We start from the raw sequence: 72,089 nt of genomic DNA on the forward strand, positions 1-72,089 counted from the left end.
GGCTTGGTCCGCTATAGAAGTAAAATCTTGCAGTACAGTGGAACCTCGGTTTGCGAGTAACTTGGTTTACGAGTGTTTTGCAAGACAAGCTAAAATTTTTAATAAATTTTGATTTGATAAACGAGCGAGGTCTTGCAATACGAGTAGCATGGATACGCTTTGTCTGCTGAGCGTCCTATGATCACAACTGAGCTGATGGCTCTTCTCTCGTGTGTGTGTGTGTCTGTCTGTCTCTCTCTTCGCTTGTGGGCAATCGTTTCCTATTCTCCGTCTGAGTGCCTCACTCATATAGTCAACATCCATACGAGCGTATAACGTTTACTACAGCATTGCGACTGTGTGCGTGTGTGCGCTGTGAAGTGCGAGTCCCCGTCATGCACCCGAAAACACGAAGCTCAGTCTCAGTACTTTAACAACATCAGCTTTATTCAGCTTCAAACCGCAACAGCATGGTTATTTATTGTAGCGGGTTCTGCCACTCTCCTGTACACACACACAGCAGTCAGGCAGGATCGTTGCCAAGCAGTACTGTGCCCTGCGCATTTATAATGTTCCTTGTATCACCCATTGACGACAGACGCTTATAGCAAGTCCGCGATCTTTTCGGATTTGCTTTTACGGCAAACTGGTACAGCGCTGGGAGACTGCAATTGCTTTGGGATGCTCTTTCGCGTGTCGTCCCGTTGGCTGAAATTCCACAAGAGTTTAGAACCTCGCTTAAACCAGCCATGATTCTTTTCAAAGGTAAAGTGCAGGTTAATTTGTTTTATGTATTTTTACTTTAGATTTTGTATTAATCAGTTTTATAGCAATAGTTTTGGGTTGTGGAATGAATCCTCTGAGTTTCCATTATTTCTTATGGGGAAATTCACTTTGATATACGAATGCTTTGGACTGCGAGCACGTTTCCGGAAAGAATTATGCTCGCAAACCGAGGCTCCACTGTACTTCTTTATATTCCCTGCTCTGTGCCGCAATAAATGCAAGTTATCGGCAATGTACTAATAACCCAATTGTGCTTCACTCACTCAGAATATTTAACCAATGTAGAAAGGATTTTAAGATGAAGAAGCTTTTATCTGTGGCACCTCTGCAAGAGAACCACCTCTTTCAACCTTCGCAAACATATGCAGTTTTTAATATCTGGAAAAAATTTGGGATTAACTTGCTTAGAGATCTTTATATAGACAACGTCTTTGCATCCTATGAACAATTACATTCCAAATTTAACATTCCAGCTACACATTTCTTTCATTATATTCTAATGAGGAACTTTGTTAAACAGAACCTTCCCGATTTTCCTCATCTTGCACCCTCATCCATGCTGGAAAAAATATTGCTCAGTTTCAAGGACTCAGACACCATCTCTCCAATATATAAAATTATTTTACAGTCCCTCCCTTTCAAAGAGCCAAGAGGACAATGGGGAAAAAGATCTCTCAATTAATATATCAGAAAAGGAGTGGAAAATAGCAATGCAGAGAATTCACTCGAGCTCCATATGCACAAAGCATACAATTATGCAACTTAAAATTATATATTGCACACATCTGTCTCAACTAAAACTCTCCAAAATGTTTCCAGGGCAAGACCTAAACCTGCGAATGCTGCAAACAAGTCCCAGCCTCACTGGGTCACATGTTTTGGGCCTGCACAACATTAACATCATTCTGGACCAAAATTTTTAATTACCTTTCAGACAGCCTTGGTCTCACAATCCCTCCTAACCCATTAACAGCTGTGTTTGTCTGTCTTCACTTTAACCCCCTCTGGAAGAACCCCAAACAAATTGTGATTGCGTGCCAAAAGTGTAGTAAATGCAGACTTATTTTGCTAAACTGGAAGAATCCTAACTCACTTCTTTTAAGTCAGTGGGAAACCGATGTTATATACTATTTGAAATTGGAAAAAATCAAATACTCAGAGGATCTGTACAGATTTTTTTCAAAACATGGCAGGATCTAATCAGTAATATTTTAGAATAAGCTCTTAAAGCACAGAGGAAGCAATTACTGTATTTCTGTATTTCTTTTTCTTCTCCATTCATCTCTATAGGCTTATCAAACTCTTCAATTTAGGTATATTTAAAATTGATTGATTTTGTATGGAATGATTGCAATTAAATTAATAAAATTTAAAAAAAAAAAAGATTTATATGACACATTCTCTCTTGGCTCTACATCAGTTGGGCTGTTTCACTTTCCCAAACTTTGCCACAATAGCAAAAAAAAGTTAGTAGGCTACATAGTGAAAAAGTATTGACTAATGCATTAACTTTGACTTACACAATCTCACATGAACTCAGTGTCATTCGCCTTCCTCTTCTTCTTTCTTGCTCTTTGGTTATGTCAACTACCCCCTCATCGTTTCCATTAGGTCTCCAAAGTGTCATGTTTTTGGAATATTGTGTAATCCTGACACGTGGGAGCGAGCAGCCTCCCAGTCAACTACTGCTTTGCTATTCAGCTGGAAGATGTAATGCAATGCATTTTGCAGACAGTGCCTCAGATCAGTAACCTGACCGGTGCAATGATGGCCATTCTTCCCACTACAGAGTAACACCGATTGAATTACGATTCTCACCGTCAGCTGCCAGGAGGCCAAAACACGTGCTGTGTCATTGTGCTTATTATATGTGAATCGATAGCTAGTAAATGAATAAAGATGAGAAGGAAAAAAATAAGTAAATAAATAAACAACAACTCCGGGTAAATGTGTGTCTTTATTTCAGCATTCCTTTCGCAAAAGTGATTCGTAGGCTGGGATTGCAAGCCAGCTTTTCCGTCCTGCACCTCCGGCAGCCTACACAATGATAGGCGATTCCCTATTCACTGTACTCTTTGGCCGCTTACGTTTACAGTAGAAGAGACAGGCTCAGGCCGGCGCATGCCTACTGACTTCTTTTGCGTAAATTACGCAAGGACCCTTACGCAAACTCTTCATTAATACTGACCAGTGTGGGAGTTGGCATAGGCAAATACAGTCAAATACAGTAGAGCACTTTAAAACACTGCTGAAAACACATTACTTTAACATGGCCTTTTTATAACTTCACTTTAACTTAATACTGATACTCTGTATGTTCAGTTCTTCATAGTAACTATTCACAGTGGCTCCAAAATCCATACTGACCCCTACTCTCTCTTCTGTTTCTTTTTCCGGTTTCTTTGTGGTGGCGGCCTGTGCCACCACCACCTACTCAAAGCATCATGATGCACCAACATTGATGGACTGAAAGCCAGAAGTCTACGTGACCATCATCATCAGGTCCTTCCATGAAAACCCTAAATACAAAGAGGACTGTTTGACTAATATTAGGTAGATTGCCCAGAGGGGACTGGGTGGTCTCTTGGTCTGGAACCTCTACAGATTTTATTTTTTTCTCCAGCCTTTGGAGTTTTTTTTTGTTTTTTCTGTCCACCCTGGCCATCGGACCTTACTCTTATTCTATGTTAATTAACGTTGACTTATGTTTATTTTTTATTGTGTCTTCTATTTTTCTATTCATTTTGTAAAGCACTTTGAGATACATTTTTTTTGTATGAATATGTGCTATATAAATAAATGTTGATTGATTGATTGATTGATAGGCAAAGGCTCCCTGTCTAAGCCTGTTAGTCTTCGGACCGCAGGAGGCAGCCATAGTCATATACTGTATAGGTAGACGCCGCACTCGCTGTGTTGCCCAGTTGACACGATACGTCAGCGCATCTACCAGATTGCGAGTGGCAAAAGTGCCATTTAAACTAATACAGGTAGACGTAGAAACTGGGTTTTCTGATGAAATAACGTTTAAAACAGTATCCTTTACATACAACAGGTTTTGGCGAATCGTTTAAATGCAATTATTTATATCCATTTATACACTAATAATGGCAATTATAAACTTAAATAATAATAATTATTATTATTATTAAATAATTCCTCCCACATAAATAACATTTCTCGGACTGCCTTCTTTCATCTCTGAAACAGAACTTCATCCTGTTCTTATGCAACACAGTACTGAAGTATTGGTTAATGCCCGCATCACCTCATGTATAGATTATTGTAATGCTATTCTATCTGGCATCCTACAAAAACGTATCCATCGCTTACAGCTTCTTCAAAATTCTGCTTCCAGGATAATAACATGTTCTAAATCCACTGAACATATTACACCTACTCTCGCTCAACTTCACTGGCTCCCTGTTCACTACTGAATACAATACAAAATACTTCTCTTAACATTTAAAGCTCTCCACTGCTATGTTAGATAATTTGAGGCTGATATTCAATGATAGACACTGAGGCCAGAAGTTATGTTAACTGCACAGTAGTCTTTTTACTAAGGACGTTTTCTGTAACCACTTGTCCACGATATCTCTTAACCCAATTGTGGCGCCCCCTGCTGCCTGGGAATACTACCAATCATTATTACCTTTATTTCAATACATAACATTTCCGTCCCACTTATTTATAAAACCACAAAGAATAAACAGTCAAAATGAGCAAAACTACTATAACAAAGCTGTAGTTCACTGCCACATATTCAGAATGGAGCAGTTCTGCTTGAAGGTAACTATTTGCATAAATACAGTGTACTGTTTCTACTACTTTTATAACATTTAAAGGATAAACGATCTGGAGGCTTACTCGCTAAGGATAGCATCTGCCACTGCTCTCTGTAGGTGAGGTTGGAGGTGCATATATCTGAGGTTCTCCAGTTTGAGGAACCATGACTGGAATGACTGAGCCTTGTCCCACAGGTTTATGCCCTTCATCGACTGTATTATTCTCTAATGATACTGGTGACATTGTTACCAAGTTTGAGGAAGGTGTCTCTTCTGGCCATGTGACCTGTGGAATACTTTCATTTGCTCGGATGAGTAGTAACTGGTCTGCATGTCGGTTCCAATCTTCAGCATCCCCAACTTTTACAGTGTAGGAGACTGGTCCCAGCTGGGAGGTTACCACTCCAGGTGTCCACTTTTCTCCCCTTCGGTAATCCCGGACCAGCACTGGATCACCCACATTAAATTTTCTGGATTTCCAGTTACTGTGCAACAGCTGAACATCTTGAGAGTGACTCAAGGTAGAAGCCACATTTGGTTTAAGCACATCTAGACGTGAACGTAATTTGCGACCCATAAAAAGCATAGCTGGAGATTCCTTTGTTGTAGCATGTGGAGTATTGTGATATGAGAGTAAAAACGTGTCTAGTCTTTGCTGTACTGAAGCAGACCCTTTTGATGCCTTCAAAGCTTGTTTGAAAGTTTGCACAAAGCATTCTGCAAGCCCATTGGTAGCTGGATTATAGGGAGCAGATCATATATGCTTAATATGGTTGTTTTTCATAAAATATGCAAATTCTTCAGAAATTAACTGTGGGCCATTGTCACTAACAAGGACTTCAGGTATACCATAGCGACTAAAAAGGGTCCTCATGACATGAACAGTCTTACTAGTTGTGACACTATCCATTAGTTGAACCTCAGACCACTTTGAGTGAGCATCGACTACTACTAAGTACATATGGCCTTCATAAGGCCCAGCAAAATCAACATGAATTCTCTGCCATGGCCCAATTGGCCATATCCATGTGTGGAGGGGCACAGGGCTTGGAAGATTTTGAACACGCTGACATGACTGGCAGTTGTGTACTTGTTGCTCAATCTGGCTGTCGATCCCTGGTCACCAAACATAACTGCGTGCCAAGGACTTCATCCTCGCTATACCTGGGCAGCTGACATGTAGCTCTGACAAAACACGAGGGCGCAATTTAGGGGGCACAATTACTCTGCTCCTCCACATCAGGCATCCTTGTTGTATAGTAAGCTCCGTTTGTCTGTTGATGAAAGGCTGTAACTCATCATTATCTCCCAATTATTTAGGAAAATGTCCAACACCATATCAAAAAGTTTAGACGATGTAGGGTCCAACATGGTCTCTCTACGAATTTCTGCACTACTCACCAGTAGTAATTCCATTTGTTTTATGTAAAAAAGGTCAACTGTGTTCTTGCTCTCCTTATGTTTGACTAGTAAGGGCAAACGAGAAAGCCCATCAGCATTGGCATTGAGAGCAGCCTTCTTATATTCTATGGTGTAATTGTGGGCTGCTAATATTAATGCCCACCTTGGGAAAGACATAGGAAATGACAGCTCCCACACCATATGAAGCATCACAAGCCAGGCGGATGCTTAGTTGTGGATCGTAGTGTGTTAGGACATTTTGAGACACAAACTGTTCCTTAGCTTTCTGGAATGCAGATTTACACACGGATGACCAATGCCAGTGTTTGTCTTTCCAAAGCAGCTCATTTAATGGGGTCAAAATGGTTGCAAGATTGGGTATGAATCACCCATAGTAATTGATGAGACCAAGAAAAGATCTCAGTTTAGTTACATTATCGGGGACTGGAGCCTCTAAAATAGCCCTAACCTTTTCAAGTGACTTGTGCAGTCCTGCTGCATCAATTTTATGACCTAGGTACTCCAAGGTCTCCTTGAAAAATTCACATTTTTCTTTTTGGACACACAGTCCAAATTCTTTCAATTGGCCCAATACTCTATCCAAATTCTGCAGCTGCTCTGCATCATTACAGCCTGTCACCAAAATCAATAACCAAGTAACAATGCACATTGGAAAGGCCTTGTAACACCTGATCCATCGCCCGTTGGAATATGGAAGGTACTGACGCAACCCCAAATGGTAGATGATTATAGCAGAACAACCCTTTTTGGGTATTGATGGTGAGCAGTTTACGTGATTGTTCCTCAACTTTATCTGTAGGTACGCCTGTGCCAAGTCCAATTTGCTGAAACGCTGTCCTCCAGCTAATGAGGCGAACAAGTCTTCAATGTGTGGAATTGGATAGTGTTCCACATAAATTGGCCGGGTTTAAGGTCACTTTAAAATCACCACAAAGCCTTACAGAACCATCTCTCTTTACAACCGGCACCACAGGAGTGGCCCACTCACTATACTGCATAGGTGACGGCACACCTAATTCTATAAGGCTTATGTATGGCTAATTCTGTGTCAGTTTCATTACCTGACGCTTCACAGGACACATCCTGCAATAAAACGCGATTTACAGGTCTCTTTTTATAATAATCCGATCGCCGTTGTGACTTTCCTTTATACTGCACCGTCTCCTCTCTCCTTATAGATTCCTTCTGTTTACATACTCGCGCTGCGTGACCCTTCTTACCATAGTTATGGCAATCCTGATCTTTGTACCAATAATCAAAATATCAAAATAACCAAAGACTAATTTTGATTCTGAACAGGTGAGGGGACGCTGGCGCACGCAAGTTGCTGCCGCTCCTCCCTGTTAACAACACTTTTCGCAAAATTCGCCTTTATTCTACACTTTCTCACGCTTGTTTTATTTCTTTTACGTATAGTTCGTGGATACAGCCGACCTGAATTGCATGGATTTGGCTTAATATTTACAGATTTTATGGACTCTACTTTGACTGGGAACAGCTGAGTCTGTGGATCGCGGGACGAGACCTACGAACATTTCTTTGTACCTGGCGATCTATGACCTCGGGGTAATCTTTCTCCGTGATTATATTCGCTATGCTGATCTGCTCCCGATTCATTTTACAGTACTGTACGACTGGGATCTGATCTGATGCTCATATTAACCTGGCTTATGGCTCCGGGGCGATCACGCATGAAATTATCAAGCGTTATTGTTTGTGGCTGTGTATTGGAACCTGCAAATCCTGCTACCTCCTCCTGCTATGCTTTCTGCTGCTTTGCTATCGCCGTTCATCTCATCTAATCCAAATGGTTCCGCTATGCTGTGCTGCTTCTCCACTGCTTTTCAGATAAGTATTGCCAAGTATCATGCTAAAATACTCTCATGACAAACTCCTTCTTATTAAACAGTTTGTCCAGAGCAAATGGTCTGATTGGAACATCCTAAAAGACGCCGGTATTTTACAGCGCCCGAAATATATACATCGCGGGTCAGGTCGCCGCCACCGCCGGGGTGCGAATGAAAAGACAACCGGCAGCATTTGCTCAGGAATAAGCATTCCTTCTCATGGCCCTGGAAATACAAGTGTCAGTGTGCCAAATTTACATTCTATGGAAATAAACCCTGATCACAGCTCTGTGCAAAAGATGCCTCATTGACTAACATTGCTCTGTTTAACTCAAGATCTCTTAATGGCAAAGCATTGGTGCTGTCAGAACTCATCACTGACACCAAACTTGATATACTGTGTTTAACGGAGACTTGGCAAAAACCAAACGAATTGACGTCTCTCACGGAGGCGACTCCACCTGGTTTCACTTTCCATACAGAACCTCGCAGCTCTAGACAAGGAGGTGGGCTAGCGGTAATTATCAGAGCAGACTTAAATATCAAACGAATCCCAATTGACTGTCCACTGTCTTTTGAGTGCCTGGCTCTTAAACTAATAACGGAAACAGGTCCTGTCTCACTCATTGTTCTTTATCGTCCCCCAAAATACAATGCATCCTTCTTATCTGATCTGATTGAACTTTTAACCCACCTAAGCTCTTACTCTCAGAGAATTATCCTTCTTGGTGATTTCAACATCCATATTGACATTACTACATCTAAACTGAGAAATGAATTCCTATCCTTACTGGACTGTTTTGACTTGACACAACATGTTGATTTTCCCACCCACTCTGGTGGTCATATATTGGATCTGATCTGCACTTCTGGACTATCTGTTGCCAATATTTACAGCACTGATTTGGGACTCTCTGACCATAAAGCAGTATTTTTACTGTCTCACTGCCTTTACCTCCTCTTACCTGTAAACGACAAATTTCTTACAGAAACCTTAAAAATATCTGTCCCTCTATCCTTTCTGGATCCATTTCTGATCTTTTACTGTCTGCACCTATTCCGTCAACACTAGATAGTCTTGTTGACCACTATAACTCAGCCCTTCATTCAGCATTAGATAAAACAGCTCCTTTAAAACATAAGGAGGTTTCCTTTAAACGTTCAGCTCCTTGGTATAACTCAGAATTGCGATCTATGAAAGCAGCTGGCCGACGCCTTGAGAGAATGTCACGTAAGACTGGCCTCACTGTGCACATCCAGGCTTTCTCTGACCACCAAAGAGCTTACAGAGAAGCACTAACTGCTGCTAAGAACACCCACTATGGCAGAATAATAGAAAGTGGCCACGATAACCCAAGGGTTTTGTTTTCTGTAGTTAATAAACTACTCGAACCTGCATCTGGCCCAACTACCTCTTCTACTGAAGTCTGTGAGGATTTCCTCCACTTTTTCCGTAACAAAATTAAAGATCTAAATAATTCAACTAACATAAATACATCATCTGTTTATATCTCTCCCTGTTTTCCCACTCCATCCAGCTCCTTCTCTAAGTTCTCACCAGTCACATCTGCTTTGTTAATAACCTGCTTTGTAAGATGAGGCCAACTACTTGTGTACTGGACCCCATCCCCAGCACACTACTTAAATCCTGCCTTCATGCCATAATCCAGACTGTTACAACAATAATAAACTCATCCCTTGACACTGGCTCTGTGCGCTCACTTTTAAAATCGCTTCTGTAACCCCAATGTTAAAAAGTCTGGTCTTGATGCTGACAATCTTAACAATTTCCGCCTATTTCCCACTTACCTTTCCTGTCAAAAGCTCTTGAGCGTGTTGTAGCTTCCCAGCTCACCAATTACTTAACGTCTAATAATTTGATGGAACCCTTTCAGTCTGGTTTCAGGGTGCAGCACAGCTGTGAAACTGCTCTGCTACGGGTAACCAATGATTTGCTTATGGCAGCAGACTCTGGACAAACCAGCATATTAATTCTGTTAGACCTCAGTGCAGCATTTGACACTGTCAGACATGACATTCTACTGTCCAGAATGGAGAACATGCTGGGTATCTCTGGCACTGCCCTCCAGTGGTTCAAGTCCTATCTGACTGATAGGCAAGAGTTTGTTAGTCTTGGCAACAGCAGATCCAGCTCGCGCCAGTCACACAAGGAGTTCCTCAGGGCTCTGTCCTGGCCCTCTTCTCTTCTGTATTTATATGCTTCCCTTGGCCATATTATTCGTAGCTATGGACTGGGCTATCATTTTATGCAGATAATACTCAACTCTACTTCAATGTTAAAAGTGGAACTTCATCAGAGCTTTCTCAGCTCACAACCTGCCTTAGTGAAATTAAAACCTGGATGGAGCAGAACTCTTTAAAATTAAACTGCAACAAAACTGAACTCCTGCAAATTGGGACTAAAATGCAACTTAATAAAATGAGCTCCTTCCCAGTCCATCTTGGTGGTGATCTCATCAGACCTGCCTCTACTGCAAAGAATCTTGGTGTCATTTTGATTCCTCCCTTTCTTACTCCACCCACATAAATCACATTAAGAAACTTTCTTACTTTCACCTCCATAACATATCCGTGTTCGCTCCTTCCTTTCCTTTTCTAATGCTGAGAAACTTGTCCATGCTTTTATCACATCCCGCATAGATTATTGTAACTCGCTGCTGGCAGGTGCCCCTTCTAATCTTATATCACAGCTCCAGCTTATTCAAAACTCAGCTGCAAGAGTCCTTACTCGAACCAGCAGCAGCGAGCACATCACACCCATCCTGCTCCGTCTTCACTGGCTCCCTGTGTCTTACAGAATCGAATATAAAATCCTACTAATAACCTACAAAGCCTTAAATAACCTCGCCAAACTACATCAGTGACCTTCTCCATCACTATGTGCCTGCCCGCCCACTAAGGTCCTCTGATTCTGGCAATCTTGTTGTGCCCCACACTAATCTACACTCCATGGGTGACAGGGCCTTCAGCTGTATAGCCCAGACTCTGGAATGACCTACCGAAATTAATCAGGTCAGCTGACTCCATGAATTCTTTTAAAAAACAACTTAAAACTCATCTGTTCAGGAAGGCTTTTAGCTCTACTTGACTTCATTCCCTTCTCTCAGTTTACCTCTCTGTCAAGATGCTCATGTAACCTGTGTGTGTGTGTAGACCATCAATTCTGTTGTCTGTTAGGCTTTCTCTGAATTTACTGTCTTAATCTTCTTATTTATTTATTTGTTTGTACTATGCTATATACTGTATACCCTGCCGTTCTTTCTTATATTCTGTAAGTGCCTTGAGCATGGGAAAGGCGCTATATAAATAAAATGTATTATTATTATTAAAAACGCTCAATATACAGTGGAACCTCGGTTTGCGAGCATAATTCTTTCCGGAAACGTGCTCGCAGTCCAAAGCACTCGTATATCAAAGTGAATTTCCCCATAAGAAAAAATGGAAAGTCGGATGATTCGTTCCACAACCCAAAACTATTGATATAAAACTGATTAATACAAAATCTAAAGTAAAAATACATAAAACAGATTAACCTGCACTTTACCTCTGAAAAGAATCATGGCTGGTGTATGTGAGTTTCTAAACTCTTGTGGAATTTCACCCAACGGGACGACACGCGAAAGAGCGTCCCAAAGCAATTGTAGTCTCCCAGCGCTGTACCAGTTCGCCGTAAAAGCAAATCCAAAAAGATCGCGGACTTGCTATAAGCTCCTGCCGTCGATGGGTGATAAAATGAACATTATAAATGCGCAGGGCACAGTACTGCTTGGCAACGACCCTGCCTGACTGCTGTGTGTGTGTACAGGAGAGTGGCAGATCCTGCTACAATAACCACACTGTTGCTGTTTCAAGCTGAATAAAGCTGGTGTTGTTAAAGTACTGATACTGAGCTTCGTGTTTTCGGGCGCATGACGGGGAGTCGCACTTCACAGCACACGCACGCACACACACACACACAGTCACAATGCTGTAGTAAATGGTATACGCTCGTACGGATGTTGACTATATGAGTGAGGCACTCAGACGGAGAATAGGAGACGATTGCCCACAAGCGAAGAGACAGAGAGAGAGAGAGAGAGACACACACACACACGAGAGAGAAGAGCCATCAGCTCAGTTGTGATCATATGACGCTCAGCAGACAAAGCGTATTCGTACTACTCGTATTGCAAGACCTCGCTCGTTTATCAAATCAAAATTTATTAAAAATTTTAGCTCGTCTTGCAAAACACTCGTAAACCAAGTTACTCGCAAACCGAGGTTCCACTGTATGTGGTCCACTGCTCCACATTTTCATCAAAATCACATCCACATACAATTTTTTTTTTTATTTACTGAATTAATAACTCCCGCTGCAGTCACAAACAGAAGTACTCATGCACTGGGAATCAACTTTATCCTCGTCGCCAGTTTGCTATGTTAGATAATTTGAGGCTGATATTCAATGATAGACACTGAGGCCAGAAGTTATGTTAACTGCACAGTAGTCTTTTTACTAAGGACGTTTTCTGTAACCACTTGTCCACGATATCTCTTAACCCCACTGTGGCACTCCCTGCTGCCTGGGAATACTACCAATCATTATTACTTTTATTTCAATACATAACATCCACAACCTTACTGATCTCCTACAGACTTACACTCCCTCTCACTCACTCAGATCCTATAATTTGCGAGTATTCAGTCTGGCAATATGGTGCAGCCTTAGTTTGTCTAAGACAGACAAAATTAAAGACATGAGCATAAAACGATGGTTGTCAATTTCAAACTGTGTTTCCTAATGTGCTCCTTGAGAAAAAACACATCATCTGAACTAATCTCCGCCCGAACAAACTGATTGATCAAAGATACAATGACAGCTTGCCCTAATGTTGACTGTCAGATAACACGCTCAGTTACTTTGACCATCTTGACTGTACCCTCAGAAGGAATCATCAAACCTCCTTTGTTTTTTAATGTGAGCAAATGGTAGCTTTGATCATATGATGCCGGTACAGCATCTGTTACAACAACAACAACATTTATTTATATAGCACATTTTCATACAAAAAGTAGCTCAAAGTGCTATACATAATGAAGAAAAGAAAAATAAAAGACAAAATAAGAAATTAAAATAAGAAAACATTAGTTAACATAGAAAAGGAATAAGGTCTGATGGCCAGGGTGGACAGAAAAAACAAAAAAAGCTCCAGATGGCTGGAGAAAAAAATAAAATCTGCAGGGGTTCCAGGTCACGGGACCGCCCACTCCCCTCTGGGCATTCTACCTAACATAAATGAAATAGTCCTTTTTGTAGTTAGGGTTTTCACGGAGTCACTTGATGTTGATGGTCATACAGACTTCTGGCTTTTAATCCATCCATCATTGTTGGAATGTCAAGGTGCTTTGAGTAGATGGTGATGGTGCAAGCCACCACCAAAAGGACACTGGAAAAGGAAACAGAAGAGAGAGCAGGGGTTAGTACAGATTTTAGAGCCACCATGAATAGTTATAATAATGAGTTGGATATACAGAGTATCAGGATTAAATTACAGTGAAGTTATGAGAAGGCCATGTTAAAGTAATGTGTTTTCAGCAGTTTTTTTAAGTGCTCTACTATATTAGACTGGCGAATTCCTATTGGCAGGCTATTCCAGATTTTAGGTGCATAACAGCAGAAGGCCACCTCACCACTTCTTTTAAGTTTTGTTCTTGGAATTCTAAGGAGACACTCATTTGAGGATCTAAAGTTACGATTTGGAATATAACCAAACTATCCATCCATCCATTTTCCAACCCGCTGAATCCGAACACAGGGTCATGGGGGTCTGCTGGAGCCAATCCCAGCCAACACAGGGCACAAGGCAGGAACCAATCCCGGGCAGGGTGCCAACCCACCACAGATAACCAAACTATTATTAATATTACTATTAATATTACCAAACTAGCACGACACACATCCCAGGACAGTTTTCTCAAAATCTCGTCTAAGGGCTACCTCCCACTGCTTCCTGAGGTGGATTTCTTTGGGAAACCTTCAAAGTTTGAGAAATAATAACAGCTAACAACAATCTACATAGTTAGTGACTAAATATGTTTAGCCAAAACGTTGTTTGGAGGCTCACATGAGCATATAAATGCATAGCTTTGCTAGCTTAGCCTGGCATAGCTAAAGTTAAGATTATAAAACGGGATTTTCTGATGGCCAAATATAACCAACACAATTATTCAGCCTTACCTATGAAATGTGATCCCCCAGGATCTGGTTTGGAGCGTACAGCGGTTTGTACAATCCCAAGCAGCACATGCGTGAGGCTTCTTTATCCATTACTTCCCTTCACAGCAGTGCCACTTGCAATATGGCGGTGACGTTGATGTAAGATGCTGCTGGTCATGCGTTGTCTAGTAATTCTATTTCTATGGAGGCAGCTGCACACTTTACACACCCCCTTCCTAATCTTCCCGTCAGTCTCTGAATTTTAAACCTTCATTTCAGGATGTCACTTTCTTGCTCTTTCCCGGCACTTATGTTTTCATTCTTCAATTCGGCCACTCCATTTCTTCTTTTCTTTTCGCACTCTTTACTTTATTCTGAGACCACCATCGGAAACATGTCTCTTCCATCTATTTTATCTTTTCTGTTGTTGAAACATTGGTTAGGCTAGTTTTTTCACTAAAGGTCAAATACATTATTAGTAGATAATGATGTCCCACATTGTGCAACTGCAATTAACCTGATCATTTTTAATTATTTTCTTTTATGGGTAGTGATAAGAGATGTATGACATATGTGTCAGTTCAGCATAGAGATGATGACTTTCCTGATACAGCAAACACATACTATCAAGATTTGCAGTGCATGTCTGCAATAAATCTTGCTAGGAACTAATCAATTATTTAAGTGTCTTTGATTTATTTTTCATTTAGGTAATTTCTTAAAAGCCAACACACTCTTTAATTTCTTAGGAACCCTATCACTGGACCATGAATTTGGAGGAAGAACTTTACCCCTGCCTGGAATTATCAAATGCTTTGCATGTGATCATATAGACATTCCTCTTTCTGCTAAGATGACTCCAGATGAGCTTGGACAAGTGGTTTTATTTTTTAAATCAATCACACAGTTGTGTAATATAGTCCAAAATATTTTTAGTTTGGTGGTTTTGTTGTTTTCATATTTTCTTTACTAAGTCCAGAATACCCCTCAAATGGCTCAAAATGTGAAAGCAGCTCTAAAGGGGAAAGGCCAGTAGACTCCTGAGGCACTGTTTTTTAGGTAAAAAGAACAAGTGGAATTAATTTATCACTTTTACACCCATTCATTTTCTTGAACATCTGTTTTAGTGCTTGGTTAAAATGCTCAACCAGACCATCTTTTTGGAATTTTGTGGATTCTTTTAATATGTTTGAAGTGAAAAGCATCCTTTGATATGTTATGATCTCCGTTAGGATGCCAACACATGTGAACACTCCAAAAGCTCTCGAACAATAACTTTACAATTATCTTGCCACAGTGTGGTGACTTCAGGATACTCTGTATTGTAGTCCACAAGGACTGTATTTTTATCAACAGATTAATGGTTCAAGTGGTTTGCAATATGCAGGCCAAAACACTCAAGCAGAATGTGTAATACTGGAAGGAGAACTAGCAATTCTTTTTCAAGTTATGGTATTTGATATAATTGACATTCAGAATAAGACCCACAGAAGCACCTTTTTTTCTTGTTTATACAAGGCCAGTATAATTTTAATTTAAGAGCCTAAATGAGTACATGTGCTTATGCAGATCACATACCTTGTGATGGCATGTGTGGAGGACTAGCAGGAGCTGGTGACATTTCCCTTGGTGATCTGCTAAACATTATAATAAGTTTCTATAAAGCACCACTAGAGTCTGTGGTGCTTTCACCATTGAGAGAAGATAGTACATTCTGTGCCAGCTTCAGATAATCACGGTTCTTATGTTAAGCTCCTTTGGCAGTTTTTAAATTGAAACCTAACTTCCTGATTTTTGCCACTAACTATACCTCAAAGAAACGTTTTGTTTGCTTGAAATTATCCACTGAGGGTTACTGGATATTTGTGACATGGCCATGTTTAACCTGAATGTAATTGGAGTGCATGGTGCTCTAATGCACCCCTAAAAACAATAGAAATAAAATGATTATTTAACAGGCCAGCCACAGCCAAGAATCATTCGTGGTCACCAAAAATACAGTATATCACATATACCACAAGTAAACAAAACTAAAACTCATAAAATATAACACACAGTAAGTGAACTCTGTCTTGTTGACATCAGAGGTACATTGCCAAATGGCTATTTATGTTTTGAAGTATGACATGCCACATTGGATGTCAACTTCCAAACAATGGGTATGTTTAGGTCAAAGTGGACATTTTCCATATTGCTAATTTTAAAGAGGCACACAAGGCCCTGTTCCGATAGCACATTTAACAGGGATGTAGAAATACAGCTTCAACTCAAACCTGTATTTCCAATGCAGCTGGTAACTTTCTTGGTTAGCCCTGTATTTTATCTGATAACAAAGATGTACCGCAAATCAGAGTTGAACCAACATTTCTGCACATTCCTTAAGAGACAGAGGTGCCAAATGGACACTAACGTTTGAACAATGAGTTATAATTCAATGAGTAGCAACTGTGATGGACAAAATAATATGCCTATGGACAAGAACTGGTTCTGTGTTTGGAAGTGACTATAATCCAATCACCGGAGGTTGCACCTTTCTTCTAAAATTAGCTGCACCCTCTCTGAAAGATGAATCTCTCTCTGAAACCCAGAAGCTGATGAGCCCACTCTCTCCTTGGAGACTTGAAAGCTGAGATTTAGGCTGCCAAGCCAAGCTCTTTGCCAGTGGCTGAACACAGTTTTAGAGAACTTGGAAGCATCCATTACTTCAAGAAGGGAACATCAGCCTCTAAACTCTTGTGCCAGAAAGAGTATTGGTTTCCTCTATGAAAATGATTGTGCTGTAGTTACCTTGACAAAAGTCTAATGCACAGGTTCTGCTTCCTATGGAGAAAGGTGTGAAAAATAATGTAGGGGCCTTATCAAATTATGTATTGAATCACCAGGATTGCCTGAAGTTAAACTATTAATTAATTAACAAAAGTAAAATGCTCTCCTCATCTTACAATTGCACTGGCTGTCTGTGTCCTTCAGGGTTGATTTTTAAATACTTTTAATTGTATATAAGGCTGTAACCAATCTAACACCTTCTTATATTTTGAACTATTTATCCCCCACATTCCTAATTTTAATCTTAGATCCCCCAGCATCATCTTGCTCTGTATTCTGAGAGTGTAGCATAAAAGAAATGGTGAAGAGGCAATCTGTTAACATGCACCAAAATTCAGAAATACTTTACCATTTGAGATATGTTGGGCCAATGCAGGTGAACACTTCAAATAATTACTAAAAACACAACTTTTTAATCTGGCTTTCTCTTTATCACTTAAGTTACTAGCATCACTAACTTTCCCTGATACTGTGGGGAGGAGTCATTTGTTCTTTTCCTTAAATGTAATTTTAATTATTTTGTTTTAGGTCGGTCACTAGTCCCTACTATTATGTGTTTCCTTTTTTTCCAGTACTCTGTGTTGGTGCTATGTATCACTGCCACCTGCTGCAGCCACCTGAGATTCTAGGAAGATTTTGGGAGCTCTACACAGGTTTCATCTTAATGGTGACACATTCAGGGACTCTAGAATGACAGTGGGAGCTGGACGGTGTTTAGGCTTTGGAACCCCTACAGATTTTGTTTATTTTCTCCAGCATTTATTTTTTCGGTACTCTCTGGTTATTTGACCATCCCATCAGATTTGTCTTTAGAGTCTTAAAAACAAATCATTATATACATCCATCCATCCATCCATTTTCTAACCCGCTGAATCCAAACACAGGGTCACGGGGGTCTGCCGGAGCCAATCCCAGCCAACACAGGGCACAAGGCAGGAACCAATCCTGGGCAGGGTGCCAACCCACCGCAGGACACACACAAACACACCCACCACACACTAGGGCCAATTTAGAATCGCCAATTCACCTAACCTGCATGTCTTTGGATTGTGGGAGGAAACCGGAGCGCCCGGAGGAAACCCACACAGACACGGGAGAACATGCAACTCCACACAGGGAGGACCCGGGAAGCGAACCCGGGTCTCCTAACTGCGAGGCAGCAGCGCTACCACTGCGCCACCGTGCTGCCTCATTATATACAGACTTTGCTTATTCTATTACCTGTTTATTTATGTTATGGTAATACATACTGATTTATTCTTATCTAATATTTTTGGTTTATCATTTTTTTATTATTATATTTTTCTATTTCTAATTTATTTTTCTGTTCTTATTTTTGTCATCTTATAAAACACTTTGAGTTACACCATATGTATGAATTGTGCTATTCACGAAAACAAAAGCAGTCATTATTTAAGAAATCCTTTATTTTAAGACAAAAAAGGTGAGGATTAAATTAAACAGCCTAGAAATGCTCATTTTTACATTTTGCCCAGTCCACAGAATGAACATTTTTACTAGAAGGTAAAAAGCTCAAAAAAAAAGTACAGACAGAAATGGGCTTTTCATTAATGACAAAGTTGAAGTTGTTGAAGCCCTTTAAGATTTGGAGGGTGGCATTAAGGAGACTGATTAGTCTTTAAAATGTACATCATTTGCTGGAGTATTATTCCATAAATTTGTGTACATTTTGTGAAAATAGCGATACCTGCATACATTTTGTTAGATGTCACATCACAGACCTATACAATGAAAAAGCTACTCCTTGATGGCCTCCTTCTTAGGCTCCATTCTGGCTGGAAGACAGCAGTAGTAGTGTTAGGAGGAGGAGTGTACAACAGAGGCACCCAGTTGTGGCAGTGAACAGGAGTGCCATCTGGATGCAATTGTGAGGATCAGGCAGATGCAGGCACACTGTTTCCAGACTGGAGATGTTCTTGCTTTAGTGATTACAACATTAAAACATTATAACTGCTTGTCAAAGCAATGTTGTTTTGATACAGTGTTGCAAGTTTTCTCAAGCTCTACCAAGCTGCAAAACAAGTCAACCATTTTAGTTCCTACCACACAAGTTAAGTATTTCTCCTTCCATCCTGTTAATCCAAATGAAATATCTACAGAAGGGGTCCAATAGCTTATGCTGTCCTATCAGTCCTACAAACATTGTTTCTGCAGACATCTTGTTTCATTTATTTTTACTTCATTTTACTTTCAAAAGCTCTGCAACTATTTGTTTCAAGTATTATATACAGGAATATAAATATCTAATATATGCATTAACTACCAAAAGAAATGTATGGATTAAAATCATTCATTTCTTAAATCTTCATTTTAATAAGAAGAACAACTGCTTCTGTAACAAGAACATAAATGAAATCACCATGTCAACACAATGCCAGCTGAATTCAATAAAGTTTCAGGTTCCTCGACTATTGAGGGAATCTGGATCCCGCTCTTGTTCCAGTGATGTCTACTTTACTCACAGCTTATGCTAAGAGTTTATAGGTCACAGTTGTATTTTGTTTTTAATTAATTCTGGCATTAAGAGAATGCCTGCCGAATGTTTGTGGAAACTGCAGCACTAGGACCTACAGGTACATGACAACTGATTTGATTTGGTGTTTCTTTCTGAAAAAAAAAATTCAGTAACCCTATTGTGCATGACAGGAGGATAAAGGATTTAAGTCAGTCTGGAGTTTGCATGATTTCCTTATGTGTATAGGATTTTTCTCTGATTATTCTTTTTTTTCTTCCTCACTCCAATTACATGTTTGTTACTTTTGTTGAAGACTATAAACCAAGCCTGTAGTATTATGTATGGATGCAGTGGATTGGTGTTTATTCTTAGTTCGGTTCCATCCTTCTGCCCAATGCTACTGGGACAGGCTCTGCTGCATTTAGTATTAAAATGGAATATGTGGGTATAGTAAATAAGTGCATCTCTGCAGCCATGTCTGCTGGTAGCTATGACTGTTCCTTTCAAATACAAATGTAAATTGATAATGTAAGTTTTCTCAGGATAGAAGAAAAGGTTTAGTGTGACATTTATTGGAATTTTAAAAGATATTATTTCTTGTTAGTCATGTTGTAAAACTAAATTGTATTAACTACATACAAGATTTTACTACCTCCCATCTGCCCTAGTGCTCTCCTGGGCCTGATGAGAATTGTAGTTCCTACATTTTTTTGGGGTTATATCATTTAGTCTATATTTTATGCTGGACCAATGGCAACTCAAAATTTGGGAAAACCTGTTCAGCCATTTTTGTGTGATTGCAGGAAACAAACAGACAAACAGATTACAGTTATATTCATATAAATTAGTCTTGGACTTTATCTCAGCACACACAAATTGTTTACTGAAAACAGGCTATTGTATGCCATTCATTATGCTCATGCTAATGAGCAACTTGTGCAAGGTGCTTCAGTGTCTTTTGTTAAATAAGCTGTTTTCATTGTTGCTCAGCAACTGTACAATAATGTAACAAAAATGCCTGAGTATGCACTGATAGCACTTTTCCACACCCAACATATACCAAACCACCTGGATTGGGGCCCAAATGCAGCGGGTAACACCTCAGCACCACACTAGAACAATGTAAGGTTTTTTTTTATGGTGATTGTAGTGCAAATCCTGCCACCAACCCCCAGGTTTTCCCTGAAAGTTGGAGGATCTGCTTGCAGAGCTGGATGCAGATTAACGTCATACCCAGGATGATGTAATTGCAGATTAAGGGCCCTCCTGACTTTGCGATAATCTTCAGATAAGGCTGAATGAATTTTAGATTAGCTATGGTGTAACTTTGTTTAACACTTTATTGAATGTAGCCAATTATAAACGAGTTCCTTATTAAAACATTTTGCTATGGAAGATAAAAATAAATTAACCAGGCAAAGATCATTAAACAAAATGATGAAAGATTTAATACTTATCACCTGAGAAAAATCCATCCATTATCCAACCCGCTATATCCTAACTATAGGGTCACAGGGGTCTGCTGGAGCCAATCACAGCCAACACAGGGCACAAGGCAGGAAACAAATCCCTTGCAGGGTGTCAGCCCACCGCAGGGCACACACACAGCTAGCACACACTAAGGACAATTTAGGATGGCCAATGCACCTAACCTGCATGTCTTTGGGCTGTGGGAGGAAACCGGAGCACCTGGAGGAAACCCACACAGGGAGAACATGCAAACTCCATGCAGGGAGGACCCGGGAAGTGAACCCTATTTCAAAAAGCTTTTGACAGTGTAGATTATGAGCGGTAAATCATCTGTGTACAAGAGGCTGGCATCTAGGGTGGTGTGCATGAGTGTGAAGGATTGCCTTAACAATGGGCTAGGGGGTAAATAACTTTTTTTGCATGTGATAAATTGAAAAGTAGGGTCTGACAGACACAAATGCAGGGAACACTTCTCTTTTTAAACTATATAATGACACTAAGCTACTCAATTAATAGATACAAAATATTTGGGCAGATAGGTGGTAATTGAATATTTACAGTATATAAATAAATGTAATACTTTATATACAAAGGAAATCTCTTAAATATAGTTATAAAAAAGAAGTCAGGAAAGAATGTGTTATGTATGAGAAAGACGAGAGTCCTAATGGATTCATTAATACACACAAACGGAAATACTGATATGATGCTGGGATAAGTGGAGTAAAAGTCAAACTTTTTTTTAAACAAGATGTTTATCCCACAATTGTGAGTTCTGCTGTCTGTATCACAAGGTCATAATAGTGCAAGAGACTATCCAGAGCATACATAATTAATACCAAATCTTTGTGTTCTTAATAGGTAAAAGCTGAATAAGCTTAAACTTTTAAGCTAAAGTAAATGGAAATTTATAGGTGACTTGATAGAATTGTTTATGACAGTGTTGGGATTAAATGGAGTAGATGTCAGGAGTTTCTTAGTTAATTAGTTCTTGAAAAAAATGTATTTCAAGAGGCTTCAACATTTTTTGGGATGAAATTCTTGTTTTCAGTACAGTGTACAGGACTCAATAGTGGTGAGATGCAGGAGCAGCCTGGCCAGGACTGATCTTCAGAGCCCAGTCCCTCCATGAACTACAGTCGCTCAATGGCAGTAGTAAAGTCAGGCAAAAATTACTTAATCGGTGGATCAAAAGAACACCAGTTAGCCATCAGAAGGAATGGAAACAGTTTGACAGGAATGTGTGTAATATCATAGAAGGCACAACAAAGGGAGAGGTAGATAGACGGCTTTAAGCAACAACAACCATCATTGTCAGCTGTATATTAGAGTGCTTATGGTAAAGTGGAAAAGGGAACACCAGTCCCGCCTACTCCACGAACAGTGGAGCCACCAGTATAAACCAGTTACAACGTAAGTTTCAAACCCTCACCAAACAGTTTATAGTCACTAGCGAAGAGAAAAAACAGATGCTAGCTGAGTTACGGAGTATCTTTAGGAAGGAGCTGATGACTCTACACAAGGCTGAGCTGCACAGTTGTAGATGAGAAACAGTAAGAAATCAAGCTGCCAGGTTAGCTAATCTCTTGTTTTACAAAACAATTAATGGGGGATAAGGAGTTGGTGGCTTCAATGCTATTTGAGTGATCAGACATCTTCCCAACAGGTGAATGTAAACACAATGAGCCCAACTGGAAGGAGGTCTAGTAGGTAGTGAAAGCACCCAACTCAGTCTCTTTTTTGGGGCTCAGTGGTGGATGTTACATCATCTATAAGTACTGCCCACAACTTCTATGGTACCAGTGGAAGCTGTTGATGGCGATATGTTACAGGGGAAGAGCCAATTAGCAGCAGCATGCTGAGGGTTTTTGGAATCATTAAAAGAGAACTCTAAGTACAGTGGTGTGAAAAACTATTTGCCCCCTTCCTGATTTCTTATTCTTTTGTATGTTTGTCACACAAAATGTTTCTGATCATCAAACACATTTAACCATTAGTCAAATATAACACAAGTAAACACAAAATGCAGTTTTTAAATGATGGTTTTTATTATTTAGGGAGAAAAGAAAATCCAAACCTACATGGCCATGTGTGAAAAAGTAATTGCCCCCTGAACCTAATAACTGGTTGGGCCACCCTTAGCAGCAATAACTGCAGTCAAGCGTTTGCGATAACTTGCAATGAGTCTTTTACAGCGCTCTGGAGGAATTTTGGCCCACTCATCTTTGCAGAATTGTTGTAATTCAGCTTTATTTGAGGGTTTTCTAGCATGAACCGCCTTTTTAAGGTCATGCCATAGCATCTCAATTGGATTCAGGTCAGGACTTTGACTAGGCCACTCCAAAGTCTTCATTTTGTTTTTCTTCAGCCATTCAGAGGTGGATTTGCTGGTGTGTTTTGGGTCATTGTCCTGTTGCAGCACCCAAGATTGCTTCAGCTTGAGTTGACAAACAGATGGCCGGACATTCTCCTTCAGGATTTTTTGGTAGACAGTAGAAGTAATGGTTCCATCTATCACAGCAAGCCTTCCAGGTCCTGAAGCAGCAAAACAACCCCAGACCATCACACTACCACCACCATATTTTACTGTTGGTATGATGCTCTTTTTCTGAAATGCTGTGTTCCTTTTACGCCAGATGTAACGGGACATTTGCCTTCCAAAAAGTTCAACTCTTGTCTCATCAGTCCACAAGGTATTTTTCCAAAAGTCTTGGCAATCATTGATGTTTCTTAGCAAAATTGAGATGAGCCCTAATGTTCTTTTTGCTTAACAGTGGTTTGCGTCTTGGAAATCTGCCATGCAGGCATTTTTTGCCCAGTCTCTCTCTTATGGTGGAGTCGTGAACACTGACCTTAATTGAGGCAAGTGAGGCCTGCAGTTCTTTAGACGTTGTCTTGGGGTCTTTTGTGACCTCTCGGATGAGTTGTCTCTGTGCTCTTGGGGTAATTTTGGTCGGGCAGCCAGTCCTGGGAAGGTTCACCACTGTTCCATGTTTTTGCCATTTGTGGATAATGGCTCTCACTGTGGTTCGCTGGAGTCCCAAAGCTTTAGAAATGGCTTTATAACCTTTACCAGACTGATAGATCTCAATTACTTCTGTTTGTTCCTGAATTTCTTTGGATCTTGGCATGATGTCTAGCTTTTGAGGTGCTTTTGGTCTACTTCTCTGTGTCAGGCAGCTCCTATTTAAGTGATTTCTTGATTGAAACAGGTGTGGCAGTAATCAGGCCTGGGGATGGCTACGGAAATTGAACTCAGGTGTGATACACCACAGTTAGGTTATTTTTTAACAAGGGGGCAATTACTTTTTCACACAGGGCCATGTAGGTTTGGATTTTTTTTCTCCCTAAATAATAAAAGCCATCATTTAAAAACTGCATTTTTTGTTTACTTGTGTTATATTTGACTAATGGTTAAATGTGTTTGATGATCAGAAACATTTTGTGTGACAAACATGCAAAAGAATAAGAAATCAGGAAGGGGGCAAATAGTTTTTCACACCACTGTATATCAGCCAGTTTTAAATAATCTCGATACAAAGAGCATAGAATTTAGAGAAGGCTATTACCGTTGGTACCATAACCATGTGCTGAAAATAGTCACTGCCAGTTTAACCAATGCAATCAACACCAACAGGCACAATCGTCCACTTAAGAAGACCATATCCTGCATCAAGGCAGAAGAAAAACTACACACACAACTGAAAACTAGGACTGGTCTCCTCTACACAGCCACTGAATGGAAGATCAGAGTAGATGTTTGCAATCAAGTAAAATTTCCAGACTGCATCGCACAAACAACACCCACTGACCAGACATACTGTAATCATCTTTTCAGAGACCAACAAACAAATGATTATGCTCTACCTCACAGACCCCTGGGAAAAATGCATGGAAAAGGCAAAAAGAAAGCCACACACCAGGATGTTGTGGGGAAGTGCTGGATTAATGGTTATCAGACTGTGTGTGAGCTGATTGAGGTGGGCTGTCTGGACTTTGCAGGCTGTTATCTTGACTAGAGATAATAGGGGCTGCAAAGAGACGGGCTATGAAAAAAATGACAGAAGCTGTGGGGAAAGAAATTAGGTGGATCTGGATCTAGAGAGGCAATCCATGGAAGGCTCCCGTTGCAATGCAAGCCAGGGATGGGATCAACTCCAGCTGAGTCACTTAGGAGAGGGTGTATGATGCTGAAAGGCTCAAAACACCTGACAACCCCAGGAACATCATTGGTGGTGTATCCTAGTGCATATAGAAGGTGTATCTTGTGAGCAATGAATACAATTAATAATTAAAATGTCACACTGAATTATCCTTCAAATAATTATCCAAATTTACTTTATATTTAGTTTTGCTATACTTGCATCTTTAAACATATTTTAGCACCATACCAATGGGAAGTACTAAGGGATGTTCACTCTTTCCATCTTTTTAGTTTGATACTTTCTCACCAGTTGGAATTCTTTTGAAACTTTAGCAAGCTAGCCATTTTTAAAGGGTCTCCTAAAGAGAGCTCTGAAGCTGCATATTTTAAATCATGGGATGCCAGGTCATTCTGTTGGTGACTTGTCTTTAGGCTGATGCAACTAGTCAACACTATTACATATCCCTCCTCTTGAAGTTCCTGTCCACAGCAACTACTTCCAACTTACTGGAATGGCACAGAAACTCTCTGAAACAGCAGGTTGGTATTTGTTTCTGCTGTGGTCATGTGGAAGGTGATAAAGACACAGCAGCAGGGTTCTTGAGTGTTTTATTTTCAGACATTGCAGCAGGATGTTGAGTGCTGTGCTATCATGTGGCACAGCAGAGTTGTTGAACAATAAACTTCTGGGGCCTCATGTATAAACGGTGCGTACGCACAGAAATGTTGCGTAAGAACTTTTTCATGTTCAAATTGCGATGTATAAAACCTACACTTGGCGTAAAGCCACGCACTTTTCCACGGTACCTCATGCCTTGTCGTACGCAAGTTCTCCGCTCGGTTTTGCAAACTGGCGCCACCCAGCGTCAAAGCAATGGTACTGTTCTTGTGTGATTACTCATTATTTTCATGACGCGGCTTTATAAATACACAGAAACTAACCGCATATTGTTTATTAGTGTAATGCATCTGATTGTAATTAACTCGTAACAATATAATGGTCCAGGGAACAGCCATAGTATTCCAAATGCCATAACTGCTTTAGCGTTGTTACTCTCACTTCTCCTTCTTCTTCTTCTTTCAGCTCCTCCCGTTAGGAGTTGCCACAGCGGATCATCTTTTTCCATATTACTCTCACTGCACGACTCGGAGTATTTATATCACTGTATCTGAGTGTGAATCACAGCAGCAGCTGATCGGAAAGAGAATTATCGGTATACAGCTTTAAGGACACGCTGTCTCAGCCACTGCAAAACGTTTTAAAGTCTTTCCTGTACGGACCTCGCAACTCAGAAACAGTTTCATCCCAAGAACTTTAAATGCACTCAATCAATTGCTCCTTGTAGAACTGTTTGTACTTATAAGTACAATCACCCCACTGTAAACTTGCACTACAGTTATAATATCTCACAACCTGAGCCACTTTATAAAGCGCGTATTTACATATGATGACGATATCATTTTTAAGATGAAATGCAGCAAAATATGTTTGTTAAATTATACACATAAAACTTTAACTTCATTTAAATAATCTATATTCTTCACTGGGAGTGTCGTGAAGGATAGAATAATTAAACATGTACTACGAAGATATTTCGATGTTCTTTAAACGCTTTGAAGAATCGGCGCTAATCTTACAGATGGCTTAACGTCTATTACAGAGCTGATTGTGTGGCGATCGGTTACTTGGGGAAAGAAAAGCAAGGACTCTTGGGGCGGCCACGCCAATATATATTGAATATAAAACAGAAAGAGAAAATAACAACACAGCTAAAAACGCAGTGACAAATTTCGACAAAAGATAAATGCTTGTCATGAGCACGAGGCTCATGAAACACATGTTTAATAATGTGCTTTAGCTCCTATCATCATGAAAATGACATCACGTATACATCTCAATATTTTAGTTATTCAGAGAGCTGTAATATCACAAATGTAATGGACTCTGTGTCCAGTTGGAGGAAGAGAGCCAGTTTAAGAAGCAAGTAGTGATTCACACACATAGATCACATACGAGTAGAAGATCAAATACAAAACAAAGCATTTAACGTGCTACTTTAATTATGATGTAATTTTGAGAAACTGGTTAATTAAACGATTTTAAGATGAAGTTTATAATGTTCTACTAAATGACAAAATAAACTACGTGATTAAAGTGGAAAATTCGAGACTAAAGTTGACATTTCGTGCTTTTTCCCCACCGTGTGCCTTTTTTCTCTGTACCCTAATAAGCTTTCATATGACACTCAGACAGTGGGTTTACAACTCTTATTTTCACGGCAACTTTGATATGTGACTTCTTTTTTATTTCCGGAACTGTGCGATTTTGTGAATGTGAGCTTTCAAGTTTCTCCAACACGCTATGTCACTCGATCAACTTCATTTTGTTGATTATACCACGGTTTATTTGAACAAATAGTATGTTTTTCCTTTGCCTCCACTTGGTATTCGCTGAAATTCTTATATTTTCCCCGTGCTTTTCCCATTGTCTTTTCACAGAAGGCTGCGCTTAAGGGCCTCATGTATAACGCCGTGCGTAGAACTCGCACTATAACATGGCGTAAGCACAAAAGCGAAATGTGCTTACGCACAGAAAAATCCAGATGCAGGAATCTGTGCGTCTAACTTCCACGTCCTTCCGCTACATAAATCCCGATCAGCGTGAAAACTAACGCCGTGCACGCCAGATTATGTAACGCCCCAAATCCTCCCAGAATTACGCCTATTTGAATATGCAAATCAATATAAATCGCCCTTAAGCGCAGCCTTCTGTGAAAAGACAATGGGAAAAGCACGGGGAAAATAGAAGAATTTCAGCGAATACCAAGTGGAGGCAAAGGAAAACATACTATTTGTTCAAATAAACCGTGGTATAATCAACAAAATGAAGTTGATCGAGTGGCATAGCGTGTTGGAGAAACTTGAAAGCTCACATTCACAAAATCGCACAGTGCCGGAAATAAAAAAGAAGTGACATATCAAAGTTGCCGTGAAAAACCGAGTTGTAGCCCACTGTCTGAGTGTCATATGAAAGTTTATTAGGGTACAGAGAAAAAGGCACACGGTGGGGAAAAAGCACTAAATGTCAACTTTAATCTCGAATTTTCCACTTTAATCACGTAGTTTATTTTGTCATTTAGTAGAACATTATAAACTTCATCTTAAAATCGTTTAATTAACCAGTTTCTCAAAATTACATCGTAATTAAAGTAGCACGTTAAATGCTTTGTTTTGTATTTGATCTTCTACTCGTATGTGCTCTATGTGTGTGAATCACTACTTGCTTCTTAAACTGGCTCTCTTCCTCCAACTGGACACAGAGTCCGTTACATTTGTGATATTACAGCTCTCTGAATAACTAAAATATAGAGATGTATACGTGATGTCATTTTCATGATGATAGGAGCTAAAGCACGTTATTAAACATGTGTTTCATGAGCCTCATGCTCATGACAAGCATTTATCTTTTGTCGAAATTTGTCGCTGCGTTTTTAACTGTGTTGTTATTTTCTTTCTGTTTTATATTCAATATATATTACGTAGCCCAAGAGTCCTTGCTTTTCTTTCCCCAAGTAATCGATCGCCATACAATCAGTTCTGTAACAGACGTTAAGCCATCTGTAAGCTTAGCGCCGATTCTTCAAAACGCTTAAAGAACATTGAAATATCTTCGTAGTACATGTTTAATTATTCTATCCTTCACGACACTCCCAGTGAAGAATATAGATTATTTAAATGAAGTTAAAGTTTTATGTGTATAATTTAACAAACATATTTTGCTGCATTTCACCTTAAAATGATATCGCATCATATGTAAATACGTGCTTTATAAAGTGGCCCAGGTTGTGAGATATTATAACTGTAGTGCAAGTTTACAGTGGGGTGATTGTACTTATAAGTACAAACAGTTCTACAAGGAGCAATTGATTGAGTGCATTTAAAGTTCTTGGGATTAAACTGTTTCTGAACCGCGAGGTCCGTACAGGAAAGGCTTTAAAACAATTTGCAGTGGCTGAGACAGCGTGTCCTTAAAGCTGTTTACCGATAATTCTCTTTCCGATCAGCTGCTGCTGTGATTCACACTCAGATACAGTGATATAAATACTCCGAGTCGTGCAGTGAGAGTAATATGGAAAAAGATGATCCGCTGTGGCAACTCCTAACGGAGGAGCTGAAAGAAGAAGAAGAAGAAGGAGAAGTGAGAGTAACAACGCTAAAGCAGTTATGGTATTTGGAATACTATGGCTGTTCCCTGGACAATTATATTGTTACGAGTTAATTACAATCAGATGCATTACACTAATAAACAATATGCGGTTAGTTTCTGTGTATTTATAAAGCCGCGTCATGAAAATAATGAGTAATCACACAAGAACAGTACCATTGCTTTGACGCTGGGTGGCGCCAGTTTGCAAAACCGAGCGGAGAACTTGCGTACGACAAGGCATGAGGTACCGTGGAAAAGTGCGTGGCTTTACGCCAAGTGTAGGTTTTATACATCGCGATTTGAACGTGGAAAAGTTCTTACGCAACATTTCTGTGCGTACGCACCGTTTATACATGAGGCCCCTGGAGACCAAAGGCAACCAGACGCCTATCTACTCCTGGGCATTCTATAGTAGACTCTCTGCTGGTTTGTCCAATCTGATGAGAGAATCTTTCCATACAATGATTCCTTTATCTGAGATAGTTTTTTAGTATGCAAGAGAGCAGCAGCACCAAGAGCCAAAATACTGTACAGTCAATTCTGAGAGAAGAAAACAGAAGAAAGGAGGGTTATTAATGGTTTATTAATGTTGTATTCTTTATATACTGTATATTGTGGTGGATGGCCAGCAGCTCAACCTGGTCGGGACTCCCAAAGGGTAGAAGGATGGGGGAAGGCAGCTACTTTGGGACACTGCCTCCACCAGGACACTAGATGGCAATTTTCCTGCAGCATAATGGTGCCTCAGATTCCCACAATGCATCATGGGATCTGGAGTTTGGCTTCACAGCCATGCTGGGTACTGTGGGTGCCACTAGGAGTCGCTGTAGGAAGACCTAGGGGTTTTTTTATGTTCCGTATAGCCTGTAAGTACTCCCAAGTAATGGAGACAGAAGCCCCAAAGTACTTCTGGGCTGAAGAAAATACAAATTCTCCATCTGACCCGGAAGTGCTGACAAGTCACATGGATGGAAGGACAGAAGCAACTCTGGGTCAAGGACTATTTAAAGGACTGCTGTGAACCCAGTAATTGAGTCGGGAGGAGTAGGACAGAACTTGCTGGGAGGTGTGAGGAGAGAATTGTGTTTATTGATTGTGCTTAAAATAGTTGTATTGCCTGTTTAGAGTTGGTGGTGGTGCTTGAAAGGCACTATTTAAAAGAATAAATTAAAAACAACTTCTTATTGCTTTTAACCTGTGTCCAGTGTATCTGTCTGTTGGGGTTACAGGGGTGATAGTGACCCCTATATCTTACTATATATATGTGTGTGTATATATATTTTTTAGTAAATGACTAACAAACAGAGATGTAATGTGGACAGCTAATCAGAAGCTGTACTCAAGGTATGCTAGAATAAAGTAGTGAGTTTTCAGCTTGAATTTAAAAGCTCATACTGAAGGGACATCTCTTATATTAGCAAGCAGATCATTCAACAGCTTCAGCACCCTATAACTAAAATCTTGACCTCCTACTGTTATTTTATTAATCCTTGGAATAATAAGTAGACTGGCGTCTTAAGATCTTAATGTACACTCTGGTTTGTAAGCAATAAGTTCAGATAAGTAAGCAGGGCCTTGGCCACTTAAGTTTTTGTATGTTAAAAGGAAGATTTTGAAATCAGCTCTAAGCTTGACTAGGAGGAAGTACAAGGACTTGGAAATTGGAGTTATGTGTTTGTATTTTCTGGTTTGTGTTTATAAAACCAGACATACGCACATTTCTAGATAATTTAGATATAAATCACAATCACATTTCAAACACTTCCCTGAAACACCCACTAATCAGCCTCATAGTGGTTGTATGCAATCACAATGCTCCAGAACTTCATTGGCTGGTAGAGTAACGGTCTATCCTGACATTTTGTGACCCTGCCACCTGCATTCAAAAGTTGTGCTTCACATCTGAAAGTGCAAGATCATATGCAGCATTATAGCACCTCTTTTCTGCGCTCTGTGTGTCTGGGAAAGGTGCAGGACACAATCATTTGAGCGGGTAGCTGTTATTATCTGGAACATGAAAGAATTGCTGCTATAATGAAAAGTGCAGGCCATATGAAACACTGAGGGTTCAGTCAGTAACCTTACCAACAAGCAAGTCAACGCATACATGACCAGCATGTGTGTCAAAGCTACTTTGCCTAAAAATAAATGAATCACAGGTTGACCCAGGCCATTGAGACACACTTTTGGCATAATATAAAAATATCACAATGATATTTTGGAATCGATTACTTGAAGAAACAGCCAGTAAAAAAAAATTGAGAAGACAGCTGTGCAACAGAAAATTTAAGTACTGTACTATAAGGGGGAATAATTACTCTTTCTGGACACAATTGTTCTTTTTGTGTTTCAATGTTTACCTTCAGAGTTTTATTCATAGATATAAACTATGTAATACCAGACAAGACACGTTGCAAGTTTTGGGGTGTTTAGCCCTGTATACTGTAACCAAAAAATAGCAGTCAGTTGCTTTACAAACATCAGAAAGCAAAAAGACCATGAGGGGAGAAAGGATGGACTTTTTATGGAGGCGGACCGGAGATTGATGTTAAGGATGCTGGGTATTCATGATGGATTCTGGGAACTGTGATGTCATCAAGGGGTCATTACAGGGATTAAATAGACCCGGAAGTGTGTGCTTCCTATAGCCGTCATGGCGTTTGTTTACATCTGTGAGGCCTCGGGCTTTCTGAAGAAGGAAAGAAAGACAAGTTAGTACCCTGTCGTAGACCACTTGCGGTACATTTTCCGTAACAAACCGGGTCGATCCGCTGTTCCCCAAGCACTCGTGCATGACAGGACCCCGCCCGTTAGCCCAGACCCATCGGGGCGGGCTACCCGAACTGTGAGGTCGTGCACACGAGAGAGAGCATCAGCGTTGGCCTGCAGGGTGCCCCGGCGATAAACAACGGTGAACTTAAAGGGCTGCAGGTCCAAAAACCACCTGGTGACCCGGGGATTCGACTCCCGATGCAAAGCCATCCACTGGAGGGCGGCATGGTCCGTCATGAGGGTAAATTCCCGACCCAGCAGGTAGTACTGCAGGTGCGTCACCGCCCATTTGATGGCCAGGGCCTCCCGCTCCACCGCCACATACCTCGTCTCCCGGTCCAACAGTTTCCGGCTCAGGTAAATCACAGGGTGTTCGACACCATCAATGCTTTGGCTCAGCATGGCACCTAGACCTGTGTCCGAAGCATCGGTCTGGAGAATAAAAGGAAGCGAGAAGTTAGGTGTCCTTAACAAAGGTGCCGAAGTAAGGGCCTGTTTCAAGTCACTGAATGCCCGCTCCGTATCATTGGTCCACACCACCTTTAAAGGGGCCCCTTTCTTTGTCAAGTTCGTCAAGGGTGCTGCTCTCTCAGAGAAGCGAGGTACAAACCGGCGGTAGTACCCCGCTAACCCCAGGAAGGCCTGCACTTGCTTCTTGACCATCGGACGGGGCCATTCCAAGATGTCTTTCACTTTGGTACACTGTGGTCTCACCACCCTCCACCCACTAGGTAGCCCAAATAATGGGTTTCGCTCATCCCAAAATAGTATTTGCGCGGGTTGATGTGAAGTCCAGCTCTCGCTAGTGTCGGGAGTACTGTGTAGACCTGCACGACATGTTCCTCCCACGTGCTGGAATAGATAACAACATCATCCAGGTATGCAGCACAATAGGACTGGTGGGGCCGCAGCACTTTTTCCACCAGACGTTGAAAGGTCGCCGGCACCCCGTGTAGCCCGAATGGGAGTACCTTGTAGTGCCAGTGACTGCTAGGGGTTCTAAAAGCAGTTTTTTCTCTGGCGGATGCCGTTAAGGGAATTTGCCAATACCCCTTCGTCATATCAAGAGTGGTCAGATAGCGGGCCGTCCCCAGCCTCTCTAAGAGCTCATCCACCCGGGGCATGGGGTATGCATCAAACTTCAAGACCTGATTAAGACGCCTGAAGTCGTTGCAGAACCTCCACGACCCGTCCGGCTTGGATACGAGGACGATAGGACTTGACCAGGGGCTATGGCTTTCCTCAATGATGTCTAAGTTGAGCATCTTTTGGACCTCTAGCTCCACCTCAGCGCGTTTTGCCTCTGGGAGGCGGTAGGGTCGTTCCCGGACAACCACCCCCGGGTCTGTCACAATGTCGTGCCTTGCTGACCACCTCCGGGACAGACAGGATGGCTCTTTCGAGCTCCCGCCGTTGGGTAGGGGACAGATTAGAACTAAAGTGAAGTGGGTTCTTTTCTGAGTAAAGGGAGAGCGCGGGGCCGGGAGGCGGAGCATTCTCCCTGTCTCACCACGGCTTCAGAAGGTTGACATGATACACTCTCTCACTCGGTCGACGATTTGGTTGGCTCACCAAACAGTCCACGAGTCCTTTTCTCTCTTTCACTTCGTATGGCCCTAGCCAATGAGCCAGAAGTTTTGAGTAGGAGGTGGGCACGAACACCATCACGCGGTCTCCAGGCTGAACCTCGCGTAGAGAGGCGTTTCTGTTGTAGTTCCGGACCTGCGCTGCTTGAGCCCTGGACATGTGATCCTTAAGCAGGGGCCGGATCTTAGTCAATCTATCGCGTAACTGCGCGATATATTCTAGGAGGTTAGTGGAGGGAAGCGCCTCCCCTTCCCAACCTTCTTTAAGTACATCCAATAAGCCCCGGGGCTGTCGTCCATATAACAACTCAAAGGGGGAAAATCCTGTGGAGGCATGTGGAACCTCCCTATAGGCGAAAAGCACGAGGGGTAAAAGTTGGTCCCAGTTCCTACTGTCCGCGCTGACCACCTTGTGGAGCATCTGCTTCAGTGTTTGATTGAAGCGCTCAACTAGTCCATCCGTCTAGGAATGATAGACGGATGCCTTGAGATGCTTAATCTGGAGTAGTCTGGCAACCTCCCTGAACGTATCCGATGTAAAGGTCGTACCCTGGTCCATGAGGACTTCTTTGGGTATGCCCACGCGGGAAAACAGGGCTACTAATTCCCGTGTGATGTTTTTAGTATTAGCAGAGCGCAGCAGAACTGCTGTGGGGTATCGGGTTGCGTAGTCAACCATCACCAAAATATATTTGTGACCACGCACGGAAGGCTCCAAAGGGCCAACCAGATCGACACCGATCCGCTCAAAAGGGATATCTATCAGGGGAATCGGGATCAGAGGAGCACGGTCCCTGTGGGGAATCTGGCGTAACTGACAGACCGGGCAGGACTGACAGAAACGGCAAACCTCCTCATTGACCCAGGGCCAATAAAACCGGAGCTTTATTCTCTTCAACGTTTCCTCGGTTCCCAGATGGACACCTAGGAGATGAGCGTGAGCCAGCTCACAAACCTCCCGCCGGTAGGTTCGCGGCACTAACAACAACTTCTGCACCTCGTCTTCATGCTCAGCAACCCGATAAAGCAAATTGTTTTCTAGTACAAAGTAGGGCCCGTGTGGTGTGGAGGCCATTGACGATATGTCGTCACTGGAGACGATAGCATTCCTGGCAAACCTCAAGGAATCATCGTTCCATTGTTCACATTTAAAGGAGGCCGGCGTGGACCGGTATTGGGTATCCAAGCCGGCAAATACATCCGTAAGTGGAGCCGCGGGAGCGCTTCCCGGCTCCGGAGCTCCACTTGGGACGTCTTCCGGGTCGAGGTCCTCCCCCGAAGAGGACTCCCCCGACCCGTCTACGTCATCAGTAGTTGCCGAAGTGCACGGCGTGGGAACAGCGGGGAGGGGCACCTGACCCTCCATGAGCAGACCTAGCCTAGGAACAGGAGTGGTGACGGTCCTACCGTTGTTAATATCCGACCAGTCTCGTCCCAAGATGGGACGGGAAAGGGGGGTTCCGGCATTACAGCCACCATCAGCTGTTTCAGAGCCCCTTCCCAAGTAATGAAGCACCTCGCAGACCTATAAGTCCTGGTCTTCCCATGCACACATCTTACTCCCATACGGTGAGGGAGCCACTGTCGCCGTAAGACGTAGCGGCAAGCAACAATGGTTATGTTACTCCTGGTATCAAACATTGCCACCACCAAGTGCCCAGCTGCAGTCCATCGGCTCCTGGTTAAGAGGGCAAGCCGGCAGCAGATGTCCCGGCTTGCCGCACTTGAAACAGCGCGCCAGTGCGAGCCTTCGTTCTTTCCGCTTGACCGGAGCCTCCGTGGCGCGGTGAGTGGGCTCGGGGACGCTGGCCCATCCCTGCTGCGACCCACGCGTCGGACTCTCAGACCTCCTGAGTTGGGTCACCGCCAGCTGTCTCTCTAGAACCTCCAGAAGGCCGTTCATATCAGCGAATGGGTGCCTCCGGACCTGTTGAGCGAGATAGTCTGGCATCGCGTAAATCAGACCCTCGCACGCCACTTGCTCCACCACTTGCCGAGCCTGGTTTTTATCTGGCCGTAGCCACCGTCCGAGCTTCCCCCAGTACTCGAAGGCTTGGGCTCGAGCCAGTAGTGCGTGGTCAAAGCGCCAGTGATGCCAAGCGCGTGCCTGTTGGCCGGAGGTTACCCCGTATCGCTGATAGATCTCAGCCTTCAGAAGTTCATATTGGGCGGCTTCCTCCTCAGGGAGGTCATGATATGCCCGCTGCGCAGGCCCCTTTAGGTACGGGGCCAAAATGGATGCCCACTCCGCCCGCGGCCACCGATGTCGGGATGACGTCCTCTTGAATATGGAGAGGTACGACTCTATGTCATCCTCCCCGGAGAGAGGTTGCATGGGAGGATGCGATGGCCGAGGAGGCTCCGGTCTTACCGTTTCTGCAGCCGCCAGCCGCCTCTTCGTTTCCGCGAGCTCCGCCTGGGTTGAGGCCTGGTCCACCTTGACTGCCTGGAGCTCTGCGACCAAAGTGTTGAGGACTGCATTCAGGTCCTGTCCTTCTGTCATCGTTCGGACCCTTGTTAATCCTGCCAACTATGCCACTGTAATACAAGACAAGACATGTTGCAAGTTTTGGGGTGTTTAGCCCCGTATACTGTAACCAAAAAATAGCAGTCAGTCGCTTTACAAACATCAGAAAGCAAAATGACCATGGGGGAGAAAGGACGGACTTTTTATGGAGGCGGACCGGAGATTGATGTGAAGGATGCTGGGTATTCGTGATGGATTCTGGGAACTGTGATGTCATCAAGGGGTCATCAGAGGGATTAAATAGACCCGGAAGTGCGTGCTTTCTATAGCCGTTTTGGCGTTTGTTTATGTCTGTGAGGCCTCAGGATAAGGTACGTTTACGTCGATCTGCTGTTCCCCAAGCACTCATGCGTGAGAACTAATAGATACTACACTGGCCACAGTTCCTACTGAGTACACCAAATTGTAACGTTCTGGATTTGCTTGTAAACACATGCATGCACCTTGAGACATACTAAGTGGTCATGTTAAAATCAACTATAACTTCCTTATTTCTCTACTGGTTTAAACAAATTTTTATTTTTTGTAATGAAAGTCAGTTCTCAAATTTATTCGATGTATTGTTTGTACTACTTTTGTTATTAATAGTTGTTGGAAGCATTTACTGTGATGGTGACAGCCAAAATAAATGATAAAGCCACAATAAATAAATAACACATATGCAACATGTTCACTTTTAAAGATGAATATTGTAACAGGACATCTCTTCAGCACAGAGAATGGGGAAGATCTAACATATCTCAAATTCCATAAAACAGCATCAAGCAACTAGTTCACACAAGTACATGTTGTATATACAAACAGTAGATAGATAGATAGATAGATAGCAATGTTATAAATGATCTATTTACATATTCAAAATTCTATTCTATTTAATTGGAAACTCAAGTATCAGATTAGAGTGGCAGTGGCACATTTTCCTTGGCTGTACCCTCAGGGCGTATCACAACTGTACTATTGCCTTGTTTATGGGTACAGATAAGAACCCAGGCCAAGGGTACAGTTATTATATACCATGAAGATGCAGTCTCAGCAATAACTTGTTTTTTGATTTATTCTGGGAGTGCAAAGCATAAAGTGGAAAGAGAACAGTCTGGTCAATTGTTTTGAGTTCAGCCAAGACATGTGAGCAAATAGTAAGACAGGCATCTTATCTGTTTAGCTTGCACAAAAATGGACCAATTAACTATTCAGAAATATTTCCAATAGTAACACAAAAGATATACTAGTTGGAAGAAACACTAGAAAATACACTGTGTACTATTTGAAAAAATGGTTTAAAATCTGTCAAGAGAGGATTCAGCAGAGAAACAGTCAATATATGTATTAGGGAATTTGGAATGGCCCACATTTTTCTAATTTCTTCTGCTTTTATCATTGGAGACAAGTACTGATGTAGGGATAACACACTAAAAAGTTGCAAAAGGGATAAAATTAGTCATACATAATGAAAAAGCAAAAAAAAAAAAAAAAGTAATTTACCTTGTGTTACTTTGTATTGTTTTCTTTATTGATTTGTCCATTTTCTTGTACTACCACCACATGTTATATCAAATAATGAACATCAAATAAAGACACATTGACAAATTTCTGAAATTCCTTTATGTTTCATTAACGTTTATTCACAGAGTCCCAAAAATACATAATGTAAACGTTAAAAAATGCTTCTATTCATGGCAGTGACAGTAAAATATGGTGTCGTAGTGCTAGCACTGCTGCCTCATGACATGGAAGCTGGGATTTGTGTCCCACCTGAGTGGAGTCTGTATGGTCTGCCCCTGCCCATATGCATCTTATCCAGGTGGTCCAGTTTCCTTTCACAGTCCAAAGACATACAGGTTAAGTGGATTAGCAAAGTTAAATTGGTCCTTTTGTGTTTATCGGAGTGTTCACTCTGCTGGTGCTCTGTCCAGGGATTGTACCTGCTTCATGCCCTGCACTTGCTGGGATTAGTTCCAGTTTCCCTTTGAACCTGCTCAGGATAAAGCTGGTTTAGAACATGGATGGACAGTAAAATAGCACCTCTGAGCTGTGAACAATGGAGGAGAGTCCTGAACTGGGCTGGTTCTTTACTTTTGCCTAATGGGTGCTGCATTCTTAAACATAAAGGTACCAAAGTGGTCCTTCAGGGCAATGCCATGAGGGAATCATCCACATTAAGGTTCCAGAAAGAATCTTTATTTATTTAGATCTGTAACAGTTTCCATAAATTAACATAAATAGATGATATGAATAGATTATAACAGATTTGTGAAATACCAGTGGGTTCCTCATTTTAAGATGACCATTGCTGCCTACAATAACACAGGTTATGTTTAGTTTTTTTTTTATCCGTTAGTATCCTGCAAGGAAGCCTACTATACATTAAAGATTTCTGTTTTGTCTACATCTTAGAAACCCTTCTAAAGTCCAAAGAATCAATTTCATATGCACAGAACTCTTACCATATTTAAATGGCTCTTTGTCAAGCAATTGTTGTACAAGAAACCTCTCAGGAAGTCCAGTAAAATATTTTTAAGGAACCACTATTTTATGACTTGGGGAAAGAATCTGTCTGTTGTGACAAGGCTCTTATCACCCTAAATTTAGATTAGATGGGCTTTGAAGATGGAATAAAAGATTGGTCTGAGCAAGTGTTGTCTCCTTGATAACTGACATGCAAAATCACTGTCCCTTTCATTTCTTTACATATAGAGCACACTTTTCTTGATTTGAGAGATGTTATAGACAGAGAAATGCCAGGTTGAAAAATATGTATTCTGCACAATCTACCATGTTAATTTCCAGTGTATACTATATATGAAATGAAGGCTTTCTTATTGCAGTTAGAGAATACCATTTCCAGAAATTCTTATTGATAATGGCACACTGCAAGTAAATATCTCTGCTATTCTGGGTTTACTAAATGTGAGTTACTCAAAAATATTAAATGGCTCTTTTTATTAAAAAAAAAAATAGAAGGAATGTAAATCTGGTCTCGATTTTTATCATGCTTCTTCTACCTTGTTTTCCATTATTTCCAACACTTTTAACATATTCAAAATATAAATATTATAAATAGATATTATTTTTAATCTTGCATAAGGGACAAAATCCATCCATCCATCCATTTCCTAACCCGCTGAATCCGAACACAGGGTCACGGGGGTCTGCTGGAGCCAATCCCAGCCAAGACAGGGCACAAGGCAGGAACCAATCCTGGGCAGGGTGCCAACCCACCGCAGGACACACAAACACACCCAGCACACAATTTAGAATCGCCAATAAGGGACAAAATTACAAAGTTAATTTTAATGGTAAATTCACATCAGTGTTTGCTTAATTTGAATGGAATATAAGTTTACTTATAATGGTATAATCTTTTACCTGTGCATGCTAACATGTAATAAAACTTTCTTAGACAATTTTTAAAAACAGCATGCTAGTCAGTTAAGAACATGCAGTAGTCTCTGTAATAGAACTTTTAGGTTTTCTTTCAAACAGAACAGCAATATTCAGTTTTCTGACCGTATGGCCTGACACATGTCTTATAAGTACAGAATCGGCTTCTGGGCTTTGAGGCAGTCTGTCAAAATCATTGGTTAAATTGAAAAGAACAATAAAATATTATGATGTCAATAAACAGGCCTATAGCAGTTCTTCCTCACTTTAAAAAATATATTTTTTAAATGTGTTCAAATTTAAAAATAAAGAAGACCGATTAACTACAAAGAAATATTGGCAATAGTAACATAAAAGAGATATCTCTTGGAAGAAACACCAGAAAATGCACTATATAAAAAATAGTTTAAAATTTGTCAAGAGAATCTTCAGCAGAGAAATAGTCAATATATGTATTAGGCTGGGAATTTGGAATGTTTTTTCTAAATTATTCTGCTCTCGTCACTGGAGACAAGCACCTCTGATTTTTATTGATGTAGGGATAACACTAAAAAGTTATAAACGAGAGAAGGTAGACATAAATAAATATGTTATTCCAGGTTTATTAAACGTGAATTCATCGCAAATGTTGAAGCTTTAATTTTATGAAAATGAACAGAAACTTAAAAAAAATGTAACAAAATATGTAATCCTTAAACAGTGTGAATCTTTTTACTTTTAATTTTACTTATAGTTTAAAACGAAGATGTTAGGACTGGAGTTACGTGCGTAAACATTCCACTCATTGCCTGAATTGTTCTGTGAAGTAAGCTGAAACTGTAGATTTTGGAAATCTCTCTTGGACAAAACGTAAGAGTGACGTAATTTAATTTGTTTTAAGTCTCCGCCCTTTTTTGGTGATATATTCGTTCGCAGTGACTAAGCCACAGAACAGATGGGATATCAACAAGTTCTGGTGAGTAATGCGAAGTTTGGGGAGTATTGCATTGTGCTGGTCGAGATTTCCATGTTACATTTACCACAATTTACAGCGCGTACGTACTACTTATATGGGCAATATTGTATATGTGCTAATGAGAAATATTATAAAACATTCGGAAAAGTCATTGAGTTGCACAATGTCTTTAGCAGTGTCGTCGCATTGAAGGAATTTTATTTTATTTACTGTTTGCCTCGGTTTCCACCTATTTAGATCTGAGGAGATTCCTTTCTTGGTCTCCCTCATGAATTTCTTTGCGCTCTTTGTAGTTCTTATTTAATTTCAAAACCATCAATGAGCTAAAGCTAATGCAGTTTAGTAGTATTCGCTGCTCGCCATGTGAATGTCACAAGGGTAGCCACCCAGAGGTAAACGTTAGTTCTTAAGTCTTTCAAAGTAGGTTACTAAGGAAAATTGATTTTAATGGGATATCTCGTTAATGGGAAACCTTCCTGGGTGTAGACGGAGAACTCTTGGAGGACACTAGTTGCGCTTGAACCTCCTGATCTCAAGTATAGCGGCGTGTCTATTTTGTTTAAACAAAATCTATATACACCATTTTGCTGATGACTTGATGAATAGTTTAACATGTAATTTTAACAAAAAAAAATATGATTAGAACATCAAACTAGCTTTACTTAAGTTAATCAACATGTTCTGACTAAAATAGTGGCGGAGCTCACGAACGTGACTGTAAGTCAAATTAACAGAATTCTGGTATATCCTGATATAATGCCTCGTATAAATGATACCTGTATATTTTATATCAGAATGCAGTTCTGAAGTTTTAAAAGGACACATGTTTATGACATGTCTGTTTGCTAACTCCGCTCACACGTCATATAAAATCTAAGAGAAGTGTTGAGTTAACTCGATTCAAATATTGTGTTTCATGTTACTCCCGACTCAAGAACAATATGAGCCAGTTTGCTGAGTAAAACAGCCTTGTGAGAGGAGTAATAATAAATAAAAAAAATTAAGCGATAGAAAAGTTTGTGAGTATATAGACTATGTGTGTATGTGTATATGTATGTATTTGTGTTTAATCACATGGGACAAAAATGGGGTTACCACTTTTAATACAAAAAAATAAGGGACGCATACTGCAGCGGGGCCCACATCCCTTGGCGAACAAGCGCACTTTCATTCTCAAATACGGGACGATTCCGTATTTTAAAGGACGGGTGGCAACCCTAGACAAAAAGCAACAGGTATCGTATTCGGTTCTGTACGGAATTCTGACAAAATAAACTACGATAATAAAATGGAAATGTCGACTTTAATCTCGACATAAATGTCGAGAATAAAGTCAACATGTCGACTTTAATCTCGATGTAAATGTCGAGAATAAAGTGGAAATGTCGAGAATAAAGTCAATAAAGTCAACTTTAATTTCGACGTTTTGATTTTTTTTTTCTTCACCGTGTCCGTATTTTTTTTCAACGTGGCCCTAATACGTTTCCGTAGTTCTGAGAGTACCTGGCTCGCGCTGACGTTTGTGTGTGTCAGTGCTGAACTTATTCCGTGTGTGTGCGCGCGCGTCTCTCTTAGCACCCGCCTGGATGTAAAGTCGTTTTAAACGTTGTCTTATGATATGTCGGATATAAATATACAGAGCTCTGAGCTAATCTAGGTAGTTTTGATTATGTGGAATATTTGATGAAATGAAAACGGCCCCACTTTTGATTATAAAAATGATTATAAATGTGCAAATCGTGCAGCAAGCGATTATAATGTCAGTGGCCCTTTCACAATTTACCAAAAACAACAGTTTATTTCATGTATAGCCCAAAATCACCCAATGAATGCCTCAATATCCTTTAACAATCCTTGTTTTTGACAGCCCCACCCAGCCTTGACTCTCTAAGAAGACTTGACAGTGCGAACATCCTCACTCTCACTCAGTCAACGATGTATGCATGCTCCAAATTCACACGCTCACCCCGTCGTCATAAAAGCTCTTTATCAATTATTTGCCAAATCGATTGGAATCTGTAAGCGGTACGTGCTGGGCGTTTATTAAGATCGTGGGGCTGGGGCTGAACTGCCGGCGGGGCGACCACCTTTGCTTCTGCCGTATACTTGTAGCTCAAAAGTTTTGTTTTGGCACTCCCATTCATAGGCCCTCCAAATTTTGTATCGTATTCTGTAGTTTACAGGGAGCCAGTGAAGCTGAAAGAGAATACGTGTGATATGTTCAGTGGATGTAGAACAGCAGGTTATTATCCTGGCAGCAGAATTTTTAAGAAGTTGTAAGCGATGGATAATTTTTTGTGGGATGCCAGATAGAATAGCATTACAGTAATCTATACAAGAGGTGACTCGGACATTAACCACTACTTCAGTACTGTGTTGCGTAAGAACAGGACGAAGTCTAGAAATGTTTCGGAGATGGAAGAAGGCAGTCTGAGAAGTGTTACTTATATGGGAGGAATTATTTAATAATAATAATTATAACTATTTAATAATTGCCATTATTAGTGTATAAATGGATATAAATAATTGCATTTAAACTGTTCGACAAAATCTGTTGTATGTAAATGATACTGTTTTAAACATTATTGTTTTTTCATTGGAAAACCCGGTTTCCACGTCTACCTGTATTAGTTTAAATGGCACTTTTGCCACTCTCAGAATGGGCGGACGCGATGACGTATCGTGTCAACTGGGAAACACAGTGAATGTGGCATCTACCTATATATGTCTATGCTCCCAATCATCTACTGTAGCAATTATATTAAAGTAATTAGGTAACATGGCTAACTAGGTAACATTTTAGTTACAGTAATAATGTACGACAGAACACGAAAAGGCAAATTGAAAGGCCTAGCTTGTTTTCTTGATTCTTGGAGTAGCTGTTCAGTTCTCTAACAAACCTCTTTTTAGCTCCTTTCCCCCCATTTTGAAAAACTGCTGGTTGCTCCAAAGGCACCATCATGAGTAAAGTAGTTGATTCATGGCGGCTACGCATTTTTCTGTATGTCTGTGCTGTGGTTTTAATATGCGTATTTAATGTTAATATTTTGTATTTTTTCCTTCATTTAAATGTGAAAGGTATTTTACGAACACTAAGCACTTATGAGGTGTTATTTTTTGTACCGTTGGCAATTTGGGAAAGGTCGAATGACCTACTTAAAACACCCTGGCAACGACCCTGTAATGTGCAGGTAGCGAGAAGAAAGGACAGGACTGGCAGAGGGACACAAGCCAGTGTTTAATGGGCCTTGAAATGGCAGTTTATTGTCTCTTTGATAATGGTCCTAGATCAGCTCCCGCTGTTGGCGATGGTAGGCGTTGCTGTTCCCCCTCAAAAGGTGGTTGTTTTTCCCACAAAGCCTTCACGCCCATACCTGCCACCTTCTTTCTTTAGTGTGCCTGTCCTGACTCGCTGTTCATCGCACTGTCGCCCTCAGAGTGTCACTTGCCAGTTCTCTCTCTCTTTGTCGCATCGTAACACTACACTAAAAAAATACATCACAGTATACTGTAACAGTAACAGAGACATAACACATTAAATGAGCTTTAGCTATGAGAAAAATAATAATACATACAAAGTAAAATTTTAAACAGTAGTCGAAAAATTTAGTTAAATATAAGAAACTTAACACATTTTGGTAATTAAAATTAACTTTAATTCACATATTTTTTTAACATGCACTTGAAACTAAAATATAGTTTACTTGACTTACCTCAGAGCAAATAAAAAGAAACAAAAACAAAAGAGCAATCACTTAATAATATAGAAATGACTAGCTTACATTTCCATTCAGATTACTTGTATAGAAATTTTTGTGGTGTCCCGTCGAATTAAACATACTTAGGAGCCGCTTGTCCTAGGGAATCTTCCAAATGCCGACTGGCATTTTATTTGATATGCTGCAATATAAGTGGTGCCCTACTGCTGCCCGTTGTCTGGGTCTTGGGGACACATCCAAAATAATAAAAACAATTTGCCTTCATCCTGTGGAATGGAAGTTAAAATCTATTGCTAGCTTCTGTATGAAAATCTGCATGTTCTCTGTATGCCTTGGTATTATTATAACAGATAAAAATAAGTGTGCTTATTAGGGTAGAGCTGCTGGTGTGGAATGCAGTTTTTGACTCTTCCCAGCTGTTTCAGCAGTGGCTATGCCAGGTTTTCTGATAAGCTTCATTTCAAATATAAGACTAGAATTTGTTTTTCGTTGTAATCAACAAATGTTTCTAAAGAATGCTCTGTGGCCTTGGAGTGAAACTGATTTATTTTTTTCTAACCATTCTCTTTGAAGATTTTGTTATAAATGCAGCTGAACCCCCCTTGTCGGTGGCCTTCCTTGCATTTTCTCTCTGTACGAAAAAGCCGCTCTGCTCACCGAGAAGTCAGAAATAAAAGATTCTGCTTATTAGAATTGGTGTCAGCCTGCTATTTGTTTGAAGCTTCGTCCACAGTCCTATCTATGTCTTGCGTGCCCTTTAACTGTTTGCTCCCTTCTCCACCTTATCCTGTCTTTCTCGCTCTAACAAATACTACGACGACTACCCTCTCCCCTTTTCTCCACGCACCATTAATTAGCCCTGATCCCTGTCTCTCAGCTCTCTCTCTCTCTAAGGAGGTGCCCCAAGCCCTTACAAAGTGTGTTCCCCCAAGACTCCACCCCAACACTGCTTCCACTTCCTACAGCCCATGCAGTGGCAAGACACGTCACATTATATTAGCATAAGTAAGAATAAGAAAGGACATCGATTTTTTTAGGAATGGTTCCTACATTGCAATAGTTGCTATTTGAGTTTGAGATATAAATGAGTGAATGAATGTGAATGTATGAAAGAATGAGATGTTTTGTGAACATGCCCTTGCTTTAGTCTTGGCATATCTAGAGGGCGTTGAATGATTGCTTTTGTTTTCATTAAGTGTAGTAGTGAAATGTGTAGTCTTAAAGAACATTCTTTGCTTAATTTTGTGCACAGAAATCTTTTTCTATTAGGGGAAAATTTGAACTAAAACCTTAAAGATGAGCAAGAAATGGGACTGTTTCTTTTGTATATAGATAGATACTTTATTTATCCCCAAGGATAAATGCACACACTCCAGCAGCAGCATACTGATAAAAATATATATATCGAATGATGCAAAGGTTACATTGCTTGTACGATTATCGATATGAATGTTTTCACATTTTATCGTTGTGCACAGTTGAATCACAGTGGATATAATTTGGCATGTTTTGACATTTATAACAAAGAAAACTCTTTATTGTCAAAGAGAAAAGTGATCTTTGAAAAGTAATCTAAATTACAGATATAAAACAAAAAATAACTGATCGCACATGCATTCACCCCTTTAATGTGACAACCCTAAATTATCACTGGTTGAGCTCATCTGTTTAAGAAGTCACATAATTAGTTCAATGAAGATCACCTGGCTGTAGTCAAAAGAGTTTCAGTATATTGTAGTATAAATGCTCCTGCATCTGGAAGGGCCAGCTTGTGATGAGTCAGTATCATGGCCTACACAATGAAGACAAAAGAATGCTGCAAGCAACTCGGTGAAAAGATGAGTGAGAAACAAAAAAAAATCAATTAAATATCACTTGGAGTACAGTTAAATCAAAAATTTGAAAATAGAAAGAGAATGACACAACTGTAACTCCGGCAGAAAGCAGGGCATCCACAAAAACTGAGTGATTGTGCAAGAAGACTTGTGAGGGAGGCCAACAAAAGGTCTATGAGAACTCAAAAGGAGTTAATAAGCTTCAGTGGCTGTCTCGGATTTATGGTAGAGCTGCAAAGAGAAAGCCACTGCTAATAGACACACATGACATCTCAGCTAGAGTAACAGAAGGTACATTTGAGAGTCTGAAATCATCTGGAAATAGGCACAAGCTAGACACTTCACATTATCGAAAACATCATCTCACCATGAACCACGGTGGTGGTAGCATCATGCTGAGGAGATGCTTCTCTGCAGCAGACTCTGGGAAGCTTCTGGGGGTACAGGGTAGAATGAATACAGCAAAATATGTGTATATCCTGGATGAAAACCTGCCACACTACTTGGTCATTTATTCCATGTGTTTGTTTTTTGTGTGAAATATGACCTTAAGATTCCATTTGTGTCTCTATGTTCTTTCTGAAGAGTTTAATGCAACAGCTGGGACAAATTAGTTCCCTTCATAATCTTAAACAGTCCAATCATGTCAAACCTCTGTTTGTTTAAACTGAAAATATTCTGGTCCTTCAGTCTCTCATCTCAACTTAGTTGCACTTCTCTGGGCATTCTATAGTATTGCTACATCTTTCTTGTAATAAAGAGTCCAAAACTGTACACAGTATTTGCAGTGCAGCTTTACTAGAGGTTTATATACCAACCTTAAGCAGAACCACTCTTGACTTCACACATTGCACTCTATAACATCCTATTAGCGTTCTTAGTAGGATGCAGTTTCAGAAGTATCAGTAGAGCTGTGGTTGTGCCCTTTTTTTAGGAGTGAAAATAGCAACATTAGTGGAAAATCTGGTACAGTATGTGGACAACACTGTAGGAATTCAGATGACCATACCTTCTTTGGTTCAGTAGGCTTTTGACAGTTCAGCTGGTTTGGCTAATGCAAATGTTTATCCACAGGATTGTTTTTTCTGTAGTCCTTAATATCCACTGTATAAAAGAGAGGTTCTTTTTAGAAGTCAAGTGTTCATGGCATTCATTTCCCTTTCCTCCTATAATAAAAAGTGGCTATAGAATATCTGTTGGCAATATGGCCATGTCTGGATCATGAACCTCTGCAAAGGGTTTGGGCATTCTTAGTGTGTTTTAGACTCAACTCTTTAAGGTGTGTAATTGACCATATATAAAATGATTGCCAGAAAACCTTTTGTTGTAGGTGTAGACAGTTGTGAAATGTCAGCAAAAACATGTATTGACTTGAATAAATAGCAGTTGAGCCTTTAAATACAGTTTTTGCTTAAGAGTAATTATGAGTCTGTTAGCTTGTTCTTCAATAGCTGAATAGTACAGAGCAGAGCAAATGTGTCAGATAAGGTTTAATTGCAGAAATATTGCAGATCCTTTTTCTGATAATTTAGGCTCATTAAAACTTAAGAGGATTTCAGGTATCCTGTAATAACTAAAGAGGGTTCCTGGCATTTGAATGTTAATTTTTGGAGTCAATTTTCAACACTTCTTGTCACTTCCAATAACTATGAACAACAATCATAAATGTGTCCCTTTGTTGGTCCTTCAAAATCTACATGTTTGTAATGCTATTGTTTACTTGACCCATGGATGAAGTGGTTGTTTTCGGGATAGCTATTAAAAGGGATGACAACTATTTACCTGTTATAGAATGTGACTATTGATTCTAGGGCACCATACAATTGTAAGTAATGGCCTTTGTCCTCAGAACACTAGGATGGCCTGGGTATCGCTCTGCAAGTACTCTTTGGTATACTTTAAATGGAACAATAATTCCCATGCCCCATATTAAACAACCTTCCTGAGTTCACGGCATCTATTAAGAATTCTCTTATTTCTATTAGTCACTAGTTAAAGTGCTGCTGACAAAAAAAACTCCTTAGTGTTAGACCCAAGCGTTACCAGGACTATAAAAACAGTGCTCAAAACGTTTGTCCCGAGCATCACACGGGCCAACTGTACAGATGTGTCTCGCATAAGCATTAGACCCGAGGATTACTCAGTCTGTAAAAATGCCAACAGTGTTAGTGCAGAGCATTGCTCAGGAAACGCAATAGGCATATCTTGCATAACCGACAGGCCAAAGTTTTACCCAGGCAATGGTGCAGACACATCTTCTCCTAGCCTTAAAAATGTTTTTCAGCAGCCCATGTGTTGCGTGCTCTTGACAGTGATATGAGCAATGATGTCGAAGTTAATCTGTTTTCAGGCAGTTTGATTGAAACAAATAGTGACATTGAAAATGATCCTGATGAACCCAAAAGTGACACTTGTGCCAATTGCACATGTACAGTGTGCTGTTCAAAAGCTGATCAGTCTGGAAAGAAAATTCTGCAACGAATACTACAAGTCTACTGACTGTGATGTTTGATTGTGTATTTCACTGTGCTTCAAGATATACTGTACCACACAAACAACACTTTTTCACAGTCTATATAGTACTAGCATTATTTTTATTATTATTATTAGTTATACCATTATACTCTCTACGCTTCTTATGTTGTATTTTTAGGGTTTTACAGTAGAAAGATCAGATTTAATAAATGTATAATTTTTCAAGCCATAAAATGAAACACTTTTTACATGTTTTTTCAAGAAAAAAATGTTAACATTAAGAAGGTTAATAAATTTCAGTGATGCTGACAGATAGTAGTTCATTTGCTGGACAACCCCACTTTTTGCTCATAGTGTACACAGGATTGTCAGAACTGGAGATTGCCTTTAGGCTTCAGTGACACACTTGCCTAGGTTTTCTTTATTACCCCACTTGCCTTAGAAAACAGTGACACATGTTTTTACAACACAGATTCCTTTGTGTTCTGGTGGATAGAGTTTACCTCTTTCAGGTTCAACCTTTTAAAGGTACTAGCAAAATACCCACGCTTCGCAGCGGAGAGGTAGTGTGTTAAAGAAGTAAAGAAAAGGAAACATTTTGAAAATAACGTAACATACTATTTAATTTAATATTGTTTCTTTGTATCAGTATACTGCTGCTGGATTATGTGAATTTCCCCTTGGGATTAATAAAGTATCTATCTATCTATCTATCTATACATACATACATACATACACACAGGTATATATATGTGTATATATATGTATGTGTCTATATGTGTGTGTATACCTTTGGTCACTGAGTGCAAGGGAAAAATAATAAAATGTAGTCTATAAGTTATTAAACAGTAAAACATTAATGTTTTAAGAAGTAAAGCTACATTGAGCATTACTGGAGTGGTTTTCGGTAAACTACATTTTAAAGACGGTGTAACACAACAGGTAAGTAGTACTAACAGCAGCTAAAATGTATATGGATGATCTGTCGGTAGTAGGTCCCTTTTGAAAGGCGCTACACGACGGCTGTGGTATAGAAATTACATTTTCTATGTGAACGTCCAAATTTCTGCCTCTGGTAATGTGCCTTAGCGGCAATTAAAGAAAATTAGTTTTGTGTCCTCTGCAGTGTTAAGAGAGAAAGGCTTTGGTTTGGGTTAAAAGGAAAAAAGGTGTAAAGAAAGGAAAGTTGCCTTTTTCTTTTATATAGTGTAGAGAGAGGTCTTCGCTGGCGATATGAGTGCCTTTTGGGGACAGTCGCAGTGGGTCTTGTGTCGACTGGTAAGGCGTCCCTGCCATTAATCGGCTGGGATGGCACTGTTGGTCCTTCACTCCTGTGCGTGTCTTCATAATCTGAGCTGATGACCTCATAATCATATACGTGCAAAAGAAAGTGCGAAGCGCCTTAATATTAGTTTGTCGCGGTGTAGAAAAGGGATCCCGTGTTTGCACTTGTCTGGGCTATAGCTCAGGGGGAGGAGGAAAAAAATGAAAATTGCTCACTTTGACTTAAGGCAGAAGCGCAGTCAGCGTATCAAAGGCCGGCACAGCTATGCTACCGCGCTGCTCGACTTTTGTTGGGCAGGAGACGCCACTTTTTGCAGACACGTTCACGTGATCAGAAGTCTCTGCGCTCTTTGGAGGTCATTCATATATATATATATATATATATATATATATATATATATATATATATATATATATATATATATATATATATATATATATATACACACACACACACATAAACATATATATACATATACACACATATATACAGTATATATACATATACATCCACATATATATACATATATATATATGTGCACAAAACCACACTTTTATCAAGGCTTCCGTCGGGTAGTCTTTTGAAATGAAATTTTCCTCCAATCAGTCGTAGCAACGCGCTTTCTTCCGACTGTTACATTTTTGTAGCTCTGATGTGTGAATCAATGTAATCGGTGTACCAGGAAATCATGCATTGACAGAAGTTCCACTTTGCTTGGAATGCAAAGTGTGATTAAATGCGTTATTTTTTAACGCATTATGGAGCACATGCATCAAAGCTTCTCAGCTGTGCTTGTGCTACGAAAAGGAAACATTTTAAAAATAACGTAACACAATTGTCAATGTAACCATTTGTAAGTAGTGCCTGGAGGATTCAGAGTGTGGAGAAACTCTAGAGACAGCGTTTGTATTAACTTGTGGATTTTTCTGTGAGTATTTGGTGACAGTCTGACAAAGTTGATTCCGCAAGACTGCGTTAGCTGCGGAGTTCAGCTCAGAGCGAAATGAGGTGAATGGGAGGGGAGATGATGACGTGACTCCCCCACTCACCTTAACTGTCAATCCCCCAACAAAGACAGTCTCTCGGAATTTGCATAAGCACAGCCCTTCACCAGGAATTTTAACTTAGTTACAAAGTGATCAAAACTGTCGTTTATATACTGCGTCCTCTCATTAAACTTGTATCCCGCATTAGCCATGGGCATGACAAACGCCAGCGGCAGCCTGTCTATGAACTTAATTTAAACTTTAGGTTTACACTGAGCTTTGTTTCCGAAGTAGCTGCACTCATAAATATGGTTGTATGTGTCAGTCGCTCACTTCTTATTGTTTCGCTGCCTTCTCAATTGTATAATGCATGTTTTCTTCAGCGCTTTTTGGAGCTCTTCCTTGTTTTCTATGTACTGCGTTGACAGTCAGTTCACGTGATTACGTGGGAGGCGTGATGATGTCACACGAAACTCCGCCCCACACGGCCATCGAGCTCAACTCCATTACAGTATATGGAGAGAAATAGCTTCCAGATATGACCATTACGCATAGAATTTCGAAATGAAACCTGCCCAACTTTTGTAAGTAAGCTGTAAGGAATGAGCCTGCCAAATTTCAGCCTTCTACCTACATGGAAAGTTGGAGAATTAGTGATGAGTCAGTGAGTGAGTGAGTGAGTCAGATTACACATTAGCTCTCTGCTAGAAACCGCTGGATGATTACCTTTTCCTGTAAGTATATTCTCAAAATAAGGTCTTTTATTTGCAGAAATGCTTTAGCATTGCACTCTTATAGGGTGTTTCTCTTGAAACTTATGAAACTTTTGTACCAGTATCAGGCTCAGTTACTAATGGGATTGCAATCAATTTCTGACTTTACAATGATAAATGACTTTGGTATTGTGCGTGTCATGTTACACAATGAGATCTCGGCATCTGAGTCATCACTGCTTATGAAGAGAGCGTCTGAGTCATCTATTTATTTTTAGTGTAACCGTCTGCATTATTGTCTTTTAGCTTCTGTCCCATTTAATTTTTCTCTGACTCTGCAAACACATCTAATGTGTCATTTTTCACATATATTTCCAGAGTAGTTATTATGATTTACTTTATTATGCTTTGACCTTTTTTAACTTCATTTGGCAGCATTGAAATAGAAGGTGCTTTTAAGGATCTGCTGAGTTGCTGAGACTCCCCACTTCTGTCCCCACATTGCAGGATCATGAGTTTTCCTAAGATTTAAAAAAAAAATGATCAGTATCTATAATCAACAATATAGTTGACACAACAGATGTAAGGAGATCAAACATTGTCGGGTAACTCACAGAAGAGAACTACCAAGATTAGAGACATACAAGCATGTACAACCATCTAAAGAAACACTTCATGATTCACACACAAACTATTTCAAAATAAATGCTGACCTTCACACTTTTGATAATGATTAATCTGTCATGTGCTATTATACTCATTTAGTTTACAGACAATAGCAATATGGTGTAAGCCAATTTTATAAAAAACCTAGTTAATCAGAAACTTTTAAGGATTTATCATTAAATTTACTAAATAAAGCACTTTCTTCAAATATTGTAAATCTTAGTATCACATGCATATATTTTAGACAGAAATGTTTTTTAAATGTGAAATTAAATTACCTACCATAGTAACCAAATCTGTACTGTATGCTTTGTTTCAGTTAGTTGGACGCTGCATCAAAGAAACATTGACTGTGACCAGTTTGTTCCATTCTAGCAATTCCAACGTGTAAGAATCTCCACAATCTGAATATTAGATTATCAAAAGTGTTTCAATTGGTAACTGGAATGTATAAAAACCTGAAGACTGGACAGGTGATTTGGATTGTTCTGTGGATCCTGGAGTTGACTTCTTGTAAGTAGTTCTCCGGCACATCTTTAAATCCACACTTATTGAATTAGGGCATTGTTTTCTCATACTCTTCAGAAAATCAATTGATAACACTTTAATAAGAATTGAAAATAACACTTTTGTATGATTGACATTTTATATTTTGCTTTATTATAATGTAGACAACAATAAGTAATTTAAAAATGCAGTATAATGCATGGTTTACTTGTTTTTGTTTTTATAAGTGAGTCATTCTCAAACAGATTTCATTCAAGTTTAAGTCTTTAGACTATTTTGATAGCATTGAGCACAAAGTAGAAAACATCACTGGACAGAGTTTCATTGCAGGACCATCCCACATACTCATACACTACTACTGGGATCAATGAAAATCCCCAGGCAATCTAAGCAGCACATATGTGGGAATGAGGAAGGAAACCAACAAAACACAAGGATAACATGCATATTCCACACAGGCATAATTTGAGTGTGACATTCATGCCTAGGATCCTCAATGTTCCAACATTTCAAACATTTATTCTACAAAAATGCTACAAGATACAATACATTTCATTACAACACAAGAAAGGGTATACAAAGTAGAATTTTTTTTTTTCACTGTGTTTTAAAACGATGTCTTAATTGTGGTGGCAATCATTAGTGATGCACTGTTTGAGATGATTTCTGAACGCTCGCATGACTTGTTTGGCAATTTCAAGGGGAATACTGTCCTTGAGGGCTTCAATATTTTGAAGTCGGCATGTGTATACCTTCGATTTCAGATAGCCTCACAAGAAGAAATCGCATGGAGTGAGATCAGGTGAACATGAAGCCCATCCAACATTGCCGCGCAAGGAGATCAACCTCCCCAGAAACATCTCCCGTAAAACTTGCATGGATCTCCTCACCGTATGAGCTGTTGGTCTATCGTGCTCCATCAACGAGGCATCCACCACATGAATTTCTTCCTGTTGGGGCTGCATAAAAGTTCTCTAACATTTCAATGTAACGTTCTGAAATGACTGTGACTGTTTCTCCCCGCTCCTCAAGAAAGTATGGGCCTATAATGCCAAATTCTGCATCAGTGCTCCAAACGGTAACACACTCACTGTGCAGGGGTCTCTGAAGTTCATGAGGGATAGTTTCAACCCAATAGTAAAAGTCTTGCTTATTTACACAACCATTCAAATGGAATTGTGCCTCATCGATGAGCGGCTTGCAGAATGTTTGCATACAACTCTCTATGGCTCTCTCAGTGAGTTCCTGCACTTCTGTCATTTTGTATGGATGTAAATTAAGGTCCTCATGCAAAATCCTCCTCTAAGACATGTTATTAATGCTTAAGGTAGAAGCATGTTTGTGCACTGAACGTCTAGGATACTGCAAAATTGTTGCCCTTACAGCTTGGATATTTTCAGGCATTCCTACTGTCCAAGGATGGCCTGGAGATTTTCTGTTCAATGTTGTACCTGTCTATATAAATTTAGCCACCCACTGAAGAATTGTTTTCCGATTTGGGATGTCACCATTAGGAGGAATGCTGAAGCATGTTCAGAAGGTGCTTTGCGTAATGATGAAGAGTGTCTTGCTTTTGAAGAGCGCTTTGACAGCGAAAGCATGGTGTGCACTGGACCAAGGCATGTTGCTGATTGACAGCTACAAGGGATCACCTATCAAAGGACCCCCCAACCCACTCAGCTGCCTCCATCAAGCCAATGACCTTGACAAATGTGGTACTTCATTTTGGCTCACCCTGTAATCATTGTGTATTTTACCTCTCTGCTTATTACCTGCATACCAATTATCTGGTCTTCTAATTATTTATTATTACATTGTAGTTATGAATACTATGGGTCAAAACATATGAAGTTCTGTATTTGTAGGTAACAGTTTCTTAACTTGAACTCATCATTTTCAGTTATTAAAAACACCTAGTAGTGCTCAATGCTGACATTCTGATTTAAGTAAGTAAACCACCAGGAAAATTATGTTGTCTACATTCTTTCTTGCGTAATTCTGATTTTGAACCTAAGCAATATACTTTTTTTTTTAGTTGGCTGGATTTCACACAAATTCTATTTTCCTTTAGGTGAATTTACTGTCACCATTCCCAAATCTCTGCAAGTAGCAGAGTTAGGCCAGGATGTAGTGATGGCATGCAGCTTCACTATGAATGGTGATCTTGACATAAAGAACATAATCATTACATGGCAAAGAGGAGAAGAGGTGGTTCACAGTTTTTACTATGGACAAGATCAACTACACACTCAGAGCCGCTCATATACAAGTAGAACAAGCCTTTATGTTTCAAATATCATCAAGGGCAATGCGTCTCTGATGCTGAAGAGTGTGAGTGCTGTAGACAGAGGTGACTATACATGCTCTGTTAGCACATCAATAGGAAGCCAAAAAAAAACTTTCCTCTTGGTGATTGCAGGTAATGAAACCTTCATTCATAAAAGTTCTATTTTAACAGTATTTCTGCAGTGATTATTCATTTATGTAAGATAATAAACACTCTCAATTTGTTCTTTCTGCTCCTGAAGCATTTTATACAGAACCAGTCATGCAAATAAAAGTCTTACCTCAGACAGTGGCATTTTCCTTCTACTCTGAGGGCTATCCCAACTCCACTATTCAATGGCTGAGTGAAGATGGGCTGGATATGACCAACCTGACAGACTCATCCTACACAGAGAAGGACAACGGACTACTCTCAGTGAAAAGTACTCTGATGACCAAAAGAAACCTGAATACCTCTTTCACTTTTATACTTCAAAACTGTGTTCTCGAACAGAAAATTATAAGAACATTTTCTTTAATTTCAGGTAAGAAAAACTAATCTAATATTATAAGAGACTGAAAAGTATGTTGCAGTTATTTGAACTTAAGTTTTATAAGTTAGAAAATTGTTTTAAAATTGAAACAATTCATATCCCCTTACACCTTTATAATGTTTTTATTTATTCTTTTAAACCTTTTCTTATTCTGTCTCAATTAAACTGCTGTGTAGGTAGGTATGATTAGGTGGAGATGTGAAATTCTGTCTCTATTATACCATTGGCCTTTTTTGTCTTTTGGAGTTTGTGTTCTATTTAACTACATATATATTTGATGCAGTTCTACTGTGTACCATGGGAAACAATTATAACAATTTTAACAATTAAAGCTGATTATATAATATAGCAAGTAAACTGTTTTCAAGAACAATAGGATTGAAATGTGGAAGGCAGGAAATTGGTGTACTTCATGTAATTAGGAAAATGAATTAGTCGGCTGGTAATAAAATTAATTCACAATGTTTATTTTTGTGACATATGGCAGCAAACAAAACGAGTTGCTGGGACTGCTAAGCATTTTTTAAACGCTTAACTGGATTGTTTGATTATTTCTATGACCACAACTGTGTAAACATACCTGAATTCAAAATCACTGACTCAGATATTTTTTATTTTTTCATTAGTTACCTGTAAATCTATTATATTCTTTTGGAAGAGAAAATACATCTACTCAGTTTTTCTTTTCAGTAATTTTAAAAATGAAAATAGTTTAGCTCAGGCAGACTAATTTTTTAGGTACTTTGTCATGACATGCATTTCTACACAAAATTTGACTCCGTTCAGATTTCCTGATAATGACTGAAGAGAACTAGTATCAGATTAACGGATGTTGTTAACTCTGTCTATACCCCAGTTTTAAGTGCTTCATCTTGCTAGTGTTTCAGTGAATGCAATTCTAAAAGCACCAGTTCAAACTACCTGATGACCATGATCACATTATTAAAATAACAATAATTTATTTTCTGCACACTCTTATTCCAGTGTCAAGCTTATGTTGGGGTCCAACCCTGGACCAAGAAATCAAATATGTTCTTTAATGTATTCTTTGAAAACCTGAACAATAAATTCTCAAACTGTGACCACACATACATGTATAAACCCAAAGATGCACATAAGTTTAAGATTCTAAAATAAAAATAAAAAACCCTTGAAGTCAGACAAAAAATATTAAAGACAATAAACATACAGTATGTTCACCTGATTAGTCCTCACATCTCCCTCTTCAGAAGAATTTGCTTCATCCCCAATTACAGCCTGTTCCAAGTGGGAAAATAACAGACTTTCCCTAATCCTTTTCTAATTTTTATATTATCTTGTGTGCAGTACTGAAAAAAAGATTTGAAAAATATTTTACATTTTGATTATTTGGCGTTATTTTAATGTAAGGAAGATAATGAATTATTTACATTTTTTTCTTTCAGACAATGCACCATCCAAGGACTATGATGGATCTTGCAAAAACAACCTTCTACTTCTTGTTCCCATCTGCTTCTTCGTGTCTGTGACAGCTTTGGCTTATGTTTTAATGAGAAAACACATAGATACATCTACAAGTGTTCCAACTCTGAATCAATTATTACCCTGAAACTCAGTCTCACTGGAATATATAGCACATAATTGTGGAGTGTGCTTTACTCAGCTAGGGTTGTCGGATGTGCTTGACACACAATTTAGTAACTTTTGAAATCTTCTATATGAGATCAAAACATGCAGCTGTTAAAACTTCAGTAAAGGCTACTTTAAGCCTTCAAGTGGATGTATCATTTAAGACTGTTTATCTTCAGAATGCGGAAATAATATATGCAAAATGTAAATGCATAAATACACCTAAGACTATATGCTATGGCCCGTGAAACCTTTATGAAGGCTTTTTGCACTGAAAAAAAGACAAGAAATGAGCATGATTTAGGCTGAAGTAACACTGCCACCTGAAAGCCAATTATTTATGCCGAATCTTTGTCCGGATTATAGGTGAACGTATCTGGCAAACGTTTTTCTTTCCTAAAACTGTCCCATGGTGTTATGAACTCTGTTTACAAGATAATACCAATGTATATGTATCTTCTCTGCACTTCATGGCTGTTTCTTTATATGTCATATTTTAAGCATTTAATAAGAAATTTATTTAAAATGTACAGTATGTATAACTGACAGTATGAAATGTTTTTAAACATGACAAATGTCATAAATGTGAGAGGCAGGAACTCCAGTATGTAATTAGGAATAAGGGATATCATTACCAGGATACACAGTTGTTCGCTTTGTTTATGGTTATATCTTTGGTCTCAGCAGTAATTATGTTGTAGGTTTCCGTAATTAAGAAAGTTTATGAGGTGAAAGGGAGAAACCTATAAAGTATTCAAGGCCCTTTCAGAACTCTACAAACCAGGGAGACTGTTTGTTCTTTTTGTTCCTATAGAAAGGCAAATGTGTATTTCATTTGTGTGTGTGTGTGTGTGTTCTGCTTATTCCCCATATAACCTTGCCCATACTTTTGTAATAAAGGGCCTTTTTGTATAATTGGTGATCTACTCCCATTTTCTCATAAACAGATGGTATTATAATAATGTCCATATTAGAAAGAAGACATATTTAAAAATAGTACAGTTTTGCTTTCCATAATATAAACAAATTGTTCAGAATCACTGTTTTAAATATACGATACCCAATCTAGAACAAATATATTAACCAATTTTGTTGGATAGCTACTGGCTCTCTGTAAATCTGTAGCAGGCAATCCTGGTGGGACAGAAGCCACATGCTAGCCAGTGCTTGGAAAAAACTAAGGGCTTTACAAGATTATGAAACTAAAAAAAGGATATCTTTTCAAGGAATATATTAAGATAATGCCAGTGCAAGTAGATGGATACTTCCAAGAAGCATTGCATGCTGTCTTACCTGAGTAAAACGTGCCATTTATCCCCATGGCACTGGAGGGAAAGACTATCCAGTTGGAGTTGCTTGCTCATCAGTGAAAAGGAACGTCTGACTCTTCAAGCCTTATAGAAGGTACAGAGGTGCATGGACAATAAGGACTGTTGGAAAGAACTGAGGTCCAGGGGCACATGTAGAAGTACTTTGAATTCAAGATGTATTTCTAGAAATAGTCTGAAGTGACCCTAGGATGAGGTTTAATGTCTAAGCTCAGTGAAAATACAGATGGCTTCAGAAAATGTATATATTACTATTATTAAGTAACTTCAGAAATCAGAGAGTTTGTGTTGATTTTAATAAACACAAGAAAAATTAAATAATAATGAAACAAAACTCACCTCTCTGTTGCTTCAGATATGTGCACTTTGAACTCTCTATCCGAGAAACAAAATATAAATGGCAGGAGTTAATGTCTGTCGTTTATAGGACACACAAGCTGCAAAACTCAGTCACACCAGATCAGCTAGGTAATGAATGAGAGAGGATGCTACACTACCTGGAGAAAACTCATTTTGACATGAAGAGAATGTATATACTGTACCTCAAATAGATAGTGATGCACTGGTCCAGGGTTCTGAAACATACCCCTATAGCTATAAGGCAGCAAGACTAACCAATGTGCTGATCAATGATAAGAGGCATATAGTGGGAGTCTGAGCCTAAAACAAGCAGTGAACTTAACATGAGGCTGCATGATGGTGACATCAGATTGACATAAAAGTGAGAGGGTGATGTGGCAATGAGAGAAATAGGAGGAAAGAGAGCAAACAAAGTAAAAAGGGAAGAGACAATGGAAAGATTGCTTTGACAGAAATGTATAACTTTTAGAGTAGGCGAGAGGCCTTTTTTACATATAGGATGAAGGATTTAATGGGTCTTTAAACCAAGTGCATTTTCTCTTGAAAAAGTCTGAGAGACTGATTAGTGGCCAAAAGATCATCATTTTTAAATACAACAAAAACATAATTTTCAGACTTTCTGTTTGTACAAACAAGTTCAGGTTGTTTTTAGTAAAGATGTGGTGACTGGTGGTGGATAGCTGAACACCCCACTGAATTCTACTGCATTCCTAGGTTTTCTTCCATATGATTTTCCTGCATGTTAATTTGACTGTGACTGTGACTGAAACAGAAAGCACTCTAGAATTAAACCATAATTTTTTCAAATGAAGGAGGATCTGTGCCTTTGCACTTTAAATGGGAATAGGAGATGTGCAGAATGACTCATAGCCAACAATCTCAAAGAGGTTGAACAGCATTAACCGTGACACAAATTATAATTGTTCAGATAAGGTTCATTTGAGTATTCTATATACACACTCAAACACTGGAATTACAATCTTTAAGCAGGTTTTAGTCACAAAGACTAATTGCATAACATACTCATTTTAGAGCCAATGTAATGGCTGAAATTACTGTATTAAGATGGTAGACACAGTTTTTCCCAGTTTCTTTTGCTCAGTTTTAGTGTGATTTTGTTATCCTTTCTGATCTCATGGATGGGTTATTGGCAGTCATGGACCCAGTGAAACAATTTTATAGTATTCCGATGGAATCATCAACATTTACCTGTGCAGTTGGATCAGATACTTGGATGACATAGGACTACTAAAAAGTAGGACTATAATTAAATGTGCCTATTATTCATTATCATCTAGGTACTTAAAGAAACCTATCAGTATTATTACTACATTATATTTATAATTTATATTAATGCATTGAGCTATGAAGTGGAACTAAAGTGTTGCAGAATATGGAATCATTCATTTAATTCATTTTTCCTGAAGCAGGGCCACAGAGGCAACCATCTTAGCGGTGAGGTCAAACGTCCTTTTCCGCATTCACACTTGTTAACTCATATTGTGGAATCCCAAGGCATTCCCAAGCCATCTGGGAAATATAATTCTCAAAGCAAGCCCTAGGTCTTTCCCAAGGTCTCCTCCCAGCTGGTCATGCCCACAAAACCTCCATAGAGAGGTGTCCCTTTGTGATCTTGCGGTCTTGTATGCATGTTATCATCCAGTTGACACTCGGAATGAACACCAAAAGGAGAACTGGAGGTAACTGCCAGCATTCTTTATGTCTGAGCGCCACTGCATCCTTGTTGCTTTTGAAATGAAATACAGTTGGCCGGTTACGAGCATCAACTGGATGATAACATACATACAAGATTGTAAGACAAGCACATTAGTGAGTCTTCATTGTTTGTTTATTTTTATTTGTAAAGTTGTGGGTTTTTTTACGCTTTATTTTCCTCCCGGAAAACACTGGGTATTTCAGCTAGTAAAAAATAAATAAAAAACATAAATGTAGCTACAAATGTATCCTACAAGGTACAGACCTCATATTTATTGAATGGCAAAAAACAAGAAAAAGAAAAACACAACAGAAAACTGAACTGCACATATCTAATTCACAGTGTTATTTAGTGGTAGGTAATACTCTAATCTTTTACATAATTTGTTAGTAATCTTACAAGTGTTTGTTAGTAAAAGCTTTAAGAAATGAACAAACATCTACTGACTTGCTGATTTGTTTTTAATTAATTGCATTGTAATTTAATGAATGTATCCATTGTTTATTGGTTAGTACACATGACCTGAAACTAATAATCTGAGCAAACCAGTTCCAGAAACTTCCTTATTGTCTTTATTTGTTTAAGAGTGTATAGAAATGTGGTTTCCTAGGCAACCATCAAAGTTGGCCTTGCCCTTGTAGCAGCTCTGCCCCCACAGACAAACACAAATCATAACTAAAATATTTAAATGGAAAACAAATAGATTATTTATAGAAAATTATTTAATTATTTACTTGTGATATTGATATTTTTAGACAGGGTCATACTGTAGTCACATAGAGCTCATTCTTCCTGCTCATCCTCGGTCCGGAGAGGCCGATTCTATCAAGTGGAAATGTCCTGTCTATACCTAGGTAGCCCATAGATGACACTGTTATTATGTTATTGCACTGAATACAGCCAGTGAGAGCCATGCTAATTCTCCTGCAACTTGATGATTTTTCCTGTGACACTATAAACTTAGCCCCACCATCTGTATCTTAATTGTGGTCCCTTCTCCCTCAGTTCAGGAAGTCAAGGATAACTTGCACATTGGAGTGTATGGACCAGTATGCAACCACTTTTCATTTGTAAAAAGAGCAACCAAAGAAATAATCTCGCAATTTCATTCATAATATATGAGTTTGTTTATAATATAGAAATTGGGCCCTCAGAGAGAAATTGGTGGTTGATTTACTTCATGTAGTTATTTTTGTGTGAAAGAGAGTTCTCCACCTGAGCTAGTCAGAAAAGAACGATTATTAAACGCTGTGAGTTATTGGATTCTTCTCATCTTGCACCTTCCCTATAACAGAAGAGGCTTGTGGTATTTATTATTATAGTGCTTGTATCTTTAAATATCATTCAGAGCACAGAAGCAAAACAAAAATTTTAAATCTAATAGACTCTATTGACCTGTCTTCTGCTCATTCAGGGAGGTGCCTGGACTAGAAGAGGCAGAGCACCAAAGGTGATGCAACAGAACCATCTTTCTGATGGACGGACGTCCACTCCAGTATAAACCTTACTGTCTGCTGTGGGTAGCAGTACTGCAGTATGCAGTTTACAGTTGGCGAGAGACACTCTAACGGACAAGACATCAGTGTAACATCATTGAAGAGCAAAGGGTCAAGACTTACTTAGCACGTTTTGATCACTTTTGTAGTAATGATTTTCTTGGCATATCTTTAAAACAGCTCCAAAAGTCACGAGATGTGCACTTAATGTTTCTTTTTTAATTTATGTGAATTTCACTCTACAAAAATATGCCTTTCAGAATTAAGTTCAAAGAACAGATTGAGTTTTTAAATTTTCCCTTTAATTTTTTGTTTTGCTACCTTCCCTCCGGTTACCGTACTCATGGATGCCTCAGGCATTTTTACCTGTAACAGCTTCAGCTGACATTGAATGTGGCTGACCTCCTATATCTAACTAACTGAACTGAGTGTTATTTAGAGACTAGAAGTGTAACATTTAATATGTTTTTTTTTAATAAAACCTAATAACTTGTTAAAGAGTAAGGAGTATATAAATATTTCATAAGGCAATGTTGGCGTCATTAATAAAAGATCTGGCAAGATTTCACTATCTTTTTCTGTTGTTTTGTTTGTAGTGGTCAAAGTGTGTAAGCTTTCTTTTTTAATCTTTAAAAAGGAAAGGATGTTTGATCATCTCAATAAAGCGTTACTTTATATACAGATTTTTATAATAAAGATTATCTCAAAGTTAATTAGTAACATAGTATCAATCAAATGGGCTTTAGCAATAAATAAAAAAGCAAAATGTAGAATTGCAAAGAAATCAATAAAAAAAAAAAGAATAAACTGTAGCAATGCAGTAAAACAAACAACAATTAACATAATTGTGTATGGAGATATGGAACCTTGAATTCCACTGAGGTTTTCCAGTAATGCCTAATATAATAATATATTTAAAATGAATATTAAATAGATTTATTAGGGTCTGTGCATGGAGCAACAGAGACTGGCCTGTCAATAATGAAGAACTACCATAGCCTTATTTTTATTTCACAGCTGGAACCAGAAGCTGTGAGAAAAGATGCTACTGCATTTTAAATCACGACTCAACAGACAGTTTCCAAGCTATAATATTTAAGCATTTTTTTTTTTAACCTGTGAGCAATCTGGAGCCTCTAACTGTGTATACCTGAAAGTGTTTCTCACTTACTTAAACTTCTAATTAATACATTTTTAACATATTCTCCTCTTTGACAAGATTTTGCTGTTAGGCAGTCATTTAAGAGTTTCAGAACTCCAACATGACATACAGCATCAGATGTTAAAATGTTAAAAAAAAACCAAGAGATTTAAAAAAAAAAAATTCTTTAAACGGCTACCCGTGTCCTGCACAGCGATCAGATTTGAATCATGTTGCTTGGCCATATTTTTAAATATACACAATTACTTTGTGATAATAAAGGCTTCAGGGGGAAGGTATAGCTCTGTGTACCATGCTAACCCTAAGCAGAGACTGCTAAAGTCAAGTTCTTCATTGAAACTGATAACTTTTATTAAATAAAATGTACAAGGGGATAATCAAAGGGAGAAGAAAACATCCAATAAAACAGAAGATAACCCAAACCTTAGTTCCCCTCCCTGGGATGACTACTACAAAGTCTGTTCCCTGCCTGTCATTTAAAATGACTCACAAGTGACGTGCAATTACCCACGATCTCCACCCTAAATCTCACATTCTTTTTCTCTTAAAAGTTTCTTGAAAGCATTATATTCTTGTCAATTTAGCCCACGCCCATACTCACTTCCCTTATCAATTGGCACTGCCAGGCAGAGAAATCAGCTCAGGGATTAAAGCCTGGATGATCTCATGAATCAGTTATAGGGAATGAACAGGGGCTGCACGATGAGACCTTCATTTTAAAACCCCAGAAAACTCAGTACTTGCGAGCTTCAATTTATAACTAGATCATTATCACAGTTTTTACAAGGACAGGTCAGTCTGTCCCACAAATCCGCAAATCCAGTTTTTTACTCAATTCCTCCAAAATAACACTGAGCTGAGATTTAAAGGTACCTAAAGTTGTTCTGCCTTCATAATACTTGATTATTTATTCTGTGTATCTATGGCTTTTTGTGTGTATAAAACAAGTTTATTTGAAATTTGCCTTCAAAAGATTCCAACTTCTTTCCTATATTCATGTTCAGCTATGATCCACTGTACTAAATCCATTACAATTTTAAGCACTTTAACCATGTCATGTCTAAATCTCCATTTGCAAAAGGTTCGTCCCATTTAGTGTTTTCTTATGGCTCACACCTATCAGCGCTGGCGGAGTGGTGGCTCTGAGGCTAGGGATCTGCACTGGCAAGCGAAAGGTTGCCGGTTTGAATATAAATGCCAAGAGAGACACTGATCTATTGGGCCCTTGAGCAAGGCCCTTAACCTGCAATTGCTTCATCCTGGGTATGACGTTAACCTGCATCCAGTCCTGCAAGTAGGCCCTTCAACCTGCCGAGAAAAGCCTTGGGGTTGATGGCAGAATTGGCACTCCAGACACCATAAAAAACCTCACACTGGTTCCATTCCATCTGAACTAGTGTGGTGCTGTGGTTTCACCTGTTGCATGACTGCACTTGGGTCCTAATCTGGGATCCTAAGTTGGTTTGTCATGTGGAGGGTGTGGCAATGCACTGTATCAGTGCGTGCCCCTAACCTGTCTCTCCTCTATACCACTCAGTCATTGAATCAGTCTAGTCTCTAGATTTTTTCTAGTGCTGCTAAGTTCTTCTGTAATATAGAAAACAACACTAGACACATGCCCTCCCTTGACTTGGACTCTCTATATTGGACTACAGCATACAGTGTAACTTAACCCCCTATTAGTGTTCTTAGTTGCTTCTATATACTATCCGAGCGTAATTAAAGGGACTGACAATGTTGATATTTTACACACTGCCTACCTATACCACACTGCCACCATAAAAAAAAAAAACCTCACACTGTTCAATTCCATCTGAACTAGTGTGGTGCTGAGGTGTCACCCATTGCATGGCTGCAGTCGGGTCCTAATCTGGGATCCTGAGTTGGTTCATCATGTAGTGGGTGCAGCAATGCAGTGTATCAGCGCGTGTGCCTTACCTACCCATCATAATTTGCAGAAGGCATAACCTGTTCAATAAGGGAACCTGCTTTTTCCATCCACTAGTATGGAGGGGTTCTCCTGGCCTTTGGACATTTCCTATGATATCTTCATCACATTAGTGCCCATTGAGTTACTTTTTGTTTAACGTTTTATTAACTACAGAAAAATTACATCTGACAACTTTATACCCATAACTTTACTATGAGGGGCTTTCCCATTACCTGTGTGGATTCCTCTTTTGAAGTAAACTCCATGGCATGACAGTCCCATGTCATGTGTTAGACTTGTGTCCTTTATACTCATAGCAACCCCTTGTCAGTTAGGCAGCCTGTCACAATCTTGGCTAGAAGCAGAACAAATTTTAGAATAATTAGCAGATGATCTTTTCTTTAGATTATATCCCTGTGCTTAATAAAACCTTTGAGTAACCTTGCCCTACACTGTTCTTTGTTAATACAAAGCATGTCCTTTCTCATCAGATATTGAAGAGAGAATTACAAATTGCAAATCTCAGAAAAGTTCAAATGCCCAAATTAATTTGAAAGTTAAAAGGTCACAGTGTGTGAAACTGTATTTGCAGTGAAATTCTGTGTTTTGATTCTTAATAAAAATTTGCCAAACAAATTGTGCTTCCCCTTGCAACAAAATTTGTGGCATTGGCAAAGGTGTTTAGCCTTGTCTGGAAACATTTACTGTACATGATTTAATTCTGCATGTGTCTGCCTGTCATTTAGTATTTAAATAGAGATCGGGAGGGGGGGTGATAAACACCAAACTCAGTTTCAGAGATTAATAATTCTTTGCATTTATATAGCGCTTTTCTCACTACTCAAAGCGCTCAGCAATTGCAGGTTAAGGGCCCAACAGAGCAGAGTCTCTTTTGGCATTTACGAGATTCGAACCAGCAACCTTCCGATTGCCAGTGCAGATCCCTAGCCTCAGAGCTGTCATAAGGATGCATTAGAGACAGAAAAGAAACTCAAAGCTTCACAATATGTACAGCTTGCATATCATCAAGCTCAACTGCAGGAATCTAGAAAATGGAAAGGGTCATTGCTCGTTAACAGTGAAAGAGGCTTGAGGGAGCGATAGTCCTTATTTTCCACCCACCCCAAAAATGTAAACCTTCCAAAAATTATTTTTAGTTAGCTTGGTGTTTCACAATTGTGGTATCACTTACAGCCCTAGTTTTAGGATCAGTTTCACAAAACTTTATGCAAATCAAAATCAGCCTTTTTCTTTAATCTCTAGTCAGAGCTGGAGAATATGGTAGGTAAAAAGTGAATGGGACACTTCACAATGTTGAGTATTAAGCTGCATGATCCATTTATGAAGCCACATCTTGAATGTTAGGTGAATTTGATAAATTAACATGATATCTCCTTCTTTTCTAGTTATAAGACATAACTTTAGGAACAGAATAAATTTGTTTTGTGGAAATAGTGACCATGAACAACACAACATTCAAAACAGTAAACAAACTGAGGATTACAGAGTGAGCGTGGATAAGCATTTGTGACATTTCAAGCGGGATGCCAATTTACACCTAGTGACATTTACAAGTTCAGTATTTTTACTTTTTTTTTACTTGACTACTAAAACTAGATTTAATTGATTTTACAGCCATGCAAGTTCAAACATCACACAGTGTCATAAATGGACTTGCCCTTTTTTTTAAAAATGAAAAATGATGAGCGTTTCCCGGGGCGTTATTAAGACCTGATTATTGACATTTTTACTGTGGACTTATGACCACTATTTACAAAATAACTTATCACCTTTCTAAAAAAACAATCAGAGAACAGTTTTTTGTTCTCATCTGAAATTGAAACATAGTTTGCAATAACTCTTCTCCAAAACCATTGCATTTTCTGAATCTTCTCCAAGTAAAATGTGCTATTTTAGGGCCCATATTTAATTACGTTCTTACAGTTTTTTACGATTGCTTACACACAAATATTAAAATTAAAACACAGATATTCAAAGAGCAAGAACTCATCTCAGATCTGCAAAACTATAAGGGTCATTCCAAGTTGAATTAATTGATTTTCCAGAAATCCTTTGGTCTCAAAATATTCTAAAAAAATTACCAGGTGTACCCATGTTACTCAGGCAACACCCTGCAAAATTGTTTTGATGTAAGATCAATACTTTCTGAGACCCAGCCAATTTTGGGACAGGACACAGCTTTATTTTTTCATCAATTACAAAAGAGCATATCTCAAGAACTAAACCAACAATCTGGATCAAATTTTGCATATAGGTACCTTTATAGGTATAGTAAGTAACAAAATCAAAATGTTTGGTACAGATGATACCTTCAAAAATGGAAAAAAAATATTTTGCGTCTTTGGCCTTGACATGTCTTACTTTTCTTGTGTGAATCTTTCATTTTTATTTTCCATTCTAAACATGGGTTAAATTTACCATTTGTCAGTCATGATTATAATCAAGTTCTTCATCACAAACTTGTGGATAGGATTAATGAAAAAAAATAAATCACCAAAACAACAGCCACTTGCTTTATCATTAAATACAGCACTAGTTATATATATATATATATATATATATATATATATATATATATATATATATATATATGTTTTTTATTAAAAGCAAGTAGCACTCTGTACAATCAAGTCAAACTTAACAAGACAAGATTCAATTCAACCACCACCCAAAAGGAAAAGGAGGGCCATTGCTTATTCTAACATCATTATAAAATTATTGATTAGATCCTGCAAGATCTAAGTGGGAATTTGTTGCTTCCAGTTTCATATAGTATATAACATTAGTTACCCACTCATTTAAAAGAGGTGGGCAAGGATTCTTCCAGAGAGAAAGATAAGTCTATACGCTAGCAGTGAAGTAAAGGAAATTACAGTTTGTTTGTCCTTCTCCATTTTAAGCCCATCTAGGAGTACACCAAACACAGCTGTTAGTGGATTAGGAGTGATAGAGACACCAAGGCTCTCTGACAGGCATTTAAGGATTTTGGTCCAGAATGATGTTAATTTGGTGCATGCCCAAAACATATAGCCCAGTAAAGCTGGGGTTCGATTGCAACGTTTGCAGAAAGGATCTTGCCTTGAAAACATTTTTAACAATTTTAATCAAGATAGATGTGTTCGATAAAAGATTTTAAGTTGAATAATTGTATGTTTTGCACATATAGAGCTAGAGTGAATTCTGTGCATGGCTGCTTTCCACTCCTTTTCAGAAATGTTGAGTAAGACATTCTTTACTCACTGTACTCTAGAATCTTTGACAGGAAGGGACTTTAAAATGTTTTTATATATTATAGTCTTCAAGACTGATCAATACTTCTTCTTGAGTGGAAATAGGTGGGAGGTAAGGACAATTGGGCAAATTTTGTTTTTGCAATGTTCCTAATTTGGAAATGGAGTGGAAAAACTGTTGATGGGAAGCAAAATTTGGAATGTAATTGTTCGTAGAATGCAAATACATTATCTATGTACAAATCACTAAATTATTTTATCTCATACATTTTCCAAACAATAAAAACTGTGTAAGTTTGAGAGGTTATTGTATTGAGGTGCCACAGATAAAAGCTACATTGGTTCCATATTCTGAGTGAATGAAGGACAATTGGGTTGTTAGTATATTAACGATAACTTGTATTTACTGGGGTACAAAGCAAGGAATATAAAAGAAGTACTGCAGGATTTTATTTCTATTGTGGACCAAGCTTGTGTGTGTTCCTCTATTTGTGTCAATGTCTAGTTTTTATAGCTTGAATATTTGCTGCCCAGTAATAAAGCTGAAAGTTGCATAGAGCCATGCCACCTTCTGCTTTAGGTCGTTGTAGGGTCACCTTTAGATGTATGGATGTTTTGAATTCTAAATAAATTAGGTTATGATCAAATGTAATTTCTTAAATAATGATTTATTAATGTGTATGGGGATGCTTGGAAATAGAAAAAGAAGCTTAGGATGGATTTTCATCTTGACAGTTTTAATTCTCGCTGCTAAAGTGAGATGGAGAGTAAACCATCTATTCATGTCTTGTTTAAATTATTCCAAGCAGACAGCAAAATTTTGTTGGAAAAGAGTTTAATATTTATCTGTGATGTTTACCCCTAGGTATTTGAACTTATCTGTGAAGATAAATGGGAAGGTGTCCAATCTAATGTTGTATGCTAGAGAGTTCACTGGAAAAAGCACACTTTTACTCAAATTAATTTTGAGTCCAGATATTTTTTGAAATTCTGCTAGTGCTGTTAAGACTGCAGACCCAGAATTTTGTGGGTTTGATATCAATCAATCAATCAATCAACATTTATTTATATAGCACATGATATACAGTATATAGTGCCATATCATCTGCATATAGTGATATTTCCTGTTCAAGTCCTTCTCGGATAATCCTCTTTATCTCATATGCATTTCAAAAGTAAACAGCCAATGATTCAATGTCTATTGCAAAAAGCAGTAGTAACAGGGAACATCCTTGTCTATTACCATGTTCTAGTTTGAAGTAATCTGAAGTAATGTTGTTAATACAAACTGAAGCTTCTAAACTGGCATATAGTAGTTTGATCCATACATATAGGTTTGGGCCAACCCCAAATTTGTGCAATATGGTGAATAGGTAGTCCCATTCAACCATATCAAATGCTTTTTGTGCATGCAAAGTTAAATAGATCTCCGGGGTGTTAGACTTTATGGGTGAATATATTACATTAAACAGGCATCAAATATTGTAAGTGTCTGTCTTTAATAAATCCGGTTTGGTATTACCAAAGGAAGTACTTTCTCAATCATTCTAGCTAGAACTTTGGAGAGTATCTTATCATTGTTATTCAGAAATGAGATTGGTCTGTATTATACACATTGTAGTAAATCCTTATTTTGCTTAGGAAAGATGGCAATTTATGCTTGGTGAAAAGTTTAAGGTAGAATTTTATTGCATCTGGTTGCTAATAATAGAGTAGCTAACTTAATTGAAAATTTTTTTATAAAATTTAGCAGAGTAGCCATCAGTACCTGCTGCTTTCCCACTTTGAAGGGAGTTTATAGCTTCTAGTAATTCTGAGAGTGTCTGAGGTTTATCCAGTTCCTCTGCACTGAGAGCATCTAGCTGTGGTATCTGTAAGGCATCAAAAACACATTTTATTGTTTCATGTCTTCTTTAAACTGAGTAGAATATAATGATATAATTGTTTTATAAGAACATCAATATTCTAATACTAAAAAAAGTAGTGCACAAAAAATTAAGTGGTAACCTGTAACGCTGCAATAAACTGTTAACATTTTGGTATTGCAGCAGTTGGAATGTGACCCATGTCATTTCTGTTTCATTCAAAGTGTAGAGTGTAGGGCACCTTTGCCTTTGAGATCAAGATGGAGTACTTCCTCCCACTGCCCGCTGTAGTTGCACTAAGCAGTGCAATGACACACTGTAATGGCACTCAACAAATATCATCTCTAGATGGCCAATGGAAAAACTGTGCAGGATATTTTGGATTAATGAAACATCAGGGTGTCTGATTCCACTTTCCTCTTGTCATGAATCACACCAGTCCAATATTTTTCATCATACATGCAGCCAACATACCCTCAAATAGGACACTGGTCTGATGTGAGGGACGCATCTGATCCATCAGGAGTATGATCATGAGAGGGCAGGATCTCAGCTGCTGCTTAAGTGGTGAATATTTGGACAGTCAATTGACTGTCTTCACCAGACACCTGGCTGACTTTGAGTTTGCCATCTTCTGTAGGAATGTAATAGTGGTATTCTCAAATACCAGGTACTCGTTTGGCAATGGGGAATCACATTCTCTGTTCAGCAACATGAGATAGGACATCGTCATTTCACATGAAAAAAAGTTTGAAATTTCTGATTATTTACTGATTGAAAACTTAATGATTACTGTTATTGACACATGACACATGCGGCCTATGTTTAGGATGGAAAATAAACATGAAAAATTTGTACAAGAAAAGTAAGGTTTGTGTTTTAAAAAAGAATGGACAATGCAGAATAAATTAAAAATATTTTTTAAAATTATCTGCTGTGATATATGGCCGGCAGTTGATCCCAGCCAATAACCCCGCACCACTAGATATGAGTCCTTCCTGCAACATGGAGGGGCCCCAAGTTCCAGGAGGGCATCATGGACATTGGAGTTTTACTTCACAGCCTTGCCACAGCCAGGGGACGCTGCATGGAGGCACAGTGATTTATATTTTCCATATAGCCCGGAAATACTCCCTAGTCACAGGGACGGGAGAGATGAAGTACTTCCGGGCTGAAGAAAAGAAGGAGTTTTCACCTGACCCGGAAGTGTTATAAAATCACTTGGACTGAGAGATAGAAGCACTTCTGGGTCAAGGACTATACAGGACTCTGGGAAACCCCAGCAAGGAGAGCCAAGTTGGGAGGAAGGGTGACTGAGCTGCTTGGTGGATTGGAGGATTGTGAATTGTATTATTGATTATTATTATTGTTTATTATTGGAAGTATAGTGGAGGTGGAGGTGCTTTGTGCACAATTAAAAATATGAAAGTCAATTCTTGGGACTTTTACCTGGTGTCTGAGCATGTTGTATGAGGGTTCAGGGGTCGACAGCGCCCCCTATCTGTCACACTACATATTCCCACATGCTGTTAGGGTGCTCTGAAACTGAAATGTAAAATTATTTTTCTGCTGTTCAAACCCTGATACAGTTATTTTTCTGTTTATTGCTTTTTCAGAAAAACTAAATTATCTGAATAAGGAAAAAAAAATCAGAAGTCTGTGTTGGTTACAAATATGTGCTTTTGGGGCCTAAACAATGCTAGGCTCAAAACTCTAATTAATTTCAAGGGGCTGCTTTGATCTTGCAGGGTCATCTGGACTAAATATTTTAATTGTTTCACATATTCTACCAATTAATGTACCAGAGTGTAAAGTCTGAGCCTGTTTGGTGGTTTAGTTCTTGAGCTATGGACTTCTGAAATTTATAAATGATAAAATTAGTCTGCATAAAATCGATACTCCCCCTTCCCTCAGTAAACTGTCTGTATATTGGAAAGCATTGATTTTACATCAAAAAAAAAATACAGGGTATGTGCTAACTAAC

General features: G+C 39.1%; 1 protein-coding gene across 1 annotated transcript; it reads left to right on the plus strand.

Annotated features, from left to right (window-relative positions):
• The first annotated feature begins 40,311 nt into the window (after window positions 1–40,311).
• On the plus strand, window positions 40,312–58,157 carry LOC120517724 (CD276 antigen-like). The gene is made up of 5 exons (XM_039740183.1): window positions 40,312–40,383; window positions 52,382–52,575; window positions 54,641–54,988; window positions 55,098–55,379; window positions 56,813–58,157. The coding sequence occupies exons 2-5, from the start codon at window positions 52,509–52,511 to the stop codon at window positions 56,974–56,976; spliced, it is 861 nt and encodes a 286-aa protein (XP_039596117.1). The 5' UTR covers window positions 40,312–40,383; window positions 52,382–52,508; the 3' UTR covers window positions 56,977–58,157.
• Window positions 58,158–72,089: the final 13,932 nt, after the last annotated feature.

This window comes from Polypterus senegalus, chromosome 17 (assembly GCF_016835505.1).
Source record: "Polypterus senegalus isolate Bchr_013 chromosome 17, ASM1683550v1, whole genome shotgun sequence".
Lineage (NCBI taxonomy): Eukaryota > Metazoa > Chordata > Cladistia > Polypteriformes > Polypteridae > Polypterus > Polypterus senegalus.

What these genes read in the sequence shown, in the direction of transcription:
- LOC120517724 (XM_039740183.1), top strand. Translation starts at nt 52,509, where the DNA reads ATGTATAAAAACCTGAAGACTGGACAGGTGATTTGGATTGTTCTGTGG. An exon ending in TTTCCTCTTGGTGATTGCAG is followed by an intron (nt 54,989 to 55,097) that starts GTAATGAAACCT and finishes CTGCTCCTGAAG; the next exon opens with CATTTTATACAGAACCAGTC. An exon ending in AACATTTTCTTTAATTTCAG is followed by an intron (nt 55,380 to 56,812) that starts GTAAGAAAAACT and finishes TTTTTCTTTCAG; the next exon opens with ACAATGCACCATCCAAGGAC.